The sequence below is a fragment of the Schistocerca gregaria genome, chromosome X, assembly GCF_023897955.1.
Source record: "Schistocerca gregaria isolate iqSchGreg1 chromosome X, iqSchGreg1.2, whole genome shotgun sequence".
NCBI classification, from domain to species: domain Eukaryota; kingdom Metazoa; phylum Arthropoda; class Insecta; order Orthoptera; family Acrididae; genus Schistocerca; species Schistocerca gregaria.
The window spans coordinates 660,476,943-660,549,031 of NC_064931.1; the positions used below are offsets into that span (position 1 = coordinate 660,476,943).

The window sequence follows — 72,089 nt, forward strand, 5'->3', positions numbered from 1 at the left end:
ATTAGTATTGCATAGATGAATAATGTATTGAATTTTTTTACTCTGGGCACTGGAATCTTCTTTGCTTGGTTGTCGAGCTAGTAGTCTTGTGATTGACTGCTGTATTGAGGGCCTTCAGATCCTGCATGGAAGGGTTACCGTCTTGAATATGTTGTGTATATTCCCTTAATTTAATGCTAGTATTTAACTATGCTCGAGACAGTTGCAAGTACTTACGTTTTGTCTGTGTTTACAGTTGGCGATGTCTTCAAATACGTTGATACACAATGTATTTTATCCAACTGATGCACACCGTCCATGAATGAGCTTATACAAGTCTGCCAACAGGCAATCACTGGATGCATATGTTAAGAGTTATGTTGCTGGTTGAATGGTCATCACACTCACAAGGATATCTATTTAGGTCATCAACTCAGTCTCCAGAAAACTGTTCCTCCTTTAAACAGTGGTTAGCGGTTACAATACAGATCAATATTCAACAGAGCAATGACAGGCTTACATCATTCTCATGGTCATCAATGTTACGAAGATAATAGCAGTCTTCAACCCCATCAATAGCAAGCACTTATTAAAGGAAACTTTACTATCAACACACATTAGCAGACGAAATGATTATACACTTTTAAGATTATCTGTATGGTCAGAAAATGTGATGTTTCACTGCAATGAAAAGTCTGTTTTACTTAAATCATTTTTCGCAGTGCATAATGCACTAGGCTGGACTCTATTTGTGTGATGATTCTGAAAAAAAATTTCTTCAGTTAACTAAATTCTTACTGTTTGATACTATTTTTGTTGATAGATACAATATAATCTTTGATTGTCAGGGTTTCACGACTTTCAGCGATATATTTATTCCCAAAAAAACTCTCCTTCATTGGAATGCAGGTAACTGGTTACATTCACTATTGTAGAATGTCATACTACAAGTTTAACATCTCATCGGCTAAGTGGCTGATGGAAAATCACTTACCAGCAGGGTATCAGCTCAAGGAATAAAGCATTGGAGAATGCTCTGAAAGTCGCCATTACCACAGCACATCATCCTCGGTGCAGAAGAGATGTGCTGTCCTTCTGCCCACACCCTACATACACTCCTGGAAATTGAAATAAGAACACCGTGAATTCATTGTCCCAGGAAGGGGAATTTTTATTGACACATTCCTGGGGTCAGATACATCACATGATCACACTGACAGAACCACAGGCACATAGACACAGGCAACAGAGCATGCACAATGTCGGCACTAGTACAGTGTATATCCACCTTTCGCAGCAATGCGGGCTGCTATTCTCCCATGGAGACAGTCGTAGAGATGCTGCATGTAGTCCTGTGGAACGGCTTGCTATGCCATTTCCACCTGGCGCCTCAGTTGGACCAGCGTTCGTGCAGGACGTATAGACCGCGTGAGACGACGCTTCATCCAGTCCCAAACATGCTCAATGGGGGACAGATCCGGAGATCTTGCTGGAGAGGGTAGTTGACTTACACCTTCTAGAGCACGTTGGGTGGCACGGGATACATGCGGACGTGCATTGTCCTGTTGGAACAGCAAGTTCCCTTGCCGGTCTAGGAATGGTAGAACGATGGGTTCGATGACGGTTTGGATGTACCGTGCACTATTCAGTGTCCCCTCGACGATCACCAGAGGTGTACGGCCAGTGTAGGAGATCGCTCCCCACACCATGATGCCGGGTGTTGGCCCTGTGTGTCTCGGTCGTATGCAGTCCTGATTGTGGCGCTCACCTGCACGGCGCCAAACACGCATACGACCATCATTGGCACCAAGGCAGAAGCGACTCTCATCGCTGAAGACGACACGTCTCCATTCGTCCCTCCATTCACGCCTGTCGCGACACCACTGGAGGCGGGCTGCACGATGTTGGGGCGTGAGCGGAAGACGGCCAAACAATGTGCGGAACCGTAGCCCAGCTTCATGGAGACGGTTGCGAATGGTCCTCGCCGATACCCCAGGAGCAACAGTGTCCCTAATTTGCTGGGAAGTGGCGGTCCGGTCCCCTACGGCACTGCGTAGGATCCTACAGTCTTGGCGTGCATCCGTGCGCCGCTGTGGTCCGGTCCCAGGTCGACAGGCACGTGCACCTTCCGCCGACCACTGGCGACAACATCGATGTACTGTGGAGACCTCACGCCCCACGTGTTGAGCAATTCGGCGGTACGTCCACCTGGCCTCCCGCATGCCCACTATACGCCCTCGCTCAAAGTCCGTCAACTGCACATACGGTTGACGTCCATGCTGTCGCGGCATGCTACCAGTGTTAAAGACTGCGATGGAGCTCCGTATGCCACGGCAAACTGGCTGACACTGACGGTGGCGGTGCACAAATGCTGCGCAGCTAGCGCCATTCGACGGCCAACACCGCGGTTCCTGGTGTGTCCGCTGTGCCGTGCGTGTGATCATTGCTTGTACAGCCCTCTCGCAGTGTCCAGAGCAAGTATGGTGGGTCTGACACACCGGTGTCAATGTGTTCTTTTTTCCATTTCCAGGAGTGTATGATAATGGGAATAGCGGGGAGAACTGACCAATGCAAAAGAAGAAAGAAATTTAGAAAGAGTTGGAACTATTGATGGACTAACTGCCATTTCATAAGTTTTCATTCTAGTGTCACATCATTCAATAATTCACAGTGATTATCTGTGTATTTGGCTGTACAACTAGGCATCTCATTTGCTAAGAACTGAATGAATACAAATGTTAGTAAAATGGTAGTGTGACAAACTTCAAAATAATAATCCTGCAGGTATGACTACTCTTTATTACAAAATTAAATGTTCAGTGCAATTAGATGTCAAAAAATGATTCCAGTGCTGTTTGTGAAGTGATGTTGGTGAGATTATAACTTTATTCCTTGCTTAATGACATTAACTGACTGAGTAGTCTATGCTGCTAAGTAACAGAAAATTTTCGGTCTATAATCAACGCGATAATGTTCTGTAATGGAACTAGAGTTTCCATTACAATCCTGTGTTGTACTGAACCCACATCATTTCACCAATGAATTTCTATTCTTGTTTAAAACTAACTCTTCAAGATCAGTTTGTCAATAATTATTTTGACAAAATTCACATTCATATAATGAATCAGTAATATTATGTAATTGGATAAATTATTGAATCTGCTGCTTGGACTTCATCTACCTTCAATATTTCTGTTGACCAGTTTGGAGTGTACCTATTATCAGAGGCTATTAACCTAACACTAACAAGTCTTGTTAGCTTTCATATTTATGGGGACACTGAACAGCAGCCTACTTATGAAGTTTTGATTTGTTTTAGGGTTTAAGTCCATTCCAAACTCATTCAATGTACTGGTGACATTATCTTTGTGTAATGTGCAATATGGCCCAATGAAGTTAATTTTAAATGTGAATAAGGAAAGTGGGCAAAACAGTGTCTCAATGGAATGTAATTGGAGACATATCACACAATGTTGAGATGAAATTTGTACAGATAAATTCTGGTCAGTTAAATATGTCCTACTATTACTGTCTTTTGGTGTAAAAATTTCTAAGCTTCAATTAAATTTTTAGGATTTGTGACAAAATTAATAACTAAAAACCTTACTCAGTTACTTAAAGTAACTTATACTGAAACCATCACTCAGATGCACGTGGAAAGTCCTCTCAGATATAATTTTTCATGGCAGACTACTAGACTATTCTCGTCCCTATACACAGAATACCTTCTTTTTGCTTCAATTCCAGTTATCTACTTTAGACTCTTACTGCCATTTCTGCTCCTCCTCATTACCTTTTGGTCTGAATTAGTCTACTATAATTATTCCACTATAAGAATTAGCTCTACTAACATTAAATACATGCAGCATCATGCTTCAGTTGGTGTGTGTGTGTGTGTGTGTGTGTGTGTGTGTGTGTGTGTTTTTAGCTAATTTGTATTAGCAGTTGGTCAGATCACATCACAAAGTGGTACCCACAACTTTAAAATGTACTTCGTTTCTAAATATGCCATCAACACGCATCAGACATTGAGGAACATATTACAAACCTCTGTGAATCAATATGGTAGTATTAAAAATAGCCACAAATGTGAACACTCATTGTTTCACTCTATAACAACAGCCATATCTTACAGTTCGCTAAGGTACAAATTCAGTTACAGAAATTAAATACAAGGCTAACCAGTTTATGCTGTTAACCTCTCATATGTGGACTAAGAGGTGCATTTTACAGCACTATCATCACACACAGTATTCACATACAAGTAAACGTTTATGGTAAACACGAGAAATGAAGGATGGCAGTTGAAATGCAATTTTATAGGATATTTTGAAACAGTTCTTTTATGCCAATGGCTCACAGCAGGAGATCACATTGCAGGAAGGCAAACATATGTGACAACAAGACAATTTGTGATCCAGAACACACGCAAAACATACTACACTGTGTCAAATACCTTAAATGATGAAGCTATGAGAATATTTTCAACAGGGAAATACTACAGAAAATGTTTAGGAGTAGTGAAGGACCTAGTCAGTGAAGAATGATAAATCCTGATTGGGGGGGGGGGTGGGGGGGGGTTGAGGTAAGGCAATATGACCTACTTAAAGAATATGACACTACAGCAAAAATAAAAGGATTAAGAAGGTTGGTCATGTAATCAGATCATAAGAAGACTGATACATCAAGACAGTGGTTCAGACAGCTGAGAATGAGATCATTAAATGAGAGCTCACTTAAAGCCAACTGCTATTTTGTTTTTGATGATGATGGTGGTAGTAGTAGCAGTAACAATAACAAGTACACTAGAGAGAGAGAGAGAGAGAGAGAGAGAGAGAGAGAGAGAGAGAGAGAGAGAAACGTCTGTCACTTTCAAACTCTCAATCACTATATGCTAAAAGTTCTCACTCTAAATCAACTTTGGATGTATCAGTATTTGAAAGCAACCCAACCATCACAAGCTGAATGTTGGTTTGGGCATCACAACTTTTTAGAAAACATGGCATTGTGCCTTTGTCCGAGTTGAGAGCAGCCCCAATGAGGGAGACCTACCATTGAAAATAGAATCACAATTGCAATGCATCTTACCATTTTCACTTGCACTAAGAACTATTAGATATAAAATTCACACCATGTTCCATATAATAAATCTGTATAATAGATTGGGAACTGAACCTGGAACACTTCTGATGTGACTGATACCCTTTTTATGAACTACTAAGATTGCTCTAATTACGATGGACTATATACGTGTCTACCCCAGGATTAGCGGATGACAGTCTAATAAACCCATGTACATACATACATAAAATTCAAGATTTTGCTATGATTATCTCTGGAAATGGTTACTTGTTCACTGTTTGACCACAAATGAAAAACAAGGTGTGACAGTACTTTTTGATTCAACGACAGGTGCAGTGGGCATCAGTTATTTCCAGTGTGTTGCTGTTACTAACACTGCCTATTTTTTCAAACTCTAAGCTGACTCATGCCAACAGTTTAGTTTTCCTATCTATCACTGGTACTTATTGTAACTAGTTCTAACAGGTCATTTACAGTGTTTTAATAAAGTGGAACCACTTTCTAAACATCCATCACTATGCTGCCAAAAACTTTTCTGCCGTAGGGCTATGCCAGTATAATACCACCCCCCCCCCCCCCCGACCAATGCAGTCTTAATTCCATATTTTGTGTCACTACTTTGTCAAATTCACGTAACAAACAATGCTGGATGTCAAAATTACAGAGATCTAAAAGTAATTTACATGGAGATAAGCTATCAGAAGACACTGTGTCAAATAAACCCCAAAATGGATTATCATCACGTATTGAACACTTGAAATATTAAACAGTGTACAGAAAGAATGCTCAAATATTTTGCAAATTAAGTATTATAAGCACTGCAGATTATGTTTTTTCATGTCCTATATTGGAAGCTCCATCTCTGTTAGAAATTATAACAAAATAATACTTCTTACTTCACAAAGCACATATTTATAAATTTCATCCACAATACAGCAGTCAAAATGAGGTCAAAGTAATGATGCACTCTCAGAAATCATGTAAATATTAACAGTTTTTATTTCATAAAACGTACAAAGTGGCACAGAGGAAAAAAAACAACAATGTAGCCAATTTCTGGCTAACAGTTTTTATTTCATAAAACGTACAAAGTGGCACAGAGGAAAAAAACCAACAATGTAGCCAATTTCTGGCTTCAAATCATAAGTACTGAAAACAAAACACACACACACACACACACACACACACACACACACACACACACACCTAGCTTTTGAGTCGTAAGGCAAGAGCTGATTCACAATGTACAAAGATTCACTGTAATAACTTTGTTTGTTTACCTAGACAAACATTTATAGATGGCTTTCTATTACAGTACACCTCACAGAACTGTGGAACACATTGTACTCAAATAGAATAACTGTTTCTTTTTCTGACTTAAGATATCTTGCAACATCGAACGAAAACATAAACGCACATAAAATAAGCAGAATCAGAAATGAGGAAAGAACACAAGGGGTGGGTGTGCATAGTTTAATGCATGTAATGTGATTCACAACCATTAAGTATTTAAAGACGAAATTATGATTAGAACTAAGAGGTATCATGGATCCTAAGTATTTGTATATTTTTCCTCCAAAATCAATGCTCACTGAATAAGGAACCCCCAAAAATGATTTAAAACACATGGTGTGTTCCACTCAGCATAGAAGTTAATGAGTAAAAGTCAACAGAAGTGTCTTCTTAAACAGATATGATCACGTACACAGTGACATCATTGACTCCACACACCCCGATGATAAAAGGCTGCTGTGCATCCAAATTACACACGCCACACAATCAAGAAACACTGATAATCACATTGTCAGTTCCTGCAACAATGAAGAATACCAAATAATAATTTTCAAAAGAATATTTGTTAGTTGTATTACCAAACTTTGTCTACGTTCTTTAAATCTGAACATATGAACTTATTCAATAGCTATTACAGTGATATAGCATCACACATATTACATAAATAAGACACTCACCATAATGGCATTGACAATATCATTGCGATTATTTTTCAATGCTTTTATGGCTTTTCCTCTGCTGACATTTGCTTGAGACATAACAAGTTCAACATCTTTCTCTTCAACACCTGAGTCATCAATTTCTTCCTCCTCACTCTCTTCTTGAATTGGCGCAACAATCTGAAAAATATAAAACAAAAATTAGCCTATATAACAGTCCTAAAAAGTTATTCACCAATTTTCATAATTATATTCCTAGTAACTACTTCATTCTAAATTTTAAAAAAAGGACACACCATGAAGGAACCACAAAAATGAAATGGAAAACTTAGTCAATCAAATGATTACCATTTCAGAAAAAGTTGGATGATTTATTCAAGAGAAAGAGCTTCGCCACTGACCAAGTAAATAATGCACTGGTCCACATCTGACCCTTAAGCAAGCAGTTGTTTGGCTTGCACTGATTGAAAGATTTGTTGGATGTCCTCATGAGGGATATCATGCCAAATTGTCCAACTGCCATGTTAGATTGTCGAAATCCCAAGGTGACTGGAGAGCCATACCAATAAAGCTCCAAACATTCTCAATTGGGGAGAGATCTGGCATCCTTTCCAGTCAACATAGAGTTTGCAACCATGATGACAATCATCAGAAACTCTTGCTTCCTGTAGGCTGGTATTATCTTGCTGAAATGTAAGCCAAGAATGGCTTGCCACGAAGGGCAACAAAGTAAGGCTTAAAACATCATCAACATACCACTGTGTTTTAAGTGGTCCTGCTATGAAAAGAAGTGGCCGTATGGGTGCAACAGTAAGGTTGGTACCCCACTGCTGACCGGGGCATCTCCAGACAAGCCTTTGCTGGACATCGGGGCTCAATTCAAAGTGGGACTTATCATTGAGAACAATTCTGTACCAGTCAAAGAGATTCCAGTCAAAGAGATTCCAGGCAACACAGCGAGCATGTGGTGAAAGAGAACAGACTATGACTGGCCGGTGGCTGGCCCCTACCACTCAACTTGCTGAAAATGTGATCAAAGTAATTTTAATCTGAGTAGTTTGTTGCCTGCTTAGCCCACGACCATGTAGCGTGTCAAAAGCACTATAAGCACAATTCACAATTACATAAAAAATTGGAGTATTATTAGAAAACATTATATGGATCTGAAGGCTAGTAATTTATTAAGGAATTATTTCAATTTCTGCATTAGACTAGAGAAATACAACACACAAAAAGTGAAATTGTGGCTAAAACTGTTTCTATTTGGATCTAATTTCCTCATCAGGCTCCCCATCTTGATGTTACTTACATATTGCCACAAACCAAAGATAAAGTTCATTTTTATTTATGAAATTCTGGCACAACTGCCTACTTTGGTCATTCTACTTAGCAAACTGAGCTGCCCCATAGCTGCCTAAGAAACCATCCTTACAACTTTTTCTTGAATATGTCCAGCTTTTTTAAACAGATGTGCTACTGCTGTGTTTTTGTGATGTGATGATCATCAGTGTCATGGCCTTTTGCACACGGTACTTTATGTTTTTAAACATTTTAGTTACGACAAACATATAAACCCAAGCGGCATGCATATAAATGTTCACAGCACCTGGGAGACTGTGTAGCAGAAGAGACAACCACACCCACAGCACTGAAAGGGGCAGTAACACTAATACTAAGCATATGATAAATAACACTTCATATCCCAACTAATGAATTTTATGTGGCCCTCTGTTCAAGCAGCACATTTCAATGCCACTTCACCATACACAGAAACAAGCTGTTACATAATAAGGAGTTGAAAGTTCACTTCTGTCAGTCAAATTTATGCAGAAAAAAGTTACAGCTCTTTAGATGAGTGAAACATCAATAATTTCAAATTGTCCAATGAATGTAACAGATTTCCAATCTTTAAAACACTACTGTAATAAATCAACTGGAATCAATCTTTACAGCCCAGGGCATATTCTTACTCCTTTTTAACCCCCCGCCCCCCCACAGCTCACTAATTTGGTACTGATTACAAACTCCTGACACACACACACACACACACACACACACACACACACACACACACACACACACACACACACACACACACTTTCTTTCTGTTCACACTTATCTGTTTTGCAGAATTTGCAAAACAATAACACGTTAAGAAGATGAGTAATAGTTAAGGACTCATGTTTTCTTTAAAAAATCTAAAAAGTTAACTATTGCGTGTGATAACTTCCATAGCAAATAATGACGACATACTGTGTACATTATAGGTTTTTCAAATTATTAAAGGTACTGCACTTACTTTTGCATTTGTGCTTGCTTCTGCAGCAGTAGACACTTCAGCTGTTTTGAATTTCTCTGCTGCTGCCATTTGTGCCTGCTGGCTCAGGTCTTCTATCTGGAATGGTAATATTAAGAATTATTCTTACAATCAACAACATAGTGAACGCATATTCCCGTTACTGTGTGAATTATCTCCAGAACTTCCTACAAAACAATTTCTGATTTTCCTTTCTGTGGATCACTGACAGCTTGTCATCGATCCACTCACTATCAATACTTAGTATTTGTCACTGATTCTTACTTGTTAACTAATTACCACTCTGTTGGAATATTTTCTGTTCATTTTTTCATATGGATTTCAGTCTTCAATACCTTGTCATTATTTAGGACTTACAAAACCTGACACATGAGCTATCACATTTAACCTCTTTACTTTACAAGAAGAAACATTTATTCAAAACAGACTCATCTGAACTATTTTTTAATTGCTCATACAAGTATTAGTATCAGGATTGCCAAAGGTTTCCCCAAGTGGAATTCTCTGATATTTCCTTCATTTCCAGACAAATTTTAGCATTGTTCCCCAACAAATTTTGAGATCTCAAGGGTAAGTTAAGTTGTAAGTTGACAATCTGTTTTGGCAGCTACAGTATAAGTAACAATAGTGCAAACAAGTAAATATTAAAAAAAACTTCCAAGCAGATGGCATTTCCTGACATGAGCAAAAATCTGTAGTAGTAACATCAACATCTTTTGTAATGAATTGATTTTAGATGGAGAAAGTAAGCCAGATGGTATTGTGTTTCATTAAGACCAATGATGTTATTTTATTGCAATAAAACGAAACTATTTTTTGGAAATGCTGACCAGACACAGAAATGAAATGAATGAATAAAGCAAAACACATTTACGGCAAAAATACACATTTCCTTGGGATTTCAAGACAGTTTTAAAATACCTTCACCGATTTCAGAATCTCAGAAACAAGTAGGCCTTGTGAAAGATGTGTAAAAGGTGTGGAAGAATTGTGTAAACCAACACTATAGGTGACTGCCAGTGGGTTATTACCTACTGTGTTATGTCTATTATTTTACAGGTATTGTGCGATTTTTCTTTCAAGAAATATGAGTGCCAGTGCCAGTGACTGACAATTTTCTTCTTCTTCTTCTTCTTCTTCTTCTCCTCCTCCTCCTCCATACTTTCTAACATATAAACTACTTTTGAAGTGTAAAAATGTACTAGAACAAATGAAATGTATATAGAATGCAACACTGTACAATGTACTTGCAATGAGACAGTCGCAATTCTCAAAATCCATCGCTTGTGGCCTCTGGTCTGCTGAGGACCATTGCAGTCCTGGGTACATCGATAAACCAAGAAAATCCACAGCATTACGCCACACACAAACACACCCGCCTGAGAGCAGATCGGTGAGACTAGATCCATTGGACAGAGCCTGCACCTTACAAATACCATCAGAAATGGCCTGCGGTTTTTGCCCGTTGTGGAAATTCAATTGTGTGGCCGGCTATTCACGAGCCACATACAGCATGTGGATGAAGTGAGACCATGATGATCAATCCGTGCAATGGATAAGTTGTTCAATTATTCTGAAAATCAGTAATTATGAGGATAGGTAGCAACTCACCCCAAAGATGATTCCTGAGCTGCAGAGAGCCACATAGAAGAGAAACACACTCTGACAACTAAATTTTCAGCCATAGCTTTTGTCAGGAAACAAGAGCACACACACATTCACACTATCACTCAGACAAAACTCACGCACACATGACTGCTGTCTCTGACCACTGTGTACAGTTTCTGAGGATCAGATCCAAACAAACCAATCCTCATGCCTCCCTGCCTCTCATAGGCAGGTGCTACACTAGTGGCAAGATGTGGTGGCAGCATTGATTGCTAGCTGAAGGGAGTGGTAGGAATGGGAGAAGCAGCTGTTTTTCAAATTTCCTGAATGTGTTTGAAATTCCCTGATATTCCCCAATTTCCAGAACCCGTGGCAATTGAATTACACTATACCATAAAAATTCAAACACAGTTTCAAAATATTTACCTTTGCTTCACCAAAAACAATGTATGTATCAGATGCTGGATTTTTATACACATCTGGTTTGTTTATAATGAACAGTATATTCTTAGATTTTCTTACTGTCACTCTATTGACGCCTTGCACCTGAAACAGAATTATATGAATTAATGAACACCAAACCAACTTTACATATTTTTGTAATTTCATCATATTTAAGAGCCTCCACAAGAAATGTCAACACAATGGCTTTCTTGCAAAATCTGTAACCAATATTCTTTAAGTTAACGATAGTAAATTCAACAACTACTCACAAACTGGTACACTAACAGTAAGACTGCTACAATTACATGAACTAATTAACATGTTCCACACCATACACCTACAGAAACATGTTCACTGGAAAAAAAGTACATGCAGCTCTCTACTTCAACCTTTATGAATAAGAGGCACAGGTCTGTACCAATTCAGTCGAATAGTAGGCACAAAACCTCTAGAATAAAAAACCCCAGCAAGAATATTAACAAGGGAACAGCTCACAGACAGCTTACACATGTATCCAAGGTATCGATAATAGTGTAGTCATGGTATTCATAACGCTATTTAAGAAGAAAAATGTTGATTTATATTTTATCTTTCACACACTATTAGTATTTCACAGTGTGCGAAATTAGGGCACACACTGCTCTAGAATGAAAGTCAATAACAAATACATACAAAAATTTATGGGAATTGATTGATTAACTTCTTATAAACAATTTCGAACATTCTTCACAACTGCCTAGCAAAACTTAGAACCTTGAGTTGCATCAATTTCCCTCCCCACATATCTAATCACAGGACAAATTAGTATTTTGCAATAAATTCAAAATAGATGCTAATTATGCCCCAAAATGTGAAAAAACAGAATTACTTAACAGACACAATTTCATAGTGAATTGTATCCAAATGAACCATTTTATCAGAGAGTTTTATTTTCTGCCTACAAATATCGAAAATGTAACCAATTTTCAGTTACTGCTGTCATACATCATGTGGCAAAACCCAATTTGGAAAGATAATGTGTACAAGAACCCATTTGCAAAATAAAATGTGCATGAATGTAATGTATCAATGTGCTTAAGCTCTTTTGCTGCGACAACTGTGGGTGGTTGGATGGTTTATTTAAAATACACGCCTTGTAATGCAATGTAGTACTCAACCATGGAACTTACCATTTTATAACAAAGAAATGCATATGTTTGTTTGTTAGCTAAGTTCAAAAATTTGTATAATGCACACAGTCTAATGTGGTAAATTAGATGACAGATATTTTGACCTTTAGTTGCTTCAAATACTGCTAGAGGTCTGGACTGAATTACATCATTAACAACACTCCACCATCCTCAACAAGCAACTGCATGGTAACTGTTCCTGAATGCTTTGTATTGTGTGTTGTTCTTTCTTATTTTGAAATGAGTGAAGTGATGAAGCCTGGCCCATCACAGACTCTGAGGGTGACCCTTACAACACCAGAAGAGATCGGTGATACCCGAGTCAGTTCTGCTTTCACAGAACCCAAGTGTAGGCTGCTACCCTGCAAGAGGGAGGCAGGACTTGTTTCCTTGCACTACTACTCCCCTCTGACAGTCAGAATTCTAATTTGTTTACACTCGCAGCCATTTACATCTATACAGTGTGCACATACTGCACTAAAGTGACTGGAAAACAAAATGTTATCTTTCTTGACTGCGCCAATATTCTTTATATGACATTACAATAGAGTTACTATCTGTACCATTGTCAAGCATGGATCGCACAGCAACAAATTCCCACAAAATGTAACATTTCATATTCTGCATATTTTGGAATCCTGAAATTGGGCAGGAAAAGGCAAGTAATGCCCAGAAACATCTTCAATAAGAGACACATTCAGCTCACTCGTAGGAAACCACTACTCTTTTCAATAGAACAATCATTTGCTGAAAGCTTAAATACAGCCAAATATAGAAATCTACCAATCAAAAAGTTCCCAATCAGTACTTCTATAACAAAAACAGTGAATTTCAAAGAACGAAGACTTTGTTGTCTTCCCTCGTGCAAACATGATAGCCTTTTAAATGTGTGCATCTAATCATTAAAAAATAAAAAAAGGAAGTGATTTTTGACCAAAACACAAGCGAATTTTGAAAAAAAAAGAGATTCTAATTTTCTAGTTCACACAAAAAACTAAGGACGACTCATCACCAACAAGACAGATCAGGTGGTGGGACTAATTTAAGACACAGTGTAAGGAAAATCAAAGCTGAGGATGAGATATAAGTTTATCATTCGGTTTGTGAGTGACTATGGGAAAAGAGCAGAGGCCTATTTACACAGTAAAATTTGAACTTAAAGTTATCAGCTATGCAAAGGAACATGGAAAGTGGGAAGCTGGATGTAGATTTCATGTTGATGAAAAAAAAGTTGGTCGGTGGTGAGCAACTGAAGAGGAACTCTTCATAAAATCAGTGTTCATTCCAGGGGCAAAAGTGAAAATATACAGATGTGGAAATAAGACACTCAATTTTGTAGTTCAAAACAGGAAGTGTGGATACGTCGTTACAACTGAAATGCTTCAGTTTGAAGACTGCAAAATAATTTGTATACAAAGTATTTCACCAATAGAATTTAAAGTTTCATACGGGTGGGTTCTTGTGTTTTATGCAACGAAATAATCTGTTTGTCCGGAACTACAATGGGTAAAAACTGCCTCAAACTTATGGAAACAGTGCTGTAACTATCTATTACATGTGTGCACCGCTTCAGTTTGTTCTCTGCCACTAGATGCTATCCAGCCTGCTAATATGACAGCAGTTGTGTGCGCAGTCTGCCGACTGCCCTCCTGCTGGAACTGATGTCTATATTGGGCGGAGCACTAGGCTCTGCTATTTGTATTGCACCTTGTCTTCCACGTGTATGTACTGTTTGAGCAATAAATTACAGTGTTCTCCGATTAGAACACTTTTTAGTGACGAGTATTGTATTCGACTCAATGTGTTCCACTTCAGTCATTGGTCCTTTGAGTTTTAATTTCCATGGAGCCAGTGTTTAAATCTCTTTTCAGGCAACAGCACGCCCTGACAGTTACTATTTCTAGTTTAAAGACTACACTGGCACAACCTGCAGCCCTGCCAACAACATATGCTCCACCATTCCCTGCATACAACGATGCACAGGACGGGGATTCTTACGAAAAACACCTGCGGCAACATTTCCAGGCATTTGGAGTAACAGATGTAAACTTGTCCCAGCCCCTTTTCTTATTGTCTCATGGGCATCAGTAGTTGTCAGCTCAACCCCTCAACACCATACAAGAATCTTCAAGTCTTTCTTTTGATCAGACGTGTGGGTTACTTTCCACCTACCATAGTAAATGTAGTCACATTATTGCGGCTAGTGGAGTTTTACTGCTGCCAAAAGCAACCAAAACAGCCATACAGGGCATGGGCAGCAGAACTAAGTGGACTTAGCCACTGTTGTCATTTTGTGACAAAATGTCTTTAAAGAATCGTGCGCAGCCAAATGGTTCATGATGCAATCAAACGTTTTCTCCCGATGGAGGAGTTCAAAAGTGAGCTCTACAGTGTGAAAAATCCGAAGTTTACAAAGTATTTAACATAGTTCAGTCGTCTGAAGTTTCATGAGCTGCAGTTTGTCCAATAGAAGCCTGGTCCAAAGTTTCAGGATCAGTTCTTCTCATTCCTCCCAGCCTTCAGTCAGTTCCCAGGGAATGTAGACACTACTGCAGCAGTCCAGCAGACGTCCCAGTATCATATACATATAGTCTGGACCATGAACTATGGCAGTTCACACAGGCTGACAAACGGATGGTGACTGCATTGTTCCTGGTTCAAAAGCAACAGTTGTGGTATGCACATACACATCCATTGCTTCGCTTACCACCCCTATCAGCCACAACAACCCGCAACAAATGGAATAAAAATTCACTAAATAACTCACTATGATCATGTGTAATGCTAGCATGAGCAAAATATTCACAGCATAGAACTCAGAGCACTATTGAACACTCATCGGCTGTCAGACTATGTGACACAGGTATGCAGAATGAACCTAAACTTGACCGCCATAATATAATTATTGTTTGCAACAACAACCAGTGTGTCACAACAACAACACCTTTGAGCTCCACTGCCTTCATGCCCATACTGCTTTGTTTAAGTTGAATGGACCGTGTGTCCCAAGCACTGGGCAAATAGGTGTCATAAGAAAGGACACACGGCTCCTGTATGCAGCTCCTTTCCCAACACGAGTGAGGCTGAAACTAACATGGATGCAAAGAAAGCATCAGTAGTGATGGTGTCTAAAGCAAGTTATACACAGAAGTGCATGTGTTTAACAAACACTGAGAACGCAGGTGGACATGGGTGCAGCAGCAACATTGGTAAATTCTCAGACTTATGTGAATTTGGGTGGTTCTTGTCTGACTCCAGGGACATGGGGGCATTATAGCAAACAACTGATTCCCATTCTATGACAGTTTTCTGCACTTGTGACATACAAGGCTATAGTTCGTTCATTAATATTCCGTGTTGTGGACAATGCTTACAATAGAAATCTATTTTGTTTGTACGCTTTTAAACTGTTTGGATTCTCCATTGATGATTAAGTGCATTTGGATTCTGATCAAGTTCCATATCAACAGTTAGTTGCTCTCTGTGCCTCTATTTTATCCAGGACTGGTTTGTGCAACAGAATTTCAGGCTCATATTACAATGAAACAATCTGCCTGTCACTGTTTTTCCCAAGCCTGCCCTGTATCGGAAACTTGACACAATGAAGTAAAAGCGGAATTAGATCACCTTCAATTGCTTATTGTTATTCGACTATTTCTTCCAGTTATTGTCAGCACCACCAGTGATAGCAAACATCCTACAGGTTAATTAAGCCCCTGTGGTGATTTTAAAAAAACTCAGTTATTACGCAATCCAATGCTGATATCTATCCTCTGCTGTGTCCTCATGAGCTGTTAGCAAAAATCATCTTCATCATCATCCATTTTTTATTGGGGGGGGGGGGGGGGGGGCATTATTTTTCAACTACTGACTTGATGGAGACTTATTTACAGCTGCTGCACAACAAGGAATCTAAATGACTTCTAGTTATTGTTACCCCATGTTGGCTTTATCAATACTAGTGCCTACCTTTTACTGTGACAAATGCACCAGCTATTTTTCAACACTTTTTAGAGCAATTAATTGCATCAGTTACAGGCTGCATCAAGTATTTAGATGACAGTGTCTAGTGACTACGAGAACTATTTGCAGAACCTTCATGCTCTATTTTCTGTTCTACAGTCTGCAGGGTTAAAGTGCATTTTGGTCAGGAAACAACATCTGGTGACCTGTCAGCAAATACAATTTGGGATTACAAGCTCTTTCCTTAATACAAATGCAGGTATATACAATTGCATCGTTCATAAATAAAAAATCGAAGATGTCAAAATAGGCAAAAATGTGCAATTATATAAGCTCAAGAGGCAGTTGTAAATATCATACATCAAGAAATGCATATGGTATGTCAGGTGCAATTACTTTCCACTCAAACAGGCAGAAACCAAATGTACCAGTGACACAGCTGCAGGTAACATATGCCATGGTCAAGAGAGGGTACCTTGAGCTGGCAGAACGCCAGGTGGCAGAGTCGTCATCGTCATAAGGAAATTTAATATAAATTATAAATCCAGTTTACTAAAAATGACAAAAGCAAAGCTCTAGGCCATAAAATTTCTTAAGATAAGACAGAAAATATTACACATGTGAAAATCACAGCATATTAAAAACCAACACATATCTTTATTTTCATAATGAAGAATCTTTAATTGTTTTCGATGTCACAAAGCTGATGACTGCACTGACATGAATGAGATCCTTGTAGACTACCACTGCTAGGATAACCATGTTCCACGTATCATGTTCTTAACTCACTCCCAGTCTGGTGTAAAACTTGTGACAAGATTACACTTAATCTTATAACATCTCCCCCCCCCCCCTTCCAATATAAAACTTATTAACAGCTGCTCTACACTGTGTAAGAGCAGCTTCACAAATTTGTTCATAGCACTGAAACCTATCACTATGTTATGCTTCTTAAACTCTTTAGACACTGTGCCAACAGACATATCTAACTTCTTCGTTTTTTTACTCCAGTCCCTTCGTAGTCTGACAGTTTTTTTTTTCACACCCTTTTCCTAATATTACTTTCTCTAAATACACTTGCAATCCTTATCTGTACAATGGTGGTCATATTCCTGTCAGTGGCCTCTAGTCAAGCGCAATCTTTTTAAAGATGTGAAACGCCTTACAAACGCTTTCTTCTGTGACAGGGGATAATTAGAATTTGCATCAATAATGACATCTGTTGGTGTCAGTTTACAAAAGACCTCATATTCTAAACACTGGCAATTCCTATTTATCAGTAAATCCAAATAGTTCAGTAAACCTTCAATTTCAAGCTAAATTTATGATGTAAAGGGTAAAAAGTTTCTTGTAGTTTCAGTGTCTCATCCTTACTATCATTAAAAATGAAATATATTGTCAACAGCTCTCCCACCCTCTCAGAAGGTAAGTTTAATTATTAACAAATGTGACATAGTATAGAGCAGCCAGTTAATAAATTTTGCAATGGAGGGGGAAGGGGGGGGGGGTGTCTAAGATAAAGTGTGGAGCTTGTGACAAGTTTTACATCAGACAGGTTGGGAGTGAGTTCAGTATGCGATATAAGGAACATGGTTATCCTAGCTGTGATAGTCCACTAGGAGCTCATTTAGTCAGTGGAGTCATCAGCTTTGTGACACCAAAAACAACACACAGATTCTTCATTCATGAAAATAAAGGTGTTTATTTGGATATCTTGGAAGACCGAGAAATTTTCGTACACAGACTGCGCTTCCATGACCTTTACTTACTGAGCAGATCACTGGAACAAGAGACTGGTTTTTTCTCATTTTTGATAATGTCTTCAATTGCCACTGGAAGTAAAAATGGTGTGCCCTTTGCGACCACTGTTTATAACACCAAATGTTTGGTGATGTTTGCCGCGCTTATGAGTTTTTTAATATGATGTAATTTTCACATATGTAATGTTTGCTGCCATATCTTACACGATTTTATGCATTTGAGCTTTGCTTTTATCATTGTTAGTAATCTGGATATACAATTTATACTAATTTCCTTATGATACTGATGGCTCCACCACCTGGCATTCTGCTCGCCCAAGGTGTGCTCTATTGACCATGGCATATGTTACCTGCAGTTGTGGCACTGGTACATTTGGTTTCTGTCTGTGTGAGTGGAAAGTTATTGCATCTGATATACCATATGCATTTGCTTCTTGAGCTTATAAAGGGTGATTCATGAAGGTACACAAATATTTTAACACATTATTCTACAAGAGTAACTAAAGAAAACAAGTTCATATAAATATAGGTCCACAAATGTTTAGTTACGGAGTTACAGCTAATAAAAGATTTTGACTGAAATTTAACAACTTTGCAAATACGAAGCCATCACAAAACTGTACGAGGTTAAAGTAAAGCACAATTTCAATTTTTTTGTTGTTATTGCTCTGGTGAATCTAATAAAACCTGTTCCAGACGTGTATTTGCAGTAGTTTTCCAGGACATCCAGAGAAGCAAAGGTTATTAAACAAGTAAATTTCTTTATTTTCCATTAAGAATATAGAAACATTTACGTCATTGTTGGCAACTGTTAGTGATTTGTTTCAGTCAGTTTCTAAGCTTGAAAAGAGTTAATTTTCTGTATTGTTCAGTGAAAGAACATAACAACAGTGTATTTAAGTGAAACCACATGGTAACTTTAGTAGCGTGTAGATTATTTATGAAATAGGAATGCCTCTCAAATTTACAACAGAGGAATACATTTCTGAACATTTGTTGGGAATGTATTGTGAAATTGTATGTGCACTGTACAGCTTCCTTAACATTGAGCTTTGTTGTTGTTGTTTTTTTTTTTCAGTTTAACATGAATTCATGTGTGGTATGGTATTGATGAAAGATTATCTGATACATTCATACAGTTTCAGTTAACATTACTACCATCATTTTTCCAAAATTAAATTCTCTATAGCTTCTGCTGAAAACTTTGTGCAACTGTCGGGAATTAAAAAAACAAACTGGGTCAAGTAGTTAAAAACTTAAAAATGTTACAAAATTACTTCTTTGCTTCTCTGGATGTTCTAGAAAACTACTGCAGATACATGTCTGGGACATGTTTTATTAGATTTACCAGATCAATAACAACAAAACAGATGGAAATCATGCTTTACTTTAACCTTTTACAGTTTTGTGATGGCTTCATGTTAACAAAATTGCTAAATTTCAGGCAAAACCTTTTATTAGCCATAACTAAACAATTGCAGACTTATGTTTATACGGACTTTTTTCTTTAGTTTTACTTGCAGAATAACATATTCAAATATTTGCATATATGCAAATCACCCTGTATAATTGCATATGGTATATAAATTTTTGCATATTTTGACATCTTTGATTTTTTATTATTTTTGTACATTTGTGAACCTTGCATTTGTATTAAGGGAAGGATTTGTAAGCCAAAATTTTAATTACTGACAGCTCACCAGACGATGGGCTGGGCCCAACCAAAACGGATCTTTAGAGTAATTTTTATTATATGCCATGCATTATTATGTTCCTTTCTGCAGGTCCCAGGCTTGTGAGACAGCATTCAAGTTGATGAAATATAAACTGTAGTCAGCTCCATGTTTGGTCACATTTCATCGGCCGGGCCAGCAGCTTGCGTTAGGGACTCCCAGGTCTTGGTTTGGCCTTGGCGCTTTCTTGCTCATGAGTATGTGAACAGATCTGAATGGCCTATTGCATATGCCTCTGACCATTAAATTCACTTCAACAGTGTTATTCTTAGATAGAGAAAGATACTTTGGCAATCATGTATGCTCTGAAAATATTTCATGATTTCTTTACAGGCCCAATTTGCACCTAAATCAGACCACAAACCACTGGTGTGTCTTTTTAACCCTTTGGCGTCCTTGCCAGATAAAGCTACACACTGTTTACAGTGCTGGGCTTTTTTCCTGTCATGATACAATTATGAGATACATTTTTGACCTACAGTGCAACATACTGCAGGCTTACGCAGAGTACTTGCACACCACAGCTGGCACTAAACATCAAGTAAACTGCTGCCAGTTTGTCATTCACTCATTTTCACCAGTGGCAAGCAATTGCGCAAACACCAATCAAGAATCTCCATTTCCACCAATGACAAGAAATAATACATACATCAACGAAGGACATCTAACACCCCTCCTCCTTATCCTCAATACCTTATCAGTTAATGGTAACAACCTCTTCTGCCAGTATATAAGAGCCAAAACTTTTCTCATTCAGCTGTTAGCAAAACACCCTGAGGAATGCCATTTGCAAAGGTGACCAGAATGTTGGAAAATTTCACACACTGACAATGCAGTCACATACCCAGAAGAAATTTATTGACAATACTGACACTTGTCTCAAAACGCATATCACCCAGGAAACCAATCAGAGAGAGAGAGAGAGAGAGAGAGAGAGAGAGAGAGAGAGAGAGAGAGAGAGAGAGAGAGAGAGTGTGTGTGTGTGTGTGTGTGTGTGTGTGTGTGTGTGTGTGTGGCCTCAAAGCAATCAACAGCAAGGCATGCAATGAAAATAGTTGTCACAGAGTGAGGTGGAAACCTACAAAATGACACTCATGCACTCACTCCACCCCACTCACTTTGACCTACACAGTCACACTACATCACACGCCTTACAACAACAGTGAATCATCTGCTCCAACACTGAATACAGTGGCAACCAAATCATGAGGACACGATCCGTGAAGACAACAAAGCAGAGCAACAGATGGTGTCACCTGTTTAGACCCTTTCAAAAATACAGCTACATAGTCAGGTTCCTCATTTAAAATGTCAGAAAATATTTTATTAAAAACAGAAGCAGGAGTGCAATAATCCCTCCTGCCACTGCATCAGACCTAAAGTGATTCTGAGCCTCTGCAGTAACCAAGGTGGTAGTTGGTTAAAGACCCAGATTTGAGCCCATATATGCCCCCACACCAAAGGGTTCCAACACACTTTGCACAGATCCCAAATGGTCTTGTTGCCTGCATATGATTGGTAAAGAGGCCAGATGAGCAACGGTATGCTGTGCTGGGGAATTGGACGTAGCGAGGGACTGACATGCCTGATGCACCATGAGAAGCTGCAATCAGATGGTAAGTAGTGGTTCATTAGCCTAGGCACAAACAATTGCTGCGAAAGCATGATCTCCTTACGGTGTACAGCGTCGATGATTTTCAAGTACAAAGGCCTTGTTGACCTGTACACTGTGCACCCATAGTCCAGCCGCAATCAAAAGAAAGCCCTATACACAAAATGGAGCAGATGTACCCTCCCTGCTCCCCAAGACCTCTGGCTAAGACACTACAAAATGTTCAACACCTTCTGGGCCCTCAAACTGAGTGAAACATTAACTTTGATGAGAAGGACTGAACAAACATTGACAGATAGCCACAGATGCCCAATTGGTGGACCTGCCCTAGAATACTGTGGTGCCTAGTAGTATCTTACATCTTACTAATATAAAAAATAGACCTACATAATGCTGTGAGATTGCTGAATAGCCACCTCTAGCAGGTTCAGGATGTTGATGCTGGCCGAAAATCTCCTGACTCCACAGTGAAAGCAACTTAGGAGCTGCCTAGTCTCAAACATCCAGACCAGATGACAGTTAACCATTCGCTCCAAGGTCTTTTCTACACAGCTCATTAAAGGCGACACTCTGGGAAATACTGGGAGATGTCTGTCTCTCATGGTTTGAGAAGTGGGATCAAAATTGCCTCCCTCCATGAGTAGGAAAAATTGCCTGTCGACCACATCGAATTAAAACATCATAAGAGAACTTCCTTTGACACTGGTGGCGAGTTCTGCTGCATGCTGTATCTGACTGGGTTGTGACCGGGCATAGTATCACGAGCCACAGACGAGCCGAATACAGCTCCCACATGGAGAACGGACAGTTTTAGGACTCTGAATTGTTAGACCTGAGGTCGAATTCAGCCTCTCCATGGTGGCACGGTAATGACAGAACAATGGATCCTGCCTGGCAGTGGCAGTAGTCAGTGCCAAATGCTCAGCCATTGTATGTGCATCGTCTCCAGGTGTTTTTTGAAGACACCCCTGATTCAATGACGACTACCTTTACTGAAAACCATACTGATGGTTTCACTACCGTAGTAGAACAAATGGAATGGTTGATAAGAGTCCACTAACACTTGCCAAAAGCTTTTCTTGCTTTCCTTGATGACACATCTAGCTTTTGCCCTTGTTAGCTGAAAGGCTGTGAGGTTTTGCACCACCAGGTGGCTCTTAAACTGTCACAGACTCAAATGACCGAATGACACTCATTAGTCCACCAAGAGACTGGTGGCCTCTTAGGACAATAATGCGACTGGGATGGAGAGGTCAGCAGTGTGGTGGACTACTCATGAGATGTGGTCCACCCACTCCTGAATGGTGTCATGGCACTCAAACACAGCCAGTTGGCTGAACAGCATCCAGTTGGCTCTTCTCCTCCACCGTGGCTGCATCCTTTCAGAGAGAACTCCATATAGAAGGTGAATATGGAGCGGTAAGTGGTCAATGGAACCAACGTCATCTGTGACTTCCCATCGAACAGATCTGCAAGGGCTCGAGAGCAGAGAGAGAGGGTGATGGCTGAGCATGACCCAGTAATAGCACAGAAATTAGTGGGAGGTGCCTGCCTCGAGAATGCACGGCTTGTGAGATGTCATGAGATTTTCCAATACCCAACCCCAATGGCAAGTAGAGGTCAAACCTCACAATATGTGACAGGCATTGAAGTCTCCCCGTATGAGAAATGGTCACGGGATTGTTCTATTCGACATGTTAGTGCCTTAGAGTCAATTGCATCATGTGGAGGTAAATATAGTGAACAAACTGTGATCCTGTGACATACATGAACTACAAGTTTAATTGCTTGCAGGTCAACAGGTAGAGGGAGAGCAGAGGAGTGGTGCACGTTACTGACAAAGAAGGCGACCCCTCCCTTCACCCTTCCCCAGTCAAGTCATCCTTGCAGTACTGTATACAGTCCTGTAGGACAGGGACATCAAATGCTTTAAAATATGTTTCCTGCAAATACAAATACAGGGGGTGTTCCTACACTAGCTGTTTCAGTTCCTACACATGCCCGGAACTCATTAACATACCACTGAAGTATGGGAACCACCTAACACAGGAGTATCACTTTCATTCTGACTTTCTGCCACGGAGGGGAGCCTGCATTGGGTGGAGGCCAGTCTTTTGTACAGAAGAATCTTGAGACTTCAGAGAAAATGACATCAAGATTGTTGGGCTGTTTATCTTCTGACTATATCAGTGATGGATGCTTTGCCTTTAATTTTTTGCCCTGGGAAGAGTTCTCTTCTCCCCAATCCTATTCAACACTTCCTCATTAGTTATGTGATCTACCCATCTAATCATCAGCATTCTTCTGTAGCACCACATTTCGAAAGCTTCTATTCCCTTCTTGTCCAAACAAATTATCATCCATGTTTCACTTCCATACATGGCTACACTCCATACAAATACTTTCAGAAATGACTTCCTGACACTTAAATCTACACTCGATGTTAACAAATTTCTCTTCTTCAGAAACTCTTTTCCCTGCCATTGCCAGTCTACATTTCGTATCGTCTCTACTTCGACCATCATCAGTTATTTTGCTCCCCAAATAGCAAAACTCCTTTACTACTCATTTCCTAATCACCCGAGTTAATTCGACCACATTCCATTATCCTTGTTTTGCTTTTGTTGATGTTCATCTTATATCCTCCTTTCAAGACACTGTCCATTCCATTCAACTGCTCTTCCAAGTACTTTGCTGTCCGACAGAATTACGATGTAATCGGCGAACCTCAAAGTTTTTATTTCTTCTCCATGGATTTTAATACCTACTCCAAATTTTTCTTTTGTTTCCTTTACTGCTTGCTCAATATACAGACTGAATAACATCAGGAAGAGACTACAATCCTGTCTCACTCCCTTCCCAACCACTGCTTCCCTTTCATGTCCATCGACTCTTATAACTGCCATCTGGTTTCTGTACAAATTGTAAATAGCTTTTCGCTTCCTGTATTTTACCCCTGCCACCTTCAGAATTTGAAAGAGAGTACTCCAGTCAACATTGTCAAAAGCTTTCTCTAAGTCTACAAATGCTAGAAATGTAGGTTTGGCCTTCCTTAATCTAGCTTCCAAGGTAAGTCGTAGGGTCAGTATTGCCTCATGTGTTCCAATATTTCTACGGAATCCAAACTGATCTTCCCCGAGGTCAGCTTCTGCCAGTTTTTCCATTCCTCTGTAAATAATTCGCGTTAGTATTTTGCAGCTGTGACTTATTAAACTGATAGTTCGGTAATTTTCACATCTGTCAACACCTGCTTTCTTTGGGATTTTAATTATTATATTCTTCTTGAAGTCTGAGGGTATTTTGCCTGTTTCATACATCTTGCTCACCTGATGGTAGAGTTTTGTCAGGACTGGCTCTCCCAAGCCATCAGTAGTTCCAATGGAATGTTGTCTACTCCCGGGGCGTTGTTTCGCCTCAGGTCTTTCAGTGCTCTGTCAAACTCTTCACGCAGTATCGTATCTCCCATTTCATCTTCATCTACATCCTCTTCGATTTCAATAATATTGTCCTCAAGTACATCGCCCTTGTATTGACCCTCTATATACTCCTTCGACCTTTCTGCTTTCCCTTCTTTGCTTAGGGCTCTTCATGTTCATACAAGTGGTTCTCTTATCTCCGAAGGTCTCTTTAATATTCCTGTAGGCAGTATCTATCTTACCCCTAGTGAGATTTACATTTGTCCTCTAGCCATCCCTGCTTAGCCATTTTGCACTTCCTGTCTATCTCATTTTTGAGACGTTTGCATTCCTGTTTGCTTGCTTCATTTACTGCATTTTTATATTTTCTCGTTTCATCAATTAAAGGATTTCTACTAGCCCTCGTCTTTCTACCTACTTGATCCTCTGCTGCCTTCACTACTTCATCCCTCAAAGCTACCCATTCTTCTTCTACTGTATTTCTTTCCCTAATTCCTGTCAATTGTTCCCTTATGCTCTCCCTGAAACTCTGTACAACCTCTGGTTCTTTCAGTTTATCCAGGTCCCATCTCATTAAATACCCAACCACCTATATGAAGAAAATGAATCTGAAACTACTGTGGACCCCGGTTCTGTGCGCTCCTCAATTAACCCCATTAATTTCGCCTTAAACTTCCCTTCCACAACCCTAAAAACACATTCAGAACACCCACTCCCCGGAACAACAGCCCCCCACACCCAGACACCAACCACAGACTTATCCCTCCCATGCTTCCTTTTCCCAAACTGCGACTCATCCGCCTCCACAACAACCCCATGCCCCCTCCCCCCCCCAACTTACCCCTGTACTTAATAAACTCTGAACACACTTCACGGCAAAAAGAAAACCAATCAAGCACACTCCTCTCACTCACACCAGTCTCATGCACATAAAAACTGTGTGGGGATCTATTACAAAAATAATAAGTCACCAGTACAATCTCGCGCATGCTCAACCTAGACCTAGAACCAGGAACCACGCCTTATGGAACGCCAAATGTCATCCTTTCGACAGTGCCACATGTAACCATCCCTGGTCCGAGATGCCGGAACTTTAGCCTACTTCATTTCTTCGCCACTAATAAAGCACTTCACGATCTCGGCAATTAAGCCAAACAGCTGCAAAAACTTTTTTAATTCTAAAGCGGTGTTTCCCAATATTTCCCTTAAGACATGCGCTGTTAATTTTATTCGTCACATCCATTCCTGAACAAAAACAACAACCGATTAATTTACTAGAATTACCACATGATCTACAGTGAACAATGCTACATTAACCTTCACACAAAACCACTAAATCCTTAACTCGCTGAAACGAATCCCACTACAAACACAGCCAACACTAACAATTCTGCATAATGAGAAAGACCAAACTGAGCCCATTACACCACACAAACGAAAGCCCTGAACATACCACCAGAGGGCACAACAAACCACAACACGACGAAATCTACAAACACGTCACATACACAAATCAAACTCCAAGCCGTCATGTCTTCACACACCACAACACCCTTACGTCACGGGTCAAAGCCGACACGTGGGATCAGACACTTCTGTTGACCCTCCGAAAGTTCTTAGGGCAGGTGCAGGTGTCGAAATAGATGCAGCAGCACGAATGCATTGACAAATGCAAGTACAAGTGCTGGCACTAGCAATCTCCATTTGTGTAGCTGCATCTACTTTCTGCACTGGAGGTGAAAGAAATGCAGCAAAGGAAGTAGCAAACAATGGGAGCAGTGTGGCTTTATACATCTTTTTGGTCTTATTGTATGAGATGTGAGCCGTAGTATCTTATGTTCAAGAAATACGCTGCAGACTTGACTACAGACAGGGTGAGCCTTAGAGCAGATGTGAACAAATGACTCTTGTGGGCAGCCTTACAACACTTGTCGTAAGTGACTTTTCCACGACAACCTTACAGCATTACGTCCAAAGAATTGGCATTTGAAACAGTGCAACGTGTTGAGAACACAGGCTGCACATTGAGGCAAAGAAAACCTGCTTTAATCTGCTCTGGAAGTTTCATATTGCTGAAAGATTAAACAAGATGGATTTGACAAGACCACCATCCACCCTTTTCGTGATATTCTGCACGTTAAATATACCTCCTTGGGCCACTCAACTTTCAGTTTTTTGGGAATATCCACCAGATCCCTGAATGTCATACAACTTTTGCTGTAATTCAGTGTAGTATGGAGCTCAGTTTCAATGCCATACTCTCCTAGGAATTTCAATTCCTGCAGGTTTCAACCATTATGTAACCGCTTGACTGATTTTAATGTTCCTGCAATGCCCTCTAAATCCTTTTGAATGTATAAAGGCCACACTTTCCCGAAAGTTCCTTCTCACCTTTTAGCTATCAAAAATACATTCTGTCGAGCAGAATGCATTCTGTTACTAAATACTAAACTACTTTCAAAACCTCCTGAATCTAGAGGGCTTGTTACATGTGGCCTCTTGAGCAATTGGGTGTTGTATATACCAGCAGTCCACCCTTTCTGCTGCGCCGAGGACAGAATTTTGAGGTTGTCATCCAGTCCCAGGGGCAGCTAGAGAAATAAAAGTCCACCTAGACAGAGCCACACACGCCGAGGTAAACCTATTACAACTGAGGTGTTGCAGGTTTGCCAGAGGTTGCCTGCTAATGACTGTTACACCTCAACACCCGTGCATCTCATTGGTTCGCAGCAGACCTTGGGATCGAAGGTTTTTTTTTTACTAAGGATTTTAGCATCCTCGCAATCCAGGCAGTCAAGCCAAGATCCCCAGTCCCTGTGACACACAGTGTTCCACCACCTCACTGCTTGGTGGTCTCTGAAGCATGCTCAGTGCTTATAGTGCTAGGGCTGGCATCGCTTAGCAGTCCGTTGCTCAAGGAACCCCGGGGTCGCCAAGTCTGTACCCAGCAAATGAATGGTGAGTCCTTTGCGGCTTTATGTAATAGAAATAAACACATTTAAAAGAAAAATAATATTCAATGAAAAATCCAGTAGAAATCCATATTGTGTATCGAGTTTAAAAATATGAAATTGTGTTCATAACACAGATTTATATGTATCAGTTTATTACTGAACAATAATCCATACAAAATTTATTTCACGGACATTCGGCCACCAAACTGTGGAACACAACAGCCTTCTGCCTCATCTGTACACACTGCATTGAACATTAAGTACCCATCTGCTTTTCCTCTTGAATTTAATGTAAAGTTCTGCCTTGTTAGGTTAGTTCTAAAAGCTTAGAAACAATACTCACTTGCTTAAGCCCAAGTTTGGACATTATTTTCCGAGCCTTCTTCTCTCCACGACTTTGTTTTGCTTTGCTGACCAAGTCAATTGGCAATCCTGTTCCAGGAGAGAAAACTGTTGATCCTCCACTTGGACCAGCCTCTTCAAGCTCAGGGACTGATGTCTCTGAATCTGACTCGGTACCAGAACCTCCTGCTGAGTCATCACCTTGCATTTTTCCTTTTGAAGTTGATGGTTTCTCTAATTCAGTCAATTCAGGCATTTATGCTCTCAAATCAGCCTGAAACAATGTGTGAGAACCTTATAAATCTGAGGAGATATGTTGTTGAGTCAGTGTGTTATATGCTAAATGACACTGTAATTTTCCAAGAACAATCTATCCAATGCTATCAAATATATTGCATAAAGTAAATAAAATTAGTAAAATACACATGTTGGTAATAATTTTAACAAAATATATTAATGGAGAGAGATTTCAGACATCAGAGACTGTATCAGTGTTCTTATTCAAAGTGAATCAAGATAAACCCATCTACATACAGAAGAAGAACCCCCCCCCCCCCCACACACACACACACACACACACACACACACACACACACACACACACACAGACACCACACACACACACGGAGGGAGGGAATGTTCACATGACATCATCGTCTGAAACAGTGCTAATTTAAGATATGTTTTGTTCACCACAAAGTTTCTCATGTCATATTCCTAATTCCAGTGGTTACTAGCAGTGATTAATTTTCCCTCTAATTTTTAGCTTCTGCACTGTATTAGGCTTCGAAAAAACACAGTTCTTTCATTCACACGCCATGTTCTATAAATCCCTCCATGAAGGAGAGCCTCCAGGGACATGGAACATGGACATTAACATGCACACACACATACTCTACACTTTTTCTGTAATATATAATAACAACAAAATATAATTACTTCTAATCTGCACAGACTGATAATTATGGGAATTACACTGTGTGTGTGTGTGTGTGTGTGTGTGTGTGTGTGTGTGTGTGTGTGTGTGTGTGTGTAAGGGTTGTTCCTCCTTGTAAAGACACTATCTTTCATTTAATAGGCCCTTGTCACACCAAGCATTTATGCAAATTTATACAAAACACATTTAACTGTCTGTATTCAACAAGGGAATATATACATTTTTATTATCAGGACATTTTTGTTATTAACACTTTCCAAAGTGTTAAAAAAAATATATTGGGTCACAGTGGTAATGACACTTTCAGTGGAAATATAAATATGAAATATGTAATGCATTATTATTATTTTTTTAACTATCATTGCACTTTCATTGGCTATGCCAACTGACAATGAAGCTATCATCTTCCAATCTAACTTAGGCCTCTGACTGCACTACCCATCAGTCTGGCATAATAATAATAATAATAATAATAATAATAATAATAAGAAGAAGAAGAAGAAGAAGAAGAAGAAGGAACAAGCAAAATATATGAAAATTAAATGTAACATGCAGAACACTAAATAACACGTTTCAACTACTATACAAATACTAAATAACTGAGTGCCACATTTCATATTTGTAACCATGCGACATTTGTAACCACTTTTCAGCATTTAAGATGAGATGTGCGCACTCTTCATTGAAATGTGTGACTACCACAATAAGACAGGCTCACCAGCTACAATCTACAATCACTATTATTCATCTCTCTTCACAGAATTTTACAGGTTTGATTTCCAAGGTGCATTTTTAGAAAATAATGGTTTGCAACAAGACATCAATATCTTAAAACATTTTCACATGTGACACTTTACATCTTAGCAGAACTCTTTGCAATTTATCAGATCTGTTCACTGTGAAATTTTACAGATCTGTGTAGATATATGCTCTTAAGCCATGAATGATATTTTGTGTCTGTAAAATGAATTAATAAATCATCAAAAAGATATTAGCAACTGATGCTAATATATTTAAACACGTGAAGTTCAATACTACAAATCATGTCTTTCATTCGTTAACTGGAAACTGACATAGGCACTGTGCATCTGCAGTCCAAATCATTGCAGACTCTGATACAAACTATTCTGCAGACTCTTTTCTCAAAGGCCTTTTCAAGAATATCAGCCAATAATCAAATCTTTCTGCTCATTTCTAAGTTACCTTCATAAAACCAGTAAAACTACTGTGGTGCCACCCAAAGCGCAAGATCCCAAAGCAAGGTTGGTAACTCACGATGCAACCACAAATAAGGACAGCCACTGCCAGCTGCAGCGAGCAATGTCGGTATAGTCCCTAAAAGAGTCTCAATAAGCCGCTGCTTCCACTCACTCAAAATCAAGCACATTATTGCTCAGCCCAATCCACGATCATCAATGAAGATGATGGCATCGTCTTCCAAATAGGCTAGCAGTGTGAACATTGAATTATTCAGAACTCTACATAAAAGTTATTGTCAGATATACATCATGTGAAGAGATTTGTACCTTTTCAGTATCAAGTGATATGTTAATATTCAGTGACTGTTAAAAATACTCATTACATCCCTGTGAAACTGCATTGTACAAAGTTAAGTAATTCATCCTGTCTATGTTGTAATAAACTGAACTAATATTTTATATGTAATAGTATCCACCTGATATCTTCCCAGAGTACAGTAAAAGAACCCACCACTGTACCTACAAGTTATTTTTGTCTGGTACAAGTACTTCAATGCTGCCAGATCTGTTCACTGTGAAACATATGCAGATCTGTAGAGATGTCTTTACTAGTGACAAAGAAAGGTAGGGTATTTGTCAAGACTAGCAATAAACACATAAGAAATGTGATGTTAAATTCTAATTTTTACAGAAGTCATGAAACTCATTACTGGATTTTTCAAATCCAACTTGTGAGCAGGCACTCTATAAGAGAAGGATGAAAACCAGATCTCACATCCTTATTCTTAATAAGCACATAACAGATACGGAGCATTGACAAGGAAGCATTATTCCTCAAAATGATGCTGAAGTCGAGCTGGTAAGTTAACTTGACATCGAACTACTATTTGCAACAGTCATGCATAATTGCTTGTAAGATGATTACTCCCCTCAGAATCTATTTTTTAATGACAGAAAGGTGAAAAACACGTACTTCTCTAAAAGAGAAACACATAAATATGGCTGAAAGCAATATCTAAAGAAATAAACATTAAACTTTTAGTTTTATAGGAGAGGTAAGGTTCTATTGGTGGCGTAATAGTAAATGCCAAACAACAAAACCAAATGCTGAGGGTTTGATGCCCTGTTAATAGAGGCATTTTCCCCTTGCATTTGATATGGGGGGCCAATGGAAGCATCTGATTCCACCCCGTGTGCTTTGACCCCGGACGTAAAGGTGTGAGACGACATTACGGAGCAGTGTTCATGAGCTGGTTGTATTTGTAGATGCCATCTTTTGTGTATCAATATATTTTAATTTATGTGGGGATATCTGACTTGAATTTTTGAGGTGGTGTGGTGGTCAGGGTTTTACGTCCCGTCGACAACGAGGTCATTAGAGACGGAGCACAAGCTCGGGTTAGGAAAGGAAATTAGCTGTGCCCTTTCAAAGGAACCATCCCGGCATTTGCCTGAAACGATTTAGGGAAATCACGAAAAACCTAAATCAGGATGGTTGGAGACGGGATTGAACTGTCGTCCTACCGAATGAGAGTCCAGTGTGCTAACCACTGCGTCACCTCGCTCGGTTGAGGTGGTGTGGTTTTGGTTCTGTTTTTCGTAGTTGTAGGTGTTGGTTTCTTCATATCAATAGTTATGGTTGACTTATATACATCAAGGGAAATGATCGATTACAATTTTCGTATAGTTTTAGAAGTACGTATTGGTGTTTTGGTATCGTCAGCTGCAGTTGACCTATATAGGAAAAGGGAAGTGTGTTTCTCATAGATTTTGTAGTTTTTTTGTTTGTCGTTTTGTGTGTTTTGGGTTCGTGGTGCGTTTTTTTTTCCCCCCCTGTTATATTTAGCTTGCCCCCTCCCTAAGACCCTCAATTTCCCCCAGTTGTCCCGTCACTTTGATAGTATTTTTGGAGGGAGATGTTATTTTCTTATTTATATGTATTTTCATGTTTTTTGCCATGTGTATGTAGTGACATCATAGGCAACATATTGGAGACTCTTAAAATAGCCATTTCTGCCATACTGATGATGTCATGGATCAAAGCAGACAGGTGGAACCAGACACTTCCGTAGTCCTGATATGGCTTCCATCAATGCCAGTTCTTTACGAATGTGGAAATACGTCAATTTTACCATTATGTGTTTTACATTTTAAAATGTATGTCCTAATCTAACTGGATCAATTAGTTGGTTCAAATGGCTACTTTACTGGGGTCACTTCACTGCTGTTAACAGTATCATGTTTAATTGCTAACTAAAGTCACTACATTAATATCTCCCATCTTATGACTTCCATTCTGGAGTAATTTTTGTAACACTGTCTCAAAAATTTGCTTCTATACCTGGAATACGTTAATCAAAGTTGAACAGGAACTGAATTAGCATCCTGATTACTTTTTCCATGTGTTGCAGCACTAAATGTAAGAAGAATGCCCCTGTTACCCCTGCCACCCTTATTGTATCCAGACTTAGCTGCTGCAATTTAAAAATGGTGTATACATTAAGGAAAAACTCCTTAGTAGAGATGACAGTACACAAAAAGTCTCTTATATAACAAAATCTGATAATATATTTGAACAGCACATCTGCCACAGACAAATTATTATACGTTATTTTGATCACATAACAATGAATGGTCCAATGAGAAAAAATATCCATTCCAGGCTGATCAATAGTGAGTGCTAAAATCTTTAAAAATGACTATGACAACTCTCACAATATTACACAGAAGCTCAATGCACTGGAGACTTGTGTACCAACTGCTGGATCCCACACTTGTCTCTTATAGCATCGCCACAAGGATATGAGCACTCTTGTTCTTGGCAGAACCATAAAATGTATTATGGCACACTTCAAATAAAGTATAAGTTACAGCTGCTCCCTTCGTATTGTTCATCGTTGCTATAAAATAAGTGTTCCTAAATTTACCTAGTTTTACATATTTACAAGAAAAGTATAGCAACCATGAAGCGTATGTTGCCTACAATAGACTATAATGCATCTTCAAATGCCAAAACCAGTCACAAAGTAGTGTTTACATGGAAATTACTAAGCCTGCCAATACCTCTCACCTGCTTAGACATATAATGAAATCAAAATAATGGACACAAACTACTTATATGAAATCCAACACAGGTTCAATACACACAGTAACAAGAATTTTAAGTACTCTCAAGACATCACATAACCTAGGCTTCACCAATTCATGAACAGTTATTTTTCAATTCAGCCTACACCTTGGGCTACACTACCTACAGATCAGTATGTCACCAGATGAAAGATGTCATTTGCATTCACTGCCTTTACTAACTTGTAACCAAACTGTCACTAACAACCTAACGTATACCGCATGCTAAGCTACAAATCAGCATGCCTACATTATTAAAAAAAAAAAGAATAAGTTTTCATTGATCTAATCTACCTCTGATTTCATTACAAATAAGCAAGGTGTAAGTATTACTCTGATCCACTATTCATCATTATATCCTACTACATAGTTTGGTAACGTTGAGTTAAAAGTAATAAATAATGGGGATCAAAAAATTGACAGCAACACACAAAAACATGAAGGCCTTTAATAGAAAATTCTGCAACAGTGCAAAAATGGGTCTAAGAGGAGCTGACAACTGCACTTTGATGAACGATCAATATAATATTTGATGTTTAACTGCAAGGGATTCCTACATAAGAGTAACTCTGTGTTAATATTGCAAGAATTGTAATAATACAACAGATGATTCCCCTGAAAACTGAAACGAAAATTTTAGTGTTACACAATTACTTTTATCAAGTATCTCATGTACCTCTCCTCACGGAATTTGGTTGAGAGAGTGACACGACCAACAGTAAAGGAATTAGTCACAATAATAAAACAAACTTCCTTACACTACTATGCTGTTAATATCCAATGGCGGAGGTGGGGTGGGGGTGGACAACTGTGACATTGTGCAATTACTTTTCATCCCACTAAACATTAAATACCGGTGATCAGAAGAAGTTTTACTGAAACTGATAAAACTGCATAAATAAGTATCGATTAATATAGACGAATTAATCCCTCCTGTATATTACACAAACCCTAGCAAACTAAACTTTTGCCCGTGTGCATAAGCGGTAGCAAACGGACTGCCATCAGTTTGTTCATTGTCATGCATTTTCTGCTACAGCATAACTCAAAAGTGCAGTCTTTGGGAGGGCACGAGTACTCTTTTGGTGATTAGTGTGACATGCTGTTTAGTGGGCTGAGCAGAGATTTTGGAAGGTGGCTTTAGTACTATTAGTTACGTATTTTGCTATCCAACAGCATGGCGAAAAATGATACAAAGGCAGTAATATACACAACACTGTATCATCATTCGAGCTGCAATATCATAGTCAAAGAAGAAGCCATAGCTGTCTCTTTACTATCACACACACGATCAAGGTTCTTATTTTACATGTCCAATGCTGAAAAACGTGCTGCTACGCAGAAGCCACATATTCAATTGGTAATGAACAACAAAAGGGGTATTTTCCCGCCTTATCGATATTTGTTAATTGTTAACATTATATTTCCATAAAAACATCTACTAGCACTGTACCTGATACCCCAAACGTACAACTGGTGCAATCTAAAGGACAGTAAGATCCTTTTTCTTAAACAACTGTAGAATCACACGACGCCACAATCCGCCATTAAAACTTACCCAGCACCTCGTGACCACCTCTTCAAAACATACAACCGAAGAACATTACAAATATATATACATATATAAATGATTTAGTTTATATCTTCCAGTAAAATTTAATAATACCCAAAATAGTTAATAACCCACCTGTAGTCTCACTTTTACCTTCTCGTTCAACTTAATACCGGCTCTAACTCCCTGTTTTCACACTCAGAGATTCAAGGCACTTCTTCCCCACGTGCAGTCACACCTCTGAGCCCGCGAATCAGCTTTCCTATTTGTTGGTAAAAAGTTGTATAGCATTATCAACAAAGTCTTCAGGTTAAGTTCAAAACGACAACAAACAAAAGTATCAAAGGTCGTATTTGTCACGCATGTTGCTAACGTTGATAATACCAATACTTCAATTGAACGTGCGAGTTCAGAAAAATCATTGCAGCATTTAGTGCTTTGAACAAGAAATTATGGTATAATTTTTTTGTGAAATGTTAATTCTGTTATTTCCTCGATATGAAAACTTACCTCTTTCAATTACTATTCGATTGCGCGGATAAACGGTGTCTCACCTACATAATAATTAAGTAGCAGTAAAAAGTAAAAACGAAACTTCTGGCAAGGAGATGATGAACCGATTACTTTCCCATTTTGGACTGCGTAGGCATTGTACACACAAGGAACGGAAAGGTATTTTAAACCATAAACCTTTCAGCGTTCAAGCTTGTCTAGAAGACAACTGTGTTAACGAGAATGCCGATTGCCACTTTCAGATGCTATATAGGCTAGTGTTCAATACCGATTTCAGGGGGAAAAAATGAGTACAGAGAACCTGGTTCAATTAAATTTCGAGCAGTCATCTACATTTGACATACAAAAAGTCATCGAATACCGTAGTTAAGAAGAATTATTCGGATACTGAAGTTTTTTGGATTTTGATGGAGCTACATATGGATCATATCCGATAATGTGAAAATGAAACATCATAAATGCATTAATGTTGCTCCATAGATCATGAATACGACATTTCGTAATGATGTGGGAATGTGTCACTTTAGCATAAGTTTTCTTTACACACCCACCCACCCACCCACATACACACACACACACACACACACACACAGTTACTACATGATATCTAAAAATTCATCTATTGAGTAGAAGGAGTTGTCACGCAGTAACTCTTTTTACTTGTTTTTAAATGTTGGTTGGCTATCTGGACTTTTAATGCTATTTGTCAAATGACCAAAGATTTTTGTGGCAGCATAATTCACCCCTTTCTGTGCCAAAGTGAGATTTAATCCAGAATAGTGGAGATCATGCTTTCTTCTGGTGTTGTAGCTATTCAGTTCACTGTTACTTTTGAACTGGGATGGGGTGTTAATGGCCAACTTCATAAGTATTCCGAAGGTACTGTGAATATCCCGAGTTCTTTAATAAATGTCTACAAGAACATCTTGGGTGCGCTCCAGCTATTATTCTGATTACATGCTTTTGTAGAATAAATACTTTCTCTCCTAATGACGAATTGCTCCAAAATATGTTGCCATATGAAAGCAGCGATTGAAAATAGGCATATTAGGCTAATTTACTAAATTTGCAATAACCTTAATAGAATAAGTAGCTGAATCTAAGCATTTCAGCATATCATCAATGTGTTTCTTCCAATTCAATTTCTCATCAACGTGCACACCCAAAAATTTTGAATATTTTCCTTAGAAACAGACATCTGTTTATACTCTACATTTATCAATGATGTAATGCTATTTACTCTACACAGTTGTCGTGTTTTTTCAAAATTTAGTGAGAGCCCATTTGCAGAGAACCACTTCAGTTTCTGAAAGACGTTATTTACAATTTCCTCAGACAATTCTTGTTTGTTGGGTGTGATTATTATACTTGTATCATCAGCAAAAAGAATTAGCTTTGCATATTCATGAATATAGGGTGGCAAGTCATTACTATGTATTTGGAACAATAAGGGACCCAAGACTATACCCTGTGGGACACCATTCTTGATACCTTCCCAGTTAGAGGACTGTGCTGATTTTTGTAGACTATCTGCGCTGTTAATTTCAACCTTCTGCATTCTTCCAGTTAAATATGAATTAAACCATTTGTGCACTGTCCCACTCATACCACAATACTTAAGATAATCTAGAAGAATTTCATGATTCACACAATCAAAAGCCTTTGAGAGAACACAAAATATCCCAATGGATGATGTTCAGTTATTGTTTAATATTTGATCAGTGAAAGGACATATAGCATTTTCTGTTGAAAATCCTTTCTGAGAACCAAACTAACATTTTGTTAGCGCTTCATTTTTACAAATATGTGATGCTACTCTTGAATATGTTACTTTTTCAAGAATTTTGAATAAAGCTGTCAGGGGCGAGATAGAGCGGTAGTTGTTACCATCAGACCTACCACCTTTTTTTCGCAATGGTTTAACAATAATGTATTTTCACTGTTTCAGTGAGCTACTACATATGTGGCTGAGAATCCTACTTTATTTTTGGGAACAAGCTTTTAAAACTGTATTGGAAATGCCATCAATTCCCTGTGAGCTTTTACTTTTAAGTAAATTTATTATACTGCTAATTTCAATACGAGAGGTGGGCTGAATTTAAATTTTATCAAATTGCATAGGTATTGCCACTTCCATATACTGCCTTGCATTTTCTAATGAATAGCTTGATCCTATTTTCTCTAAAACACTTAAAGACGATTATTGAAAATGTTTTCTACTTCTGACTTCTTTTTAACAATCTTTTCATTGAGTTTGATAAAAATAGAGTCTTCCTGTGCTCGTAGTTTCCCTGTTTCCCTTTTAACAATATTCCAAATTGTTTTAATTTCATTATCAGTTGTTCCAATCCCACACATAATATATATATATATATATATATATATATATATATATATATATATATTTCTTGACTTTTTAATAAGTTTTCTTAACACAATGCAGTAGTTCTCATAATGTTTCACTGTTTTGAGATCATTACTCCTCCTAGCTATAAGAAACATTTTCCTTTCCTGTTTACAAGATTTTTTGTCCCTTTAGTAAGCCATGGTTTTCTACATGGTTTTTTACAATTAAATCTCAGTGTTTATTTAGGGAAACTGTTTTCAAATATACTTACAAAGGTATCATGAAATAGGTTAAATTTTAGCACCAAGTTCCCTGTACACTTCAACTCAATCTAATTGTTGGAAGCTCTCCCTAAATTTTTCAGTTGTTAAACTGTTAACTGAACATACTATTTTGGAGGATCGTTTTGCATTATTGTATGGAGTTATGTCATATACTGTAACTAACAGGGCATTATGATCAGACAGACCATTCTTAACAGGAAAAGTTTTTATTTGATTAAATATATCTTGGTCTATAAAAACAGTCTCTATCAATGTGCTTATCCAGAAAGACTGAAATCAGTATTTCAATATCGAGCTCTCATTAAAATAATAATAAATAAACCACAGAAAACTGCTAGTGCTGTGACCCCTCTCCAAAGCAAACTCGAAAGGTGAAACACTTAGGTGTTCACAAACTTTTCACGCAGACAGTGCATTACTGTCCCCTACTGATTCCAGCAAGTCAGCAGTCGTATTCGGTGGGCAGAAAATCATTTTCACCTGAACATTATAGGTTCTTCTCATTGTAAACGAAATATTGTCAACAAAGGGAAGAAAAGCTAAAGATTTTGCGTGCGTGCTCTTCTCTTTATCCATTTCCTGGTTCTTTATTATAGCCTTTTGATCTGCCAAGTAGAATATCCATTTTCATTGAACACTATCTACAGGTGGGTGAGCTCTTTCAGCAAACTATCTGCCTCTAAGACTGTGTGAGCTGTGTATATGAGTGTTTTAAGAACGCTCATAGTTTGTGATGAGTAATGACAGCTCGATGATTGTAGATAAAAGAAGAGGTATATACGCTCCTTAGACATTGCAGCCAAGATCACGTTGTTTGTAGATGACATTACTGTAATAGTGAGTTATGTTAAGGAATCTCTGTCCACTGTAACTTACGTCCTTAAGTCCTTGCTTTCATGGTTCAGTGCCAACAGACTGACCTTGAATGTGAAAAAAGCAAATGACATAAAACACAGGGAAAACGAATCAAAACCAAGAAGTCCATCTGGTACTCGGTGGAAATGAATTAGAAAGGGACAATTCACAAATCTTTTAGGACTGGATGCTCACCGCAACTTAACTGGAAAGACCATGTAACTAATCTCTCCCAGAGACTCAATTCTCTATGTTTTTCTCTGAAAACTATTTCTAAAGTTTTCTCCCCAGATAATGCTACAAACGCTTATTTTGGTTACTTCCAGTCCCTTGTAGCTTATGGAATAGTAAAATTAATAGTCGATAAAATAAAATACTCACTTTATAGAAAAGGGCTATGCGAAATTTGTCATACAGCTTGGCTAGAGCTCAGTCCAAGCCCCTATTTAAAAAGTTGTATTTGCTTATTGTACCTTCAATGTACATATACTAAATGTATGTTGACAACAAGAGCTAGACTTGGTGATCTGCTAAGTAACTCTGATTACTACAGTTACACTGCTCACAGCTGTGGACCCTTCCATATAGAACAAGTTAGAAGAACCCACACTCAAAGACATGTGAGCGATTTTGGTGCCATTCTTTGTAATGCACTGCCAACATACATAAAGAGGTAGGATGCAGAAATGGCTTATAGTCAGATTTAAAATCATTTTTTGTTGAGAAGTTTTTCTGCAGTGTAGATGAATATGTTAGCTTGTAGGATTTAGTAATCCTCACTCATTTGTTTCTGTTAACTGATGTACCATCTATGCTGTGTTCGTCTTTGCAAAGAATGTTTCTGCTTTTGGTTTTCTGTTTCATCTGTTTCAGATGTAGTGTAATACACCTCCACTGAGAAGGGGTCTGATGCTAACCTGATTGTGATGGTTATGGTGCCGGCAGATTTTCGTTTGTTCATCCATTATACTTTTTAATAGTACTACATAATGTGCTCGTGTGTCTTAGTTTTTGAGATATGTTTTAAATCAGAGTTTCACGATTTACCTGCATTGAATGCCTTATTGTGCATTTTGTACTTTTCTGCAATGTAGCGTAGTTTGTTTATGTGTTTTATCTTTTTCAAAGGTGTTCTTATTCTAAAATATTTTTGTTCAATGATTTATTTATTGTGCATGTTGCACTCACAATGTAGACGATGTATTTTGTGTTTCCCCTTCCAACTGTGCACCAAGTGGGGTGGTTATTCCAGTCTTAATGTACTGGACTCGGATTTATTCCAGCCAACCTGACTTGGGTTTGCCATGATTTCCCCTTGTGCCAAGGTGAATGCAGGGATGGTTCCTTTTATTGGGTCATGGCGAACATCCTGCCCTCTACTGCTTTTATCCTGTCGTGTTTCGTTAATGTTTGATGTTGTACCTGACGAAAATACAATCGCCAGTATAAATGTATGTTCTTTACTTGCTCTGAGAGGAGAACGAGTGGAAACTAGAAGATGTAAAAAATTAGTTCATTTTATCATAAGATAAATTTACTAGACTTTGTAAATGCATTTCCACAGGAATGTTCAGAGTATTTGCACCTGTCTCTGAATATTAAAGTATGGTATATCTTGATACAGACAAACAGCAAGACTCTTCACTTGGAGTACATAGACATAATGTTCACAGTCAAAGTTCAGCATTAGACGTGAAATAAACTAATGCCCTGTCTAAGATGACAATGTCGTCTTAATCGTCGATGACGAACTGGGCTGAGCCTTCCTGTGCTTGGCTATAATTATATCGGTGTCTCGTTACAGTGGTGCTGCGAAGCTGAGAGAGGATGTGGCTTTGCCAGCGTCTCGCATTTGTCGTTGCAGTATGTATCGAGATATCGTTATTTTCTGTGGTATCAACACGAGGTGCAGACTTCATTATGGCACCACAATTTTTGGATGATACCACATTTTACAGTAGAACCTCACATAGCGGGCATAATTCGTTCCATAATTTTACTGGCAGTGCGAAACACTCGCTAAGCGAAACAATTTATCCCATATAAATTAATTTAAAATACGATAGTGCGTTCCATGCAGAGGGGCTACTAAAAGTTTGATCTTATTCATACCAGTTATTCAAAGAAAATTGTACATACATTATTATGTACTATACTATTCACAATACATAACTAATTCTTTTTTACTAGGCAGCTATCTATAGTCATTTGTTTCTGCCAACGCTTCAACACTTGGCGAAAATGCGATACAGCCATTATCGCCAAACAAATTTGTAGTGTGTGTAGCCACAGTTTTATTGTGGTGATGATTTTCGATGTACGATGCAATCAGTTCCCACGATTTCAGCATTTCTCATATTGCGCCATAAGATTGCTGTTTTGCTTTTGCTCATCCTCTGAAGAATTCCTCTAGACAACTTCCTGCTGTGAAACACACTGCAACTCGATAAGCTCTTTGGTGGTCATTTCTTGGCTGGGATCTTCCATAAGTTCGTCGATATCATTGTTACGAACTTCTAGTACCATGCTCTTGTTCAAGGACTCAATATCGTTGACTAAAGGCTGCAAAGGTACTGACTCAAATGCCTCAGAGTCACCTTTGGCAATGCACTCCTGTCAAAGCCTCTTCCAAGCAAAACCGAGAGTTCTCATGGGAATCCCTTCCCACGCCTTTTCGATCATCTTTATGCAGGCAATGATTTTGAAGTGATATTTCCAAAAGTCTCTGAGGGTGAGATTACTAACTTAAGTCAACTGAAAGCAATGCTCGAAGAGTGCTTCAGTGTAGAGCTTCTTAAAGTTAGAAACAATCTATTGGTCTGTAGGCTGGAATATTGGAGTGGTGTTGGTAGGCAGAAACTGGATCTCGACGAATTGAAATTATTCAAGCAGGTAGTCTTGCAGGCCTTCATTGCCTTCATTGATCCAATCACAAAAAAATCACGTGTACCCAAGCCTTGTTGTTGGAACCCCACATCACATTTCCTGCTCTTCTGGACTTTCCACTTCTTGAAGATTCGTGGAATTTTTGAATGGTAAACATTTAGCTGTTTAATGTTTAAACCGCCGCTTGCATTGGCACAGAATAGTAGTGTGAGACGGTCTTTTATTGGTTTGTGACTGGGAATGCATTCTCCTCTGCTGTTATAAAGCTACGCTTCAGCATCTTTTTCAGAATAGACCCGTCTCGTCACAATTAAAAACCTGTTGCGGTGGATAACCATCAGAATTTACGAGAATCTTGAAGTTGCTGACGAAGCTCTCTGCTGCCTTTGTGCCAGAGCCAGCTACTTCGCCATGCCTCACAACGCTCTGGATGCCAGTTCTTCTCTTAAGCTTCTCAAATCACCCATGGCTTCCCTTAAACAAATCTTCAGCCGCTGATGATCCTGGCGTCTTCTTAACGATATCGACGAAAATCATTCTCACCTTCTCATAAATTATGCTCTCGTTAATAGTATCGCCTCGCAATTGCTTTCCATTTATTTATATAAGGAGAAACATTTAGACATGGTCTAGAATACAAAACTGTTGTTTGGATACTCGTAACACTCCCTTTGATGCATCTATCTCCTTAATCCAGTCCTTGTTCTTCTGTGTTGTTGAATTTGCAGACGCCAACTCGAGGGTGCAGGCTGGGGTGCCGAGTACATCGACACTGGTGTTGTGGTAAGTATGCTTCCAGAAGGCTGTAATACTTCTGCAAAGGAAGGAGGGAGACTGATAAGTATCATACGCACAAACACACTGCAAACTGATACATACATTGTGGTTCACAAAATGATGTTAACCATGTCGCATTACCATCAACCAGGATATTATTAGTCATATATTAATATATTTTCTTATACAATGAAACAGCCACTAGCTGTGTTGTCATCAAGCATGTCTACAAAATTATATCATAAGCACTCTATGCAAATGTAAATTATTATTAGTAGAGTAAGTAGTAATACTCATGTTAATGTTCGATGACATCCTACACGAAATCTGGCTAGAAAACGGCGTCAAGACCTGTGGTAGTTCTAGTCAACAGCTGTTATAGAAAAAATGAGCACATAGGAACTGCATAAAGGCATGAGATGGAAAAAAATCACATACAGATGTATAAAACAGGTATGCTTACATTTGCCCCCTTGCAAATCACGCATTAGGAAAGCTATAGCTCCATTGTCAAGCTGTAATGGTGCCATGTTACTGTCTTGCTCAGGCATATGTGTGAGGGAATTCCGATCACCTAGGAAAAAAAGCATCCTGTAAGTACTTTAAAAAAAAAAGAAAACACATAAATATTTATACTTATATTCCCTGAAGAAAGTCACATGGTACATCGTCATCACTCGATAAAAGAGGATGCTTACCCACACCATCGCTATTATCACTGCCAGACTGTCGCTTCATGTTTGCACAGTAGTCGAGAACGATAATCAAACTGAAGACGACCTGTTCAGGACGTCTTATTTATATACAGTATCGGCATACATGTCCCATCCTGCTTATGGTGATCTTGCAGTTATCAGTTTGCTTGTGCCACATATTTCACCATATCGCATGCTCTGCAAAGGAAAAAATGCTACTGCTTGGTAGTATATTTTTGTTGTACGAAAGCAACCAGCCTTCAAATAAATTCAAATCACACCACCAGTGATCTCCTTCAGTCAGCTTGCAGATACCACATTTTTCATAGTTTCAACACTTCCTGCCAGTATTCCTTTTTTCTTGCACTATTTCTAGCTGTGCACTTACGTACAGTTCTTGGAGAGTCAGTCACAGCCTGTACGTAGGTTTGTGCAATGCAAGTAGCTTCTCGCAGTAAGGCAGCCATGGCTTCAGATGGCCATAGACACTCATGCCAAACATTTGTTGCGTGCTTGCACCTCAGGCCAGTTAGCACAGAGCATGGAGAAAAGAGTTCGCTTGTCACATGAGGTGTGTATATAAATTCATGTATTTGTTGACTGGCTTTTTACCATATACAGAGAGGCCCAAATTGGAATATGGCAGCAGCCTGCTGTGGACCACTTCCATTTTCAGTGGCATGTAGACAACGCTTCTAAACTTATTTCACCAGTTCTTCAAGAGCAGCCTATAAGTATTACCTAAAGATCATATTTTCCCCCTTCTCACTTTCAAGTTTTAGGTAATACTTAACATACATTGCCTATGCTGCTCGTGAAGATCTGGTGAAATAAGTTTAGAAGCATTGTCCATACACCACTGAAAATGGAAGTGGTCCATGGCAGGCTGCTGCCATATACCAATGCGGGCCTCTCTGTATGTGGTAAAATGCCAATCATCCAATACATGAATCGATATACAACTTCATGTGGGAAGTAAACTCTTTTCTCCATGCTCCGTGCCGACTGGACTGAGTACATGCATGCAACACGTGTTTAACATGTGTGTCGATGGCCAACTGAAGCCATGGATGCCTCCCTGGAGAATGCTGAAAATGTAACATCTTTAGACACGAACTGTCCACACTAACAGTGAAGCCCCTGCATATCGACAACGAATGCTGAAAATGTAACATCTTTAGACACGAACTGTCCACACTAACAGTGAAGCCCCTGCATATCGACAACGATATTTCCACTCTAAGCCATCATTGTGAGATATGATACATAATCCGGAATACCCTCACATTTGTACAACACATGTGATTCCTGTAATAGGTGAGTAATTTACTATATGGTCATTTATCTATAATGCATACACTGCAGTGACTTTAGGGAAGCTTTGCGACGATACAAATTCAGTGTACTCGTCTACAGTTCCATTTTTAATATCTTAAGTTTGATAGAAGGATTCAGTCACCACAGTAGCTATTAATTCTTTTAGCTTCTTAGGACTGAGCATGCATCCAGATTCATATCTCTCATAGTAAAAAGTGAAGCCTTACCTTGAATTTAGGTATACTTTAGCACTGGTTAGTTCACAGTTGTCAAGTACACTCGAATCCTTTTTCCAATTCCCCCTTTGTCTGCTTGCAACTCTAAACTAATAAATTGAGCTATTTCCAGTTGAACATATGTCTTAAAGGTCAATAATTACGTAGTAGTCTCTGGAAGGATTGGATACTTGTAAAGTGACTATGAATGAAAAGTTAACGGTAGCTGGGCACCTGCATGCAGGTGCTCTGCATCTGATACTGATAGAGTGGATACTTCGCACACCAATTTATCTAGCACAGCTTCATTTTCTTCATCTGACGATTTTTGAATGCATCAATTGTTGTCTGCACCACTCTGTCAGAAGCAGCTGACTGCATAAACTACTCCTGAAGTGGCGTTTGTAAGAGGTATCCGTCGGGAGTTCAAGGTTTTGTCCTGAAATGACACAGAAAAAAGTCTCAGGATGACTTATGTAGCTGACATACAGCTCTTGATTGTATGTAATGCTGTTGAAGATGGTGCCAAACAAAAGAAAAATTACTTTCAACTTAAGGTTGTCTTTACCACGAAAAGGAATGCACTATGCTGCCATCAAAACTTTTTATCACTTACCCAGTGATATAAAATGTCTCATAGACAGCGAAATTAAATTTTAAACCGAACTGAAAAGTTCCTGCTCAACAACTCCTTCTTTTCTGTAGAAGATTTTCTATGTTTGTAATGTGTAGAGAGTGTTGGATAGGGATCATCTTTATTAAAAATATTTTCTGTATTAAAAATACATAAAATTTTAAAAAATTGTTAATAGTTCTCATGTAGACATGCTTATATATGAATGTGTAATGCGACAGTAGAGTGACTTGTTCCACAACCTTACAATTAATCATGCAAAGGATCTATGAAATTTGAAACTAACTACATGCAGAATATATAGATATGTATTGTAATTAAGTTGATTGGACAGGAGATACCTGAGATGATTTAGGAAACTTAAATCAGGTAGCTCAAATACGAAGTCGTGTCTTAGCAGCTGCCCTGCTCATTTGGTTAGCCCACATTACACAATGTTCTTCTTATCATACACAATTTACAGCAAATATAACACATAACTTTGCACTGCAACACTATGGATATCCACTGGTGACTCAGGACCGTGAACATTATGTCTCACCATATCTTACTCATAGTTTGTATATGTATTTTCGGCTATATGGTGGTAGATACACAAACTGAAGCGGGTAAACTGAAACTCTCAATACTGGACATTAGCTTCATCCCATGATTTAAATGCTGTGGCATGTGATGAAACATATTTGTAAACAGGAAGAGATCAGAACACCAATAATTATACATTCATATACATATGAAGAACATATTTCAATAGCGGTACAAGTCCATTTTTGTTCATTTTGAGGTACAGAGTCCTAAAGTTAACTGAGCACTAAAAAATCTATGCTTCAGATGCCAGAAATATTCAAGCATACGGCTTCTTTCTAGATATGAACCTTTCTTTCTGTTTGTTTGGATCATTAATTTCAAAGCATTAAAGGCAGAAAAGTGGAGCTAAGAGACTCTTGTACCACTATTGAAATAAGCCCTTCATAATATATATATATATATATATATATATATATATATATATATATATATATATATATATATATATATGGCAGTTCAGTGATTGTGACCTGGCCAAATATCTCACGAATATCTAATTAAAAATGGGGGGTTCCTAGTTTTAAAGAACGCAGTTGATATCCGTTTGACCTATGGCAGCGCCATCTAGCGGGCCAATCATAGCGCCATCTGGGTTCCTCCGTCAAGCTAGACAAGTTTCGTTCTTTGTGGTGTTTTCATTTGATGCTTATTTCGTGAGATATTTGATTTGGTCACTATCAATGGACCACCCTATATATATATATATATATATATATATATATATATATATATACCTCTGTGTGTGTGTTATTTTTTTGAATGTAGATTGTGGTGACAGACTAATCTCTGGCATAACCTGAAGTATAGATTACGTTAAAAAGATGATAATTTGGGTTTGTGTCAGTCAGGAAACATGAATACAATATCCTAGCTGTGGTGGCATGCTGATCTGTGGCATACTGCAAGTTCAAGGTTAGACTGAATAGTGCCAGTTCAGCTGTGTTTTGGTGAAGCTATAGTGAAGGTTCCATGTAACTGCATTCATATTCTTAACAAAGGAAAACAATAAATGTTTTCCAAAATATGAGGGCAGTGTATAATTAAAGTGTAATAATATGGAGATAATTTTTATGATTATATGACCATGTACTGGCCCAAAACTGACCATAATTATGCAGTTTCCAAAAATAAAGCATCGATAAGTGATTCTTAGTTCTGAGGAAACTGCGATAATTAAAGTATACTATCAGTTTTCACATTAAATTGAAACATAAACCATGGTCATGCTACATATCAGGCTGTCATTTGACTAATAATTCGTAATTACTTTCATTGGTTTCAGAATATTGCCTTATAATCCAGTTTACTGACTGGTCTACCACCACATTCAAGCTTTGTCACACTCAAATCTTGTTTCTTAACACATTTCAGTTACACACAGCTGAAATAGAATACAGCATTCTACTGCCTATTGGTAGGTCTTCTGACCATTTACCCAATAAACACAGGCATCTAGACATCCTGGCCAAGATGCAGGTTGATGACATCAATACAGAGTAGCTTAATGGCTGGATGATGGCACACACACACACACACACACACACACACACACACACAGAGAGAGAGAGAGAGAGAGAGAGAGAGAGAGAGAGAGAGAGAGAGAGAGAGAGAGAGACTCAAGGATATGTGAAAAAATCTCAAAATCTATACCATTCGTTCACAAACTGGAAATTCTCTTTTTTGTTTGAAAGATTTTTCAAACTTCATAGTTAAATATTCTTCATAAAGGAGAAGTGGGAGTGAATGACTGACACAAACATATTTACATATTTATTCACTGAAAATTATATTAAAGTATTCACTATACCTGTGACTCTTTTCATTTTTAGCGAGAAACTGAATTTGTTTAATTATTAATCACAGCTGTTAACACCTGTCACCTGGAACATCATGCTCTAACACATTCACGAAGTTTTGAACTACAAAAGTTTTGTTTCATGTGTCTTATTTAGACATCACTGACTCAACATATTTAATTAGACTGTCAGTCATATGTTTTGTTTTTACTGACACAAGTGCATTGGGCATTTCATGCTGGTGAATTCTATACTTTCTCAAGACAAAAAGGACACTCAGATCGGTCTTAACAGTTACTGACCTAATGATGTTGGGTATTACATTGTCACTAGTATCAATTAAATGCAGCATTATCTTTTATTCTCTCTCAATACATCACACTGTTTCTTGTTTATATAAGTAAAACTTGAAAACTATTTGTATGTCCCTCCCAATTGGTTAATATCATTCTCTTATTCATCCTGCTTTACAAGTATCTTATCACTGATTTTTCAAAATTACAACATTTTACATGAGAGTCCAGCTGTTGTCAACTAATGTGGCAAAATCGATGGTTGTGCATCTGGTTTCAGCTTTGGGCAATTTCTTACTTCTCCATCAACTACAAACAGTCTGTTTTCGCGTGCACTCTTCACTAAAATTCTTTATGCATATAACAGATCCCTGTAACCTTGAGAAATCGGTAGACATTTCAAAGTTAGCAATCCCTTGCAACTGCTAGATACGTATGTGAATTCAAACTCCTTGCTGCCCCCCTCTCTTTGCCCATCCCCTCTTCCCCTTCTCTTTATCCATCTCCTCCTGTCCTCCTCCTCTCCTCCCTCTCTCTTTGCATAAACTATTTCCCCATCTCTCTGTTAAATCTATTCCTTGTCCTTTATGTCCATTTGCCTCTCCCCCCCCCCCTCTGACCGCTTACCCCTCTAGATGATCTTGAGCCTTGTTTATCACTATTGCAAACGAAACCTTCATTGAGATTTGAAGTCTCTTAAAATGAATGGATAGGTCGATTGGGATAATTGTTGTATGTGTTATGAGAGGGACCTCTCCAGTTGTGTGTATAGTAGATTCATACACAGTATTAAAGATAGTTTTAATCTGTAAATGGGTAGGATTACGAAGTTTCGAATGATTCAGATTCATTAGTAATATTGTAACCATAAGCCGAAATGCCATGAATACAACTTTAGTGGTTCCTGTAAAATTGTTGGAGGAAAGTAAACAAAACAGCTCATTTCATATTTGTAACCATGCGACATTTGTAACCACTTTTCAGCATTTAAGATGAGATGTGTGCACTCTTCATTGAAATGTGTGACTACCACAATAAGAGAGAGGCTCACCAGCTACAATCTACAATCACTATTATTCATCTCTCTTCACAGAATTTTACAGGTTTGACTTTCAAGGTGCATTTTTAGAAAATAATGGTTTGCAACAAGACATCAATATCTTAAACATTTTCACATGTGGCACTTTACATCTTAGCAGAACTCTTTGCAATTTATCAGATCTGTTCACTGTGAAATTTTACAGATCTGTGAAGATTTATGCTCTTAAGCCATGAATGATATTTTGTGTCTGTAAAATGAATTAATAAATCATCAAAAAGATATTAGCAACTGATGCTAATATATTTAAACACGTGAAGTTCTCACGTTTCAGTACTACAAATCATGTCTTTCATTCTTTAACTGGAAACTGACGTAGGCACTGTGCATCTGCAGTCCAAAACATTGCAGACTCTGATACAAACTATTCTGCAGACTCTTTTCTCAAAGGCCTTTTCAAGAATATCAGCCAATAATCAAATCTTTCTGCTCGTTTCTAAGTTACCTTCATAAAATCAGTAAAACTACTGTGGTGCCACCCAAAGCGCAAGATCCCAAAGCAAGGTTGGTACCTCACGATGCAACCACAAATAAGGACAGCCACTGCCAGCTGCAGCGAGCAATGTCGATATAGTCCCCAAAAGAGTCTCAATAAGCCGCTGCTTCCACTCACTCAAAATCGAGCACATTGTTGCTCAGCCCAATCCACGATCATCAATGAAGATGGTGGCATCGTCTTCCAACTAGGCTAGCAGTGTGAACATTGAATTATTCAGAACTCTACATAAAAGTTATTGTCAGATATATATCATGTGAAGAGATTTGTACCTTTTCAGTATCAAATGATATGTTCATATTCAGTGACTGTTAAAAATACTCATTACATTCCTGTGAAACTGCATTGTACAAAGTTAAGTAATTCATCCTGTCTATGTTGCAATAAACTGAACTAATATTTTACATGTAATAGTATCCAACTGATATCTTCCCACAGTACAGTAAAAGAACCCACCACTGTACCTACAACTTATTACATGTAGGTCTGCACACAACTGTCATTTTGGAAAGTCAAATAGGTCCAGATTATTCAATGGAGCTTAACTTCTGGGAATTAAATGCAAAAAATGGCTCTGAGCACTATGCGACTTAGCTTCTGAGGTCATCAGTTGCCTAGAACTTAGAACTAATTAAATCTAACTAACCTAAGGACATCACACACATCCATGCCCGAGGCAGGATTCGAACCTTCCAAGGTAGCGGTCGCTCGGCTCCAGACTGTAGCGCATAGAACTGCACGGCCACTCCGGCTGTCAATTAAATGTAAAAACCTGGTTCAATAGCGAATAATCACGAATGCGGTGACAGACTAACCCAGTTGCAGGTGTGGAAAATGCGGAAAAGCGGTCAAAATATATGTAAAAGTTACATACATATTCCTTGCATTTTCTACAGTTTGTATACGATATTGTTCATAATATGTATCAAAATATTCTTGGAATGCTTATTCATTAACTATATTTTCTGATTTTACCTTGTTCTTTTAGGTTTTATTGCGAGAAGTGCGATAAATATGGTACCTTCAAATACAATGCAAAAGTAAGTATTAGGCAATGCCATATGTCAGTTTGTCACCACAACAATTATCCCGCACTCAAACTTTACGAGTTCCGCAACTAACGAAATTATCGCCCTTCAACTAACCTGGGCCTCAGACAACATCATAGAGAAGTCCATAGATTTCCAGGGCAGGAGGGGTCCCAACATTGTGCTCCTGGCAAAGTATGTGTTATTTTTCAATTTTGGTCGTTGTTGTGTAAACAAAGAACTATATGTCAGTGTTATGCATGAACTGCATCTTCCTATACGTTATCTAGTTTTCAGAATCCGAGTAATGTTCATATGGCATTGTGATAAACAATTCAGAATGAGGAATTATTAATAGATTAATACTCACATCTCCAAATCGTGAGACTAATCACAGTTTATCAGTTACACTGAAATGTGTAACAAAACATTTGAAATAAATCACAAAGTTTCAGAGTGATGCTGTATGTTTTAATGTATTAGACATTCACTCATAGTTCTTTTCCATAGTCTGCTAGCTACAATACGGTATGTGGTGATGGGTACCTCGTATGACATTTCTCTACATTTTCTCAATACTGTTCCAGGTAAGGAACATGTTTGTCCAACGTATTCTCATTTGAGTTCATGAAGCATCTCCATAATACTTGCATGTAAGAAATCTAGAAGTCCACTTCTGAACTGCTTGGTTCCTCCCTTAAACTGACTTGGTGCCAATCCCAAACATTCAAGTGGTACTCCAGTCATCAGTGTTCAATACGGGTGGGTTTCTCTCATCTTGTGGTCTGAGCGACACTCTCCTCATTCCCAGTCTTCCCAAATTTATTCATCTTCCCAAAGGAAGGAACTATGAGTACAGAAAACTAGAAATAGTTTTTTTATTCAACTGTTGTTTCCTCTAATAGTTCATACAAACCATTTTTAACTTTTAGAGAGCACCATCAGCTGTTCATATAACTGTAAAGTTAAATATCTGTTTAATATGAACATTACTATTATCCAGTACATGCATCCTTGAGTCCAAACATTATGATTAATTATAGAAGAGGAGGCTAATGAGATACTCTTTTACTTTATATTTATTTTGGATAATTTACTTTAAATCATTCTCGATCACGATTTGAATTTGTTTGTGGTCACTGGTTTCGATCACTTACTTGGTCCTCTTCAGACCCATTGGCAGTGGCCTGTCTGTGGAGCAAAACTCCATATGGCAGTAAATCACAGTTTCAGAAGTAATTACATTTATTTAATATCTGGGGTTTCCAGTTTTCTGTCTGATGCCTGCCAGCAACCTGTTAGACTACAAGGTGTTAAATAAAGGAACAGACATGGAGATCAGCACCATTCATCACGGATAAAATTCTCATTTTTGCACCAGAATGTAAATTTCTATTCTGAATCCCAGGCAGAGAAACAGTCTATGCAAGTATTATGGCATTTAATTTCACAAAATATCCTAAATTCACACTTCTTATTAACACCAAATAAAATTAAGGGGTTAATATATTGATATGAGAGTGCAAAACTCAAGGACAATGAGGAGGCTTCTGTAAGATGTCAAACTATCACTTTTACACAATAATCTTACTCACATGGATAAAAAGTTCTCTCATAAAATTTCACATCAAATCTGAATAGAATCCCGTGCTTTTGATTACTGCCTCCATCACCATTGTCAGGGGCCTAGTCTGACTGTCATAAAATTAATGAGGTTCACACTTAGGCCCAGTGGACACAATGCAGTTGGCTAAATTACAGCATGGAAAAATCATATGCTAAAGCAACACCCTCTGCATCCATAGGTCACATTTTTGCAAGCTGTCCAGCATAGCTTGCAGTGCCATCACTTGTAATAGGTGGTGAACTTTGTGAAGTTTTTCTATGCAATTTTTCTTTCTGAATTGCACGCTTCCATACATTGCTTAATTATACTAATTAATTTGAAATTGTGTGAAAATATTGTGTGATATTCATACACACTGCCTTATGTGCAACATGTGATCTGATACTGTATTAGAAAACAGCAAATAAATAAACTAATAATTACATATACAGTGTGTGTATTGTTGTGATCATACAGTCTAATTTCAGCTGCTTCCATAATTACAGAGACCCAATAGCTAGAAATATGGGCCAAATCCTCATCTGCTTAAAGGCTATCTTGCATTTACTCACTAAACAGTTCTCAGAAACTGTTGATTTTCATTTTTTCATGCTTGAGGTGATGATTAACACAGCAATTAGCAGTAGTTTGTATAGGCTGTCCCACATAACTGACAACATACTCACAAGGAATATTATAAATCCCTGGTACACTGATCCTGAGAGTATGTTTGTCAGGTCACAACCTTATTTTAATTTTCCTTGGTGATGAAAAGACTCCTCTGATTCCTTGCCTGTTTACATTCTAACTTACCCACTGCACCACAGAATGGAAGCCATGCTGTGTCTTTTTCTTCATGACTTCGCTGATGGTTTCTTCAACAGATTTGACCTAATTCCATATAGAGATTGTTTGTTTGGAACGGGGGTTGGATTGTGCAAGAGCAATGGGAAGGTGAGGAGCTATGCTCAAGGGTATAAGTAAGATAAATAGTGACAAAATGGTGGTGGCAAGGGGGCAGGGGGTGGTTTTAAGTCATAATAAATACAAAACCAGAAGGGATTGTGTCACAGCATTATGACAGGACTAAGGACTACATGTCATAAGGCATGATCCCAATTTATACAGCAGTGTTCTGTTAATAGCAAACTGACTTACACCTAATGACTGCCAATACCAATCATGATAAGATGATATCCAAATTTACCTATTAGTCTTGACATTGATAGCAATCAATACATATAAAGGGTATTTTCTGAAGAGTAGTTCCACAATCAAACAAAGATATTCCTCTCTTCTGCTCTTATTTTGTACATCTCCATGCCCCAACCCTCCTGAAAACGACCCTTTAATCCGTGTTCTGCTTACATCTATCCTTGACCATGATTGCTCACTCCCCCCCGCTTCCCATCCCAATGATCTGTCTCAACATTGACCCTTTGCACAAGTGATTCAAATTTATTACCGACCGCCACTCACCCTATGTTCAGGGCAGACCCTCTACATCAGCTACACTAGAAGGTGCCTCAGCAGTAGAGCCTATTGTGAAACAAATGATACCTGAGCTGTTACAAGCAATGCACCAGTTTCTCCACCACCATTACACCTGAATGCAGCAGCCTGAAGACAGCCGACCATAGTTAATAGCACCTTCAGCCGATCATGAACTGCAGCCAGCTCCTCTTGTGTCCAGCACACACCCTATCCATTGTACCATTTCTAACTTAAGAATTAAACTATGAATACAAACAAAAACAGCTAAATATGTGACTTACTACTGTCTGACAGAGGCTGATGGCTTCTCGCCGCTCGAATAACATTATATTGAATATATTGTGTGTTCTTACCTAAGTGCTGGAATAATTTAATGTTTATGCACTTTAAAGAAATTTCACCTTCAACTTATTATGAGTATGCGCAATACCTAACAGACTTACAGTAAGCCTCTACTCCCTATTTGAAGTTTATTAGTACCAGAGTTTGCTGGTTCTCATTTACATAAGCTGAGATTAATTTGGAAGCCTCTCACCACATCCCCCTTGTCCCTTCCCTTCCCACTGTCTCTTGCCCATACCACCTGTTTTAATACTGTACTTTTGTTCCAATTTGATCTTTGCACTCTTATTTGTGATTATTAGTTTTCCTAAAGGAATACAAAATCATTTAGCATGATGTACTGTTTTTATGGTTTTTCAGTTGATTTTTGTTAATTATCTGTCAAAATATGACAAATGAACTCAGCACTTCTACAACCAAGTCAATTAGTGGTATGTTATAACAGCTAATTATGTGATGGCAGAATGCTGTGAATTGCGAGCTCCAAAGTTATGATAGATAACACTTGACATGATACTCTGAAGTAAAGTTTCCTTCCTGGTATGTTAACTTATTTGCTATGAATCTAAGTACGCTTAATGTGTCATACATATTTTATGATGTTTCTGGACAGATATTCTAATGATGGGCAATGTCTCAAATGCATTACTAATTAGTCGTCAAAAGTGGCTAAAACATATACTGTTGTTTGCTTAACATTTTCTGCTGATTTACTCATAATAATTTAATCCTTGCACACTATTTACTTTTGCATTTATTAAAAAAAAGTAACTTCCTTAAAAGATATAATGGTACATTGTACACGGAAATTCAATCTTTATTTTTTGTTTCATGGTTCTGCTAGTGTTTCAGCTTATATTTATTTTATTTATTTTTATTTGAATTACTATAATTTTTTCTGTTTTCAGTGTGTTCACTTAAATTATGAATAATTTAAAAGTACATAAAACATGAATCATATAACCTGCTGAAATACTAAGAAGCACTTCCAGAATTTCTGTAGAATGAGTTAACTCCACTATTCTTATCACTTTACAGAATACTATCGAAACAATCATTTTAACTCTTTCACTTTAAATTTATTACTGTATTTGGTGGGATGAATTTGTGTAAGACACTTTACTTCTTGCAAATCTTCTGGCAACCAAAACATTTTTATTGAAAATGTATGTACAATATTATGCAAGCGTTTATTTAGGCAAATAGTAATATTGTTTAAATAAACTGAAAGTTAAAAATTCTTGTTCTGAATGCAGCATCTGGTCATTCCATGTAATGGGTAATATTTTCGGAGAAATTCTTAGGGCAGTTAATGGATTTTTCTTATTTTTGTGAATCCATCACAGGTGGGATATAGGATTGCAGCTGGCTTCAAATTCTTGTGAAAAACCTTGTACCAAACAGGTATTTTTCTTTTTTATAAATCCTTTACTGTATGCAACTAGTTTTGGCATCCCATTAATCTTAAGGCTATACATTAACCACCAGATAAATATATCACATAGTTGGTCTGCAATGTGCAGGTGTCACCAGTTTTTTCACTAGATTCCATGGACTTCTTCAGACTGACGTGGACACCTAAGACATAAGACAACTAGTTATATTTCTACAATTATATCACGGTATCCATTCTTTCAGATATCCAAAAGAACAGTCATCATGCATACAACTGTATCTATACAAAGCCTAGCTTGGCATTAGGGAACATTCTTCAGTTCAGATGCACTCATACACTCAGAGCCATTTGCAGGAATATCTCATGGATATGGCGAGTGAGATGGACTGCTGTAGTGAGGGTACTCCTGCAGTAGTAGTGACATATGGAATTTTGGGTCAGATGGGAGATTTGGTGAGGTAATCCACATAGTCGTGATGGGCACTGTGTCTGGGTAATGAAGTAGTCAGTGCAACTGCCTTGAGATCAGGAGACACAGGTTCAAATCCCGATCCAGTAAAATTTATCTTGTGTCACCATTGATATACGTCAACACAGAAAGTAAGCATTTAATAAAATTATCATGGTACTTTTATGTCAGAGGCATCCACGTGGAACTGAAGGAGACATTCACAGAATCTAATAAAAAAACTGCTGGGACCTGCACAATGCAGACCAACTATGTAGACATGTTTATCTGGTGGTTTGCATACAGCTTTAAGATGGCTGCCATTGGGTCACCGAAACTACATGCATGTAATAATGGATTGATCATAAAAAAACAGCTGTTTGGTACAAGGTTTTTCACAAGAACAAATGAAAAAATTCTGAAAAGCCAGACTATTTCTCCAACAGAATATACCTGATTGGCGATATGTGTCATGCAATTTAAGGCATCTTGAGACTATTATCCTATTCAGCTTTCTTAAAGTAAAAATGTATTTACAATGATGCTTTCACAAGTTTATCTTGTTGTCCATCTTTTCTATAACTTTTGCAAGATTTATAATAAAATTTATATGAAAAGTTTTCTGTACATGCTTACTTATCTTGTAACTATAGCAAATTGATGCATAACATAGTGCTATTGTGATGGGTTTACTCATATGTTAATTCAACTGACAGGTTTGGTTCTTAAGGTTTCAAGAAAATATAACATTTCCATATATTATGCACATGTTAGAAACATTTCAATGTAAACATTTAAATTATCGTGGGGAGTATGTGGTTTTTAACATGCTTCACAAGTTTGATATTAATTGCTTTAAGCAAAGAAAACTAGGTCGAACCTCTTGCACAGTCCACTTTTGTATATTACCCCTAAATGTCACAAAGATGCCAGCAGCCATGGCAGATGGCTCTGCTGTGGCTGGTGTTGGCCCCACAGCACTTACCATGCAAAGTAATTAGCAGACATTAACTGAATTATTGGGCAAAAATATTCCATTAAAGGAAAATTCCTCAGAAAGACATTATAATTTTGGCTGCACTTTTTAAAAAAGACTTATAGAAGCATGTACTTCATGCTCAAGGTCCCAAAAAGCTGTTAACACATCAACTGCACTATTGTCACTAAAAGCCACACACCTAATGCCATATGTCTGGTGACAAAACATCCATCCCTAAGGATGTTGTAACTGACATGTTAAATATAGAAAATTAGACCAAGGAAGTCAGCAAAATAAATTCTTGGGGACTTTTTAATAAAAAATAATAACTGGAACTGAATAAAAAAATTTTCATCTTGTCCAAGCAAATTTTGCTTTTTGACCTCCTTCAGTTGTCAGGTGGAAAACATTCGTACTGGAGGATTCTGGTGAATACTCATACTTTACCTATGAAAAATAGCAAAACCATTTGACATGACTGTGTACATAGTCCAATTAATGTTATAGTTTAGTAGATATTTCAGTTACATTTTGTTATCTATATGCAATAGGATAAATGAGTCCAAAACACACAAACAGTGACATTTTCTTTATTAAGTACACTCGAATTTACACACAACCCTGATGTAGCGAGTATGATGTGTTACCCATTTTTTTACATGGCGAGTTTCCCCATTAGGCCTATAAACCGTGATATACAAACATGCACACACAACTGTAGAGCAGACAAATTTAATTCTTAGAGTATGTGTGATCAAAGCCAACATGTACACTCAACACTTTACTGTCAGGCTGCACCAAAGCACTTGCAATATTTGACTTTTCAGCCAGGGTTGGTTTACCAAAGACACTTTTTGGACTGAAGTTCTGTTTCTTAGATGCTCGTTGAACTGGCACCTTCTCATTGCTGGCACAGTGTTGACCTTCTTTCTTGGAACGAGTGTTAAAAAGTGATAGCAATTTCTTCCCACAGCTTCAGAATTTGCTCACTATCTCCCGCTAGTCTAAATTGTTACTTTTGCTAAGAGAAATCTGTTGCACATGAAACTGGATTCCAATCTGAGTTCCATGCCTTGAGCGATACGAAGAAAAACGGTGTCTACACAATTTTTGGACAGTAAAAATAAAGTTTATTAATTACCCATTGTGGATTACAATGATTGTGACTTTAATGTGTTCATGTGAACTGGAAGAATCTTTGCAGTACAACATTGCACCAGATAACTGAATGCACAAAGAATGAAATTCTATAGTTTTACCAGAAACATTACTACTATTAAATAATGGAATCTAATTATTATGAGGTGTTTCTTACCGTCCATTGACTGGAATACAATCTTTATACCCGCAGTTCGAACCATGTGCTTTTTCTCCACATGTGTTCTCAAATTACCCAATGTATTGAAGGAATGGCTGCAGTCGACTTGTGGGCACTTAATCTTACCTTCTGTATTTGGCTCTACATCATGCATTTTCCTGATGTGTGCGTATAAAGTTTTTCGAAGCTGAAATGCTTTATCACACACAAAACACGTGTTGGAATCTGCCATTATAGACATAGGCCTAGAACACACAACAGTGAAGTGCTATAACGATTTTGCTACACAACGTATCGACAGACAAATGTCGTCGTTTAAAGAACAGCACGTTTCAGAAAGTAGCAACGATCTGGATTGGCTGGTGTGGGAGATGACGTAATGGCACGACGTGGCCAATAAGCAAAACCAATTCCTCGCCGTCTCCTAGACACAAGTGTAGTTGTTCGGCTGTGCGCGCATTCCCTGAGTTAAGCGTAAACAACGTCTCCATCCATTTAATTTACGCTTATCTTTATTTACGGTAGGTGATAAAAATAATTTCTCTCTGTGGTAAGAGTAGCGTGACATCTCCTGAACACAGCGAAGACTCAACGAATTTCTGTTGCCGAAATCTGGGAAATGACTAGCTGAACCCTGCCTTCCATATTGTCGAGCGTGCGGGGAGTTGTTGCATACACATTGTGTTTTGACATTCCCCAAACATAAAAATCTCACGGATTTAGATGTGGAGAACGAGGTGGCGCGTCAACTATCCTATCATCAAAAACACTTAGTATAACCGTCATTGAAGTATAGGCGATATGTAGTCTTGCATTGTCCTGCATGAAGTAATCGTGCGTCTTTTCGTTGAGTGTTGGTTCTAGAAAAAAAAGGATGCAGTATATTGTTCACATACTTGTCAGAACGTTCTGTTTCATTGAAAAAGATTGGTCCAATAATTCGTCTTGCTCTATTTGTACATCAAACTCCTGTTTTCACATCATGCAGAGGTTGTTGATGTAATTCATGGAGATTTTCGGAGCTTCGACGTCTATTACTCTGACAAATGCAGCCATGTTTCATCAGAAAAAAGCATCTCAGGACCAACTTCCCCGTTGTGCACAGACTGTAACAGCTAGCTGCAATAGCGATGTCGCGCAACAGTATCTGAAATCCTCAGCTGATGCACTACCGTTATTCTACATGGTTCCAATTTCAGTTTGTGCACAGCTCGGTGAGTAGGTGCTCTTGACACACCAGTCTGAGGCGCCAAACGGCGCAGAGATTTTCAAGGACTTCTTTCCAAGGCCTGCCCTATTTTGTCTAATTTATTTTCGGTTAAAGACTAGGTTCTCTAGGTCTTAGTTTGCGAAACACAGTTCTAGTCTCTTGAAATTTCCTCGCCAATCTGCGTATCGTCGAATCATGCACAATCGGAAATTTTCGAATGCATTGAAACCGACAGTACACATATGATTCTGTTTTTGCATAGTTCAGCACAAAAAACATACTTTGATCCTTCTTGTAGGTCACACCGAATGGAAACTAGACAGGAAACTCAAAACAAAACACCCAAACATTCAGTCTCACAGTATAGAAGAAACACACGGGGCAGGGAAAGCCTCGGTCTCGCCGCAATTAAAGTAATAACGTCAAGCAACATTATTTGCAGCTTGATAAAAAAATTTAAAACACCAGTACACTCACTAGCGCAGTGTAGGGAACACACGCAAAGTATTGGTGCCCGAAAACTACGCATAGCCAGACGCACTGGTAACAGGGGCCAAACGCGCCTTGCTATCCACCGAACCCTCCCAGGCGTCCTTCGTGAATTTGTCTGATGGTCTATGTGCCTCACTATCGTGTAGATGAAACTCACTCCAAGACAGAAAACAACAGCACAGTAGAGCACTTCTTTCTTGCTGTCAGTCTTAACAGAAAATATGTGCATTGACGTTTTAAAAAATATGTGGCCTATGTCTGCCTGAATATTAATCAGTGTATCATACAAAAAATTGAGGTACATCTGTCAAGGAGATTTTGAGACTCTTGATAACAATTCCCCTTTATTATATGTATATTTATATACTATATACAATAAAATCTATAGACTATGTTTATCCAAATATTTGTTACCATATCAAATAAAAATTTGAAGTAAGTTGGTCAAGAACTTTTATAGATTTTTGGTAACAACGCTAATTTGTCTTTCTATGTCATATTGTGTAAAAATGTGAAGCAGATCGATTCAGAACTTTTCGAGATTTTTGCTAAGATATTTCCCATTTATATAATCTATATATTTTGGATACCAAACATATAAAAGATGAATTCTGTTTCTTCTATGTTCATTCAAGCCTTCATTAGAGTATTGTGTGAAAATGTGAAGCAAACAGGTCAAGAAACTTTCGAGATTTTTTGGTAACAACCTAAATAGTACATATATACTGATATACCATGTACATTAAAATTGTGTAGCCTATACAGTATCCAAACGTTCATCAGAATAGTGTATAAAAATTTGAAGTAAGTCGGCCAAGAACTTTCGAGATTTTTGCTAACAATCTCAAAATTACAACTTGTCTTGATTTATACATATGGATTTTGTATATATAAATATGTAGCCTGTGTCTGACTGGATGTTTTTTAGAGTATCATGTATAAATTTGAAGTAAATCGATTTTTGGTGAAAACCTTTGCCTCAACCTATTTCTGCCCAAACATCTATTAGAGTAGTCTGTAAATCAGAAGTAAATCGGCCAAGAACTTTTCGAGATCTTTGGTAACAACTCGTGTAGTATAGATTTACAAAATTATTATTTGGTATTCCAATAATTTATACAATAACATACAAGATAACCTTGAAGCATAATCTGAGAGTTCGTCAAAAATACTCTTAAATTGTTAATATCAATGATCAAAGGTATCTAATCAATGCCCAAAAGCATCTAATCGCTGATCAAGGATAACTGATTACACTGATCAGTCAGAACATTATGACCACTGACCTACTATCGATATAAACCCGTCCAGGCTGTACCAGTGTCACATGGTGAGGAACGGCTGATACTCAGACACATGCATGGTACTTGTAGTATCAGTGAGTGTGCTGTTCATGTGTAGAATGGGAAGGCGTGCAATCTATCTGCATTTGACCAAGGGCACATTTTGATGGTCCAGAGCGTCAGATCGAGCATTTTTGTAACTGCACAACTTGTTGGCTATTCAAGTAGCTCTGTGATGAGTGTCATCAACACAAGGCAAAAACAAGGTGAAACCATGTCCAGACATTGTGAGATTGGGTGGCCACGCCATTGTCCACTGGAACATCTTCTTGACATCTGTACTGTGGAATGGAGATACTCTAGTGGGGAACATTCATGTGGGCATCCATGGCTCTAGAGGAGCTTGTGCAAGGCACAATGAAGGCCAAGCAGTATCATAAACCAGTTGCAGACCACTGTATACCCCGTCGTGAAGACCATGTTTTGCGATGGTAGGTCCATTTTTCAGCAAGACTACGCGCCATGTCAAAGACCAGGTATTTGATGCAGTGGTTTGAGGAACACAGAGCTGAGTTCCAATTGATGTACTAGCCCCGCAACTCACCAGATGTGAACCTGATGGAACACATCTGGGATGTGATTGCACAGGGCGACAAAGCTCATCGCAACCTTCCCCAGAATTCAAGGAAATTACGTGAGTTGTGTGTGCAGATGTGGTGTCAACTCCCTCCAGCGACCCACCAGGGTCTCACTGCATCCATGCCACGACAGGTCGCCACTGTTATCCGTGCCAGAAGTGGACATACAATCTATGAGGTAAGTGGGCATAATGTTCTGGCTGAATCATGTATACTAGAGGTGAATAAATACTTACCATTAATAGCCTTGCAACTTTATTACCTTCACATTAGGAGCAGAAGATAACAATAACAAGTACGTGATTGTGTTCTGAACAACATATCAAATGGACTAGTCGTCTCACACGAAACAAGATGGCTTCCAGGACCCATGCCAGTGGCTGTGACCACGAGTGACGTCACTTGCGTTAAATGACGAGTTACAGACTAATGACAATTACAAACTCTTAAGCCTTCCTTATGACATCATGAATATTAGCCAATCTGCATCAGATACTGACTGACGCACAGCCTCAGCATATATGTTGTGTTTGGAAGGCTGTCTTAAGCAACTGCAGATTACTCTAGTCCTCGATTTTTACGATGGTCACTGCAAAAGAAATGCACAATATTTTTGTACAAATACAGTTTTCATTCTGCATGTGTGAAAGTTTGACAGTGTGTAGATACATCCTTCCCACTTGTTTTCAAACTTAGTTCAACCTCTTCCCATGAGTGGCGCCGTCACAGCATGTCTTCAAGATGGCTGCTGCACTTGGCGTTCATCAAAAGCAACGTGCTGTCATAGAATTCCTGTGCTGTGAAAACGAGACTGTAGGAAACTTCCACAAGAAGTTGAAAAAGGTGTATGGAGATGCTACTGTCGATCGCAGTACTGTTAGTCGGTGGGCAAGCAGGTTATATGGTGAAAGTGGGCAGGGCAAGATTTAGCATTGTCCTCGCAGCGGCAGGCCTCATACTGCATACACTCCAGACAATGTGCAGAGAGATAACGAATTGGTGACTGCTGACAGACGCATCACAATGAACGAATTGTCACGCTATGGTGGGATAGAGGAAGGAAGTGTTTGCAGAATACTGAAAGCGTTGACTTTAAAAAAAGGTTTATGCCAGGTGGGTTCCCAGGATGCTGACAGTGGCTCACAAAGAAATAAGAAAAACTGTATGCAGCGAACTTGTGGGACAGTACAAGAATGGTGGAGATGAATTTTTTGGAAGAATTGTGACAGGTGATGAAACATGGCTCCATCATTTTTCACCAGAGACGAAGAAGCAATCACTGGAGTGGCATCATCCAAATTCATCCAAGAAAAAAAATTCAAAGCCACACCTTTTGCTGGAAAAGTTATGACTACAGTGTTTTTCGATTCAGAAGGACTCTTGTTTGTGTACATCATGCCAAGTGGAACCACCATAAATTCTGATGCATATGTGATGACACTGAAGAAACTTCAAGCTCGACTGAGCTGTGTTCGATCACATCAGCATGTTTTGCTGTTGAACGACAGTGCACGGCCACATGTCAGTCAAGAAACCATGGAAGCAATCTCAAAACTCAAATGGACAACACTGAAACACCCGCCTTACAGTGTGACCTGGCTCCATGTGACTATCATCTCTTTGGGAAACTGAAAGACTCTCTTCGTGGAACAAGGTTTGAAGATGATGACTCCCTTGTGCAAGCTGCCATACAGTGGCTCCAACAGGTTGGTCCTGAATTTTACCATGTGGTTATACAGGCGCTGTTTCCAAGATGGCGTAAGGCAGGTGAGATGGATGGAAATTATGTGGAGAAATGAAAATATTGTTCCTAAAGGATGTATCTACACACTGTAAAACTTTCAAACATCTAGAATGAAAGATGGATTTTAAAAAAATTGTGTGCATTTCTTTTGGAGTGACCCTTGCAATATGTCGTTGAGGTTCAACATATCTGTCAGAAACGATACAGATCGACTGCCTAATTTAAGTGCTTCTGCACTTATATGAGGTGTTATAAATTCCAGAGTTCCTGAGGCAAAAACTGTACAGGGTGTACATAAAGTCTGGGAACACTTTCAAGTATTTATTGCACAAGAACCAAACATTGTGCAGATATCATAAATGTGTCATGTTGAAGAGAAACCCTCAAAGTTTTTTTTTCATGTATACCATCACAGCATAGTTTGGTAATTTGCCGATAGTCAGCACTAGTCACGAACATGGCGAGTTCAGGTGCTGAGCGAGCTGTTTCATGAAATGGCCTCCACGATCACCAGATCTCAATCTGTGTGACTTTTTTCTGTGGGGTGTATGTACTGCCTCTTGGGATGTATGTACCGCCTCTATCACGTGACGTAGCACAGCTCCAGGAGAGAATGCGGGAAGCGACTGCCACAGTCGATGATGACATGCTGGGATGGGTATGGGAAGAATTCGATTTCTCTTCAAAATGCAATATGTATGACATCTGTACAACGTTTAGTTCTTGTGCAATAAATAATTGAAAATGTTCCCGGACTTTATGTACTCCCTGTATTTAATAGGGTGTAGAATCTACTTCATATTCTTAGGAGGTCGGAAAGTAGATATTATTCCTCCTATTCCCAGGACGCTGTCTGTTCTGCTGGATGTAGCGCCAAAGAAAGTAAGGTATACAACTGGTGGCTCAACACGTGAATGTTACATATTTTCATGTTTCCTCATTTTGGAGAACACTAATTTCATATTGCATGAACCATAATTGTTCTTTCGGAACTTGTACTTCAGATGATTAATTTTTGGTTTAACAAATGTCAGATGTCTACCTCTGCCATTCAGACTATCACAAGCCAGTGCACACTCATTTATATTTTACCACCCAGGGGTTTCATGATCAAGTCCAGAAGAGAGTTGTTTTTAATGCATTGGTACACAGAGCAAAAATTGTTTCTGACGAGGACCAAATGGATTCTGAAATTTGTATGTACCCCCCTCTAACACTCACATCTGGTCTGTGCTAACCACTCTCTGTCAGCCACTCGACAGCCCACCATAGCCGTCAGTCACTAGTAGCCACCAGTTGTCTATCAAAAACACTCAGTTACCAAAAATTTTGCGACTCAGCTGCTCATAATGTTATAGGACGATAGAATTTTAATTGCAAAGAAATCCTACAAACTGGATAACATTTTCATATTGTAAAAAAGAGCCAGAGGAATTATGAGAATCAGATGTAGGATTAACATTTTAATCGAAAATCAGTGTCTAAACATTAACTAAAATTTACTAAAAATCTTGCTGCTATGATTTTGCAATAGTTGGTACACATATTTATCTAAGACTCTGCAGATGGTAAATGTATCTATGTAAGGCTCTGCAGCATAAATCAATTTAAATGATTAGAAATGAAAACTGAAGTATTATGCAAAGTTATGAAACTTACATTTGAAGTAATCGATAGAATTGGTAACACAGAACACAATATTTCTAATATTTCACAACCAAATAAGAAGTTTTTCCAGGCTGAGAAGCTGTGGTTGATGCCTAAACTTTTTTACTGACAATGCAGCCCTGTGGGAGACATCTTTAGAGATATAACTGGCAACTATAACAAAAACTGAAGCACCCAGAATTTATATGTGCATTATGAGCTGTGTAGAAGGCACCAAAATTTGTCGTGAAATCATGAAATACAATTATCTCTAACCTGTGTCATCATTCACAAGTAAAAGTAATCACCTGTTACACTCTTGGAGCAAAGATGGCACCCATATTTTTTTTCTTTAATTCTCTCTTCTCTCTCTCTAAATTATCTTCATATTTATAAATGTCTGTTATGTTTCTGTACATGAAATACAATAATGCTTTGTCTTAAATAAAGTTCTAGTCTCATTAAATTTTATTTCAGGGTCTGCATGATGTAAACCATGGCAAAGTAAAAGGAAGACAATCAGTAGGTGCAGTAAGGGGAAAATTTAGCTTCAGACAGTCTATGGGAAAAATGTGGAACAGTGATTACACATGTCTTATTTTCTTGCTCACAAATAATTTTAGAATAGTCTGGAGAAATGAACTTATGAAAGTGATTGTTATTATACCAGTGAGAATGTCTGTGGCAGAGCTATCTTTCTATTCCCTTAGGAGAATAATATCGTTTCTGCTAAGTACTATGAGTCGAGTGAGGGCAACAGAACTAGCAGAGATCTCTAACAAGACAGGCATTGTATGGAATGTCATAGACTTCAATGAATAAGTAACTGTCAGGTTCTCTATTCTTTAGGATAGGAGGCTGGATTTTTTTGTACAAACAGTCAGCATGAGATAAGTGCATTTCTGTACAGCATTTCTTATATTACATATTTAGCAAGTTTATGCTAGTTATTTACTGCTTTGAAGCAAAACAACTGCAAAATTACCCCTTTAAAGAGCTACTGAATTCACTTTTACTAAAAAAGGTGTTACTGAATTAGGTGATACATTCGATTACTACATTAAAGTTAAGAAGATAATTTTGATTGGTAACAATGCTAATGTCAAACAAGATAATGCTAATTTTAAAGTGCATCTAAATAATTTTACAGACTGAATTGCTCTAATCAGTTAGAACTCTTGGTGTACATTTAATATCTGGTGAGATATAATCGCTCAATGAACAATAAACATTTAGTTATATAGAAAGAGAAATTAAGATTAAAATCTTGGTTTTATGTTTCATTTAGCGATAATATTTCACCAAATATTAAATGTACCCAAAGTGTTTTAACTGATTCGATGAATTCAGTCTGTAAAATTGCGTTTGTAACTGTGTTTTTTGGATTACTATTACAATCTATACACTAAACAGGAAATGTAAAGTGGGCGATAGTAGAATAGTTCAGTTGTCGGCCCCAAAGGTTATCTAAATTTCCACAATAGTGCCACATGGAAAGTGTGTCGTCTTCCCTCCAAGGATTGCCATCTGAGTTCACAAAGCATCTCTGTAATATCTGTGTGCTAGCTGAATCTTCCAGTAACAAATCCAGCAGAACACTTCCGAATTACTTCTATGTCTTCCTTTAATCCGACCTGGTGAGGATCCAAAACACTTAAACAGTGATCAAGAATGGATCACACTAGCATTAGATACGTCATCTCCTTTACTGATGAGATACACTTTTCCTAAATTCTACCAGTGTAAGGTGGCTATAATTTTGCACCTTACAAGCACTCATCTACTTACTTTGCCATGATTAAAACTGCAATTAGCTGTCATTTGATAGGTTGTATCTCATATATATGGTTATTTAACAGAGACTGACACTGTCATGTACACCTTCTAAATAGACTTAGCAAAGTATACCATTGAATGAGTATAGGTATTTCCTCACAAACTTTCCACGCTGGCCTACTGGGGTGGCCGAGCGGTTCTAGGCGCTACAGTCTGGAACCGCGCTACCGCTATGGTCGCAGGTTCGAATCCTGCCTCGGCCATGGATGTGTGTGACGTTAGTTAGGTTTAAGTAGTTCTAAGTCCTAGGGGACTCATGACCTCAGCAGTTAAGTCCCATAGAGCTCAGAGCCTTTCACGCTGGACGACAAAAGACAAAAATATTGTTAGTCGGCGTTCGGAAGAATCTGTAGAGAGGTAGAATATTCCGTGGTTTCTAGAATATGATTCACCTTCTGCGTTACGAGGTAGGGGAGCCGAGCTTTGCTGGGAAGCCAGCGGTGGATAGATAAGGTCTTCTGTTTTGAGGCCCAAGTTTGAGGGTCGCTCAGTATCAGCTTTGTTGGTACAGACGGACTTTCTGTCTTTGCTCTCAGGAGATTTTATAGTTAGAATGGTTAGGCACTGTACTGTTGCGAACTTATATGATTCTGGACTTCACGTCCGGGTTGGGAGTTGTGATTGAGAATGCAACGTTCAGTGATTGAGAGTACTTACGCCTATACTCACGTTGAGACGTTATCCGTCCTTGTGGCTTGGAGTTCGCGTTTCTTGTCTGTGGAACACAGAGAGGAGAAGACAGTATTTGATCATAGTAGTCAGAGGACCGCCTTCTGCCATCCTATTATTTGAAAGAGCTTTTATTTTGTGGCTGGAGTTCTTCCAGCGTCGCAGACGTGTATGAGAACCATCACTCCGAGGCGCCGGACACAGTTCATATGGTGATATTACTTGTTGCTTCAGCTTATTAGGGCTATAAAGCTAAACAGCTCTGATCACGTAAAGTTTATTTCCACTGAGGTTGCAACCACTGTAGATCATCTTTAAAAGTAGTGTCTCCTAGTGTTTAGTACGTAGGTGATGTCAGTCATTTCGTGTTATTTAGATTATATGAAGAAGGTATTTGTTCCCAAAAGAACAGATACCATTGATGACCGTGCAGCTTCTCTAGAATGAAATGATAATTACATCAAACCCTTAGCTGCCGATAGGTGTTGTCGAAATACATCAATGGGGACAGCTAAAAATGTGGACCCGACTGGGCCTCGAATCCGGGATCTCTTGCTTACATGGTAGATGCTCTATCCATCTGAGCCAACGAGGGCACAGAGAATAGTGTGAGTGCACGCTTCCCATGAGACCCACATTCCCAACTGTCCACAACCTACGTTCATAGTGTTCCTGATAGGTATTTGCCCATTCACTCATTACACGCATCCGACTAAGCTGACGAGTCCCGAAAGAGTTCGGGCAAAGCGTGTACATTCTCACAGAGGAAGATCAATGGTCAGGTAGCCTTTACTATATGAAGGTGGTATCTGTTCCCGAAAGAACAGATACCATTGATGACAGTGCAGCTTCTCTAGAATGAAATGATAATTACACCGAAACCCTTAGCTGCCGATATGTGTTGTTAATATGCATCAGTGGGGACAGCTGAAAATGTGAGTCTCACGGGAAGCATGCAAGGGATAAGTCCTTGAAATCACACTATCCTCTGTGCCCTCGGTGGTTCATATGGATAGAGCATTTGACAGGTAAACAGGCGATCCCGGGTTCGAGTCCCTATCGGAGCACACATTTTCAGCTGTTCCCATTGATGTATTTCATCAACACCTCTGGTTTCAATGTAATTATCATTTTATTTATATTAGATCGCGTAGCCATAAAAGGGGGCAGATTTGGGGCAATTGATCAATCATATTAGTTAGGAAATCCATTTGTATCTCTTTAAGTCTATTGGGCAATGATATATAAACATTTGTAATGTGTAAAGTGGTTTTAATCTACAATAAATGTATAAGCAGAAACTGCATTTATCATTTGGTAGTTACTAGTACCCTTAATCATTCATTTATGTTTATGTTGTAATTCATATGTAAAAGAGCAAGAAGGAGGAGATAATATCACCATTAAGAGATCCTAAGATCTGCCTCAGGGAGTAGTCAAACAGGGCGAAATCTTCATTTTCACGTTCAGTATTTTCCGTTGTGCACATGCATTCTACACCTACCTGAAGTATTGGATATGGCAACCCTGCCAGGTTCCTACTTAGACTTTCTGATAGTAGTCATAAAGTGGTTTGAAACCTCTGAATTTTTCGAAAATTTTTTCCCATTTACAATGATTAGGTGTTATTGATAGTGATCACCAGCTTGCGTGTATAGTTTGCAGTGGTGAAGTCACACAATAACATTAAAAATAATATTTGTGTATTTTATTGTATATCTTTTCAGAAGCGTTGTGCTTCAATCCACTGGCTGCAATTTATTGATATTTATGTTATGTCATTGTCATTGTATTTTGTTTGTATTGTAACGACACTGCTTGTTCACGACTTTGCCATTAGTTTAGCTGGTTTGTTGTAGATATTTTATGTTACATGTCTGTTGGATAATAAATGTGGGTAGTGTACACTGCGTCTACTTTTAAGAGAACTGTTATCAGGGATCAGTCCATGATAACTAGGGCGAAAGCGCGCTTAGTAGCACAACAGATCACTAGTGGTAACAATATAGAAATGGCAGATACACGAGGTAGTCAAGAAACCCTATGGGATGAGAAACAGTTAGTTTTGTTAGCAGCACAAGGCACAGGTGAGGAGTCCACGGGAACTTCTTGAGGATGATATACACAGTTAAGCCCGGGGTAGGCAATCTGATAGCGAAGACGAGGAACAGAGACACACTGAGACAATCGTAAAAATACAGGACTATAATGTAGGGAGTCCAAGTGAATACCGAACAACTAAGAATCGTGGTAGTGACATCGTCACGAAGCAGCATATCAGGGGCGCGTGGTGATGACCTTTTTGAATACGAAGAAATGGAAAGGGAAAAGGGTGGAAGATCGCCTAAGAATAGAGGAAGAAAACGTCGTAGTAGGAGAGAGGATTTAGATAACACAGGTGTGTTGGACATCCTTGCATACCTAAAATCAATGGGAAGTGAAAGGTAAATAGAATTCAAAACGTTAGTGCTGAAATGGGGAGTAAAGTTCAAAAAATAAGTGTCGAGATTCAGTCGATAAAACATGAAACGAGGGAAGTGAAAAATGAGGTAGTGACACTCCGAACAAAACTAGAATGAGAGGCCAGAAGAACTGCGAATGAGGCGCGATTACTAGCGAGGGGTGCAAAGCGGATTGCTCTTGAAACATTGGAGAAGACAGAAACTACGAGAAAGATAGGTAGAGTTGCATTAACGAAGTTGCAGAGGCGATTGAAACAAGCAGAAATATCGCAGCTACAAAAGATTGAAATTGCAACAAATAAGGCAGTGACCGTGGAGATCTGCAATTTCAACAAAACATAGAAAGCTAAATTAAGCAATTATCTCAGGAAGTCAGGTCGCGACCTAGTCAAAAATCACATCTTAGAAAAGAAATAGGAGGCGATTTGGAAATAATAGAAACCGAAAGAGCCAGTTCAAACTCAGCACGATCGTGTCCAAGCCCAGACGATACTAGAACGTGCTCGAATGTAAGAGTTGCTCGTCAATTACAGACTGAAAACGTATCTGCAGAGCAACGAAATATCGCTAGAGATATGGCCCCCGCGTCTACACAGGGCACAACTGGATCGAAAATTGCGAATACGGAGATCGGCAATGAGATATTTCATATGCATAATTGTTACCCAATAATGCGCACCATGGGACATTTTTCCTCTGACGAAAACGTAACACGGAGTAGAAGAGAGGATGCCCAAAGTAACGGTAAGCCGGAAACGTTAGCGTCAGGTGATAATGTTGTAATCAAAACGAGAGGAAATTCTATGAAATTTTCGATTTTAAGCATTTTATCTCCGTACGAAAATTCCAGTGTTACAAAGACGAGGGTAATGTCTTACACCCAAAAACTTTCATTGGACAGTTTGATTTATGATTATCTCCTCACTGGCCTCTGATGTACAAACTGGACTTCGTATATTCACATATCGAGGGAACACTGGCGGAATGCATGCGGAACATTGCAAAAACGTGCACATCATACGAAGAGTTTCATGATGCGCTTTTAAACAAATTATGGTCCAGGGAGACACAGGACAGGATCAAATAGGAAATAATGATGAGCAGAGACTTAGAGAGTTCAGGGTTCTGTAGTCCGGTGAAGTATTTAGAAAACTTAACCAAGAAAAATCAGTATTAGGACGACCCATACACACCGGCTGACAGCATAAGATTGTGTTACATAAAGTTGCCAATTTCCTACCAGCAAACGCTCGTCGGCCGATGTGGAAGTGTTGTAGAAGGACTCAAGGGTATTACAAGAGAGTTGGAGTTTGCTTTCAACGAGCAGCAGGCGCGAGAAAAACGTAGGGAGAGAGACATGCAAAGTGAAAGAAGCGAGAACAACCGAGGGAATAATAGAGACCATAATTGACAAAACAATATAAATCGGCCGCCTTACGAAAACATGGACCGTAGATATCGTAGTGGGGACAATGTACAGTGGAAGAACTATGGCAGACAATATAGGCAACAAAATGAACGCAGATGGGAGTCACAAAATAATGGTACGTCATGGGG

General features: G+C 38.5%; 1 protein-coding gene across 3 annotated transcripts; it reads right to left on the reverse strand.

The window, feature by feature from the left end:
* Positions 1-6,037: 6,037 nt before the first annotated feature.
* Positions 6,038-35,538, reverse strand: LOC126298571 (nascent polypeptide-associated complex subunit alpha-like). 3 transcript variants are annotated; one of them, XM_049989938.1, is made up of 6 exons: positions 35,281-35,538; positions 28,333-28,605; positions 11,365-11,484; positions 9,313-9,408; positions 7,032-7,193; positions 6,038-6,872 (listed from the first exon to the last, which is right to left on the reverse strand). In XM_049989938.1, exons 2-6 carry the CDS (start codon positions 28,585-28,587, stop codon positions 6,858-6,860), a joined length of 648 nt encoding a protein of 215 aa, XP_049845895.1. In that variant the 5' UTR covers positions 28,588-28,605; positions 35,281-35,538; the 3' UTR covers positions 6,038-6,857. The 3 variants fall into 3 exon arrangements, with proteins under 3 accessions (XP_049845895.1, XP_049845897.1, XP_049845896.1); XM_049989940.1 differs by having other exon boundaries at positions 35,299-35,495; XM_049989939.1 differs by lacking the exon at positions 35,281-35,538 and adding an exon at positions 35,047-35,166.
* Positions 35,539-72,089: the final 36,551 nt, after the last annotated feature.

Bases quoted from the DNA above. Each gene is read 5' to 3' on its own strand.
- LOC126298571 (XM_049989938.1), bottom strand. From the start codon at position 28,587: ATGCCTGAATTGACTGAATTAGAGAAACCATCAACTTCAAAAGGAAAA. The intron at 11,485-28,332 runs GTGAGTATTGTT...ATTCTGTTTCAG, and splicing joins CCAAACTTGGGCTTAAGCAA to GTGCAAGGCGTCAATAGAGT. The intron at 7,194-9,312 runs GTAAGTGCAGTA...TATATTTTTCAG, and splicing joins AAGCAAGCACAAATGCAAAA to ATTGTTGCGCCAATTCAAGA.